This window comes from Daphnia pulicaria, chromosome 6 (assembly GCF_021234035.1).
Source record: "Daphnia pulicaria isolate SC F1-1A chromosome 6, SC_F0-13Bv2, whole genome shotgun sequence".
Lineage (NCBI taxonomy): Eukaryota > Metazoa > Arthropoda > Branchiopoda > Diplostraca > Daphniidae > Daphnia > Daphnia pulicaria.
The window spans coordinates 17,990,717-18,051,765 of NC_060918.1; the positions used below are offsets into that span (position 1 = coordinate 17,990,717).

The 61,049-nt window shown below is 37.1% G+C and overlaps 2 long non-coding RNA genes across 2 annotated transcripts; one reads left to right on the top strand and one right to left on the bottom strand.

The window, feature by feature from the left end:
• Positions 1-17,769: 17,769 nt before the first annotated feature.
• LOC124344402 lies at positions 17,770-35,431 on the top strand. The gene is made up of 3 exons (XR_006919730.1): positions 17,770-17,783; positions 21,352-21,353; positions 35,346-35,431. It is a non-coding gene; the product is annotated as an uncharacterized LOC124344402 (long non-coding RNA).
• Positions 23,238-24,462, bottom strand: LOC124344401. Its single transcript, XR_006919729.1, has 5 exons — positions 24,110-24,462; positions 23,885-23,965; positions 23,719-23,796; positions 23,549-23,658; positions 23,238-23,481 (listed from the first exon to the last, which is right to left on the bottom strand). It is a non-coding gene; the product is annotated as an uncharacterized LOC124344401 (long non-coding RNA).
• Positions 35,432-61,049: the final 25,618 nt, after the last annotated feature.

Genomic DNA, 61,049 nt, shown 5'->3' on the forward strand with positions numbered 1-61,049 from the left:
ACCAAATGATCCCATACAAAACAAAAGTTTTTATGAACAATGAGTAAATGCCGAACTTTCGATTCGAAGGTAAACTTTCACTGTAAAAAAAGGTCAAGAAACATATTGTCAGTCAATATGGGATTTTGTGCCCAAAATTTTGTATAACTAGTTTCTACAGATCACTTGCGCCATGTTTCGAGCATGAGCTTTATAAACATTATGCTAAGCAAAATCATTTGGCCATTAAAAGGGCGAAGTTTCAAGTACTCTCAATTAATTTTTGGCCGAAGTTTCACTCTCATGATGGCCAAAGGATTTTGCTTGGCATAATCAGCAAAATACAGACAGATTGTGAGTAATCTACCTGCTCAATTTCAACATTTTAGAATTGTGTGGGACAAACACAAAGAATCTGAGTAGACCGTGGAACTGCTGAAATTGCGACTATTGGCTGAAAAACGAAAAGTAATCTGGAGGCAGTGAAAAGAAAAGTTAAGAGTCCAATTTAAACAAACCTTCTGAAGTATTTATCGCTACTTAACACCGCATAGGAAACTATCGTGACGATCGTCAAAATTCGAACAACAGGTGGAAAAATCAACTGCAACAAAACAACTGGACAAAAAGAGAAAATGTATTGTGTGAATTTCACAACACCTCTACACACTCGTCCTAAGAATGCAAAAATCATCACAGAAAAACAAAACCGAAGACTTATTATCATGCTAATGTCAGCATCCTCAAGTCAAGAGAACAAGAAGCTCATTATAGTTTCCATGCTACTGAAGATTCAATGGAAACTACAGAAGTATGAATGGTATGCTGACTCTGGGGCCACACGTGAAATGTATGGCACTGAAAAGATATCTAGCAGATTGAAAAATGTAACCAACAGCTGGACTGCGGAATGAGTTTGAGAAAAATGTCCTTATGTCAAAGGGATTGGAGATGTGTACTTCAAGACCCACGTTGGTGAAAAATCCTCTACAGGAATTCTGAAGAATGTATTTTATGCAGTGTTTGCTGAATCAAATTTGATTTTAAATCGTTTCGTTAAATTAAATCAAAAATTAAATCAAAATTGATTTAATTACAAGAATTAAATCATACAGAGAAATTTGATTTAATTCGTGATTTTAATCGTTTGAAACACAGTGAATCACGGGTAAATCAAAATAATTGAAAAAAGACGAGAAAACCTACAGATTTTCATGAAAATTTTCTCGATTTCCAATCAGTTTTTAAAATAATATGACTATTCTAGTTCCTTTCCTAAAACAAAGCAGCAGAGAAACAAAACGTATTTTTTTGCTGAAGATTTTAGGTGTGCATAACATATATATTTGATTTTTTTTGCCAAGTATAATGCAAAAAACTATATGAAATTTGATTTTGATTTTGATTTTAAATTATAAATTAAATCAAAAATTTATTTGATTATTGATTTAATTTTTGATTCATCTAAAATTTCTAAAAAATGATTTATGATTTTGATTCATAAATAAAAAAAAATCGTGATTCAGCAAACACTGATTTTATGTGCCGAATCTTGGTGTAAATAGGATCTTGTGTCTATAGGAGCAGCTACTAAAAAAGACAATATAAAAATTCTTCTTCTTGGGAATGAGGTCCTTTCCCTGAAAAATGGAAGACTAACCTAAAACCTAACTATCCTAAAAAAAGTGGAGAAAGCTGCAAATGGTTTAAATAGATTGGACATATCAACGATCCCGGAACCTGAATTCAACTCTCTAATTGTTAGTCAGAATACTACAATCACTACCTGGCATGAACGACTTCGACATATTGCATCAAAAACTGTACAAACTCATCATCCAGGAACATTGTAGAAGAACTAAATCTAGACAACACACCAACCTCAATTCTCTGCATCTGTTGTATGCATGGCAAGATGCATAGGAGATCCTTTCCAAAACTCATTCATGCAGATTTGTGATGTTCAATGCAAATATTACCACCAAGTGACATGGGATACTTTATGACATGCAAAGCCGATAACCTTGTAACACAGAATTATACTTCCTACACACAAAAGACGAAACTAATTCAAAATTCAAAAGTTTTACTGCCAAATTGCTTAGCAAATTTAATCATGGTGTAGAAATTTTTCAAATAGATGGTGAAGGAGAATGGATCAGCAAGGACTTTCAGCTCTTGCTACAGAACGAAGGATTAGTGCATCAGACTACTGCCACCTATACTCTGGAACAAAACGGGGCGGCGGAGCGCTACAGAAGGACTGTAATGGAATCCGCAAGCTGTATGCTCCATGCAATGTCAGTCCCATTATTCCTTTGGGCGAAAACCATACACCACGCTAACTATGTGCTTAATCGCACATTCACGAAAGGAAAAGATGTAACGCCGTAAAGGAATACTTCAATGTCAAACATGATATTTCTAACCTTTTTATCTTCCTCTCCTCGAATAAACATCCCATCGAATGACTTGCAGCAAGACAACGGTTTGTCAAATAAAGGAGAAATAGCAACTAAAATTAAAAATCAACGTCTATTGAAGTAGAAAACATTACCCCAGAAGAAGAACTGATTCGAGTATCAACAATCACTAAGGTTATCACTGAAGAAAATATTCTCAGCGAATGAGACGACTAAAATGCCACCGAATTTACCCATCTTAAGCAGATCAAGTAGAGGAAGAATTCAAAAATATATCATTATAGTATAGCATCTGTAATTGATCCGATTGACACACCATATTAACAAACCGTTTATCAAGATGATACATCGTACGAAGATGCACTACTCTGGTGTGAGAAGATGGATTAGGAAATTCCAGCCCTGACTACAAAGAAGACATGGTTACTATTAGCTCCCCTATATTCAGGGCGTAAAATGAAAGGTATGTTCGTCTACAAATACAAACCTTGGTACGAAAGAGTTCCTTCCAGATGAAAAATACTGCTAGTGGATACTGACTAGCGATATTTGCAACGACCCGGTGTCGACTATAATGAAACATTTGCCCCAGAAGTAAAAATGGAAATCTTCCAAGTTGCAATGACCTTTGCACTGAAATTCGAACTTCAAATATCGAAATATTGAAATATAGTCCCTTGATATTTGGGTAGCATTCCTGAATTGGGATATGCAAGAAGAGTTCTGCATGGAACAACCTCAAGGCTATGTAGATGCTGAAAAGCCAAATTGCAAGTTTCTCCTTAAAATAGAAAATTTGTAGCATTATGATAGCAAATGGTATTTAAAAGAATTTGTGGCTCGAATGATTTGGTTTCCAATAGCCAGTTTGAATAGTCTGGTGATCACGGCCGTGTGTCACTACTTATGAAAATTACTTTATTACCACAAAAAAAATTTGTGTTATTACAATATAACCACAAAATTTATTTTGTGGTATTTTGTAGTAGTGTTATGTTGTAGGGAGGGACTTTGTAGTTTTGTGGTATGTTGTAGCATTTTGTGGTTATTAAAGAAGCTATACCACAGAACTCCTTGACAAATTTGAAATGGCCAGCTGTAATCTGAAATCAAAATCCATCGACCCAAACATTCATCTCTCAAAAAATATTGAAATGAAAGAAATATATATGCTATCAGATCAACTACTGAACCGTTACAGAGAAATGATTGGAGGAATCATGTAACTAGCAGTCTCCACCAGGCCAAATTTGGAACAATCGCTAAACGTAGGCTACTTTCTAGATTTTTCGACAATCCCCAAAGCAACATTTGACAGCAGTTACAGCATTTACTTCCATACTTAAAGAATACTGTTTCGATGGGGGTCAATCAGACAACATGTTGGGTTACGTGGATGCAAATTTTGCTGGCGATCTAGATGACCGTAAATCCCCTTTGAACTATGTATTCATAATGGGCGGAGGATAAATGGTTTGGTCGTCAAGACTCCAGCGCAGCATTTCCCTATCAACCACAGAGGTGGAATTCATAATACTGCATGAAGCAACCAGGAATTAATGATGAAAGATGAAGCAAGCGGTGTGGTTGAGTCGCATCCTCAAAGATATTGATTCCAAGAACACTAAACGTATCCCAGTAAGGTTTGACTATCAGGGGCCTATTCTACTGGTCCATAATCAAGAAAATCAAAAAGGGACTAAACATATAGAAGTGAAGTGTCTATATGTCAGGAAACAACAACAAACAAGATCAGTTGACGTTGTATATGTGGGAACAAAAGATCAGCAGGCCGACGGTGTAATAATAGGATTACCTCGACTAAGATTTGAGGAACTTTGGTCACAATTAGGAGTTGCCGAATTTGTAAGCAACTAGATGCCTTCCGGCAAAACATCTGTTTCTTAGTTTGCTACACATAAAAAATAAGTTACAAGTTTGTTGAAAGAGTTAAGCATTTATTAATACTATTATTGTATAGTGTAATGGATAATACTCTAAGTTTTGACACGAGTAGACAAAGGTTCACATTTTGAACAAGTAAAAATCCTATAATGAAAGAGAATTATATTTAGAGTGTAGAATTATTTCGGGAATTCATGAAATTTGAAAAATTGTTGGTATTTGTTCACGATCAAGAACATGATTACGATAATTATTTAGTGGGAGAGGTAAGAAAAAATATATTGATAATATATTGACACATTTGAAAAATGTCCGTTGACTTCGTTAAAAATCAACTGCTAAAAATGCTAAAAAGAGGCAAAGAATCTAGAAAAAGAGCATATCAAACTTTGATATTTTATATCTGAAGCAAGTTGGGCGTCTTGGGTATAGCAACGTCACACTATTTTCAAACAAAACTGTTCGACAATTTGTATTCACTATTCCTTTGAGTTAACAAAATTATTATTTTTTTAAATTGTGAACAACTATTTCTACTTCGGGAACAACTAAAATTATAATTAAAAAATTTTTTTGACTTCAACTGTGATTTTAAAGCACCTAATATCTTGAGTCTAAATCGGATATTCCGTCATTATTAACTCATTACTAACTGATACCGTAGGTTTTGCAACTTCCTGGCGATAGAATCCTGAAAAGGTGGACTCAAAGGCCCAATGCGCTCAATATTGATTGGAGTCTGCCACGCTGACGCCGATGCTGCCGCGCACCTCGTTGAGTGCGCCGAAAATATTGATGTATCCCCGGCTTCTTCTAGCTGTTTCTTAATCCACCTAGCTACCGTTGACCCGCTAACGGGTTTGTGAGGTTTCACCAAGCAAATGAGCAGGCGGTGCTTGTTAACTTCACTTCTCATGGTATCTGTTGAATGAACATAGAAGCCTTTACAGTGGACCGCATCGATTGATTGATCCTCCATTTTTCTTACAGACAGTGACCTAAGCGGCATGTTAGAATAATCTCTGTCACAGTTTTCTATTAATTCTCAACTTTATATTGTGCATCATTTTCACTACTACAACTTATCGACTTACTTTAGTTTCGTATAAATCAAAGTCATATATTCTTAGTGCACAAATTCACCCTTAATACAATTGTTTATTCATCAAATGTTCATTCTATAAAATCAAACCCGAATATCTGAAGATAGTAAAATTGTTATCCAAATCCAAAAGAAATACAAAGTTTTTCACAATTCTCTATTACCATCCACTATTTTTAAATTATTTACTAATAAATTTACTAATAAAATAACTAGATCACAAAATACCATACCCTCACAAAAATTCTTGACAGCTGAAGGCAGCTTACAGAAAAACACGTTTAATGAAAAATAAAACACCAAATCTGCCAAAACTGCCATTTTTCTATATGATTTTTTATGCAGAAAGCTTAATAAATCAATTCGTGTGATGTTTGTTACATGAAGACACATGCTAGCAGTAGCCATTTATAAACCTTACCAATAATGACAGATATTAAAGTTACTCTCATAACCCGTGATTCGCGTACTCTTTTATTGGAGGGCAATCCATTAAAAGAAACTATTCGTGAGTTTCATGTATAGGGAACTGACTAGATTTTTCGTTTGCAGCTTACACTAAATGAACTAAAGATCTAATTTTTGTGGATGTTGGAAAACTAGCAGAGACTCAGCGATTGATTTACTATGGCAGAGTTATTCAAGATGCAAAAAAAGCTTAATTAATATGGTAAATAAATTATGCTCTTTTCTTGCTCAAAAGAAATGATTGGCATGTGCATATTTTTTTGTATTTTCAAATCTGATTGGAAAAGTTATTCGTTACAGAGAGAACCTCCAACATTTGGTAGTCCTCCTTCTTCAGAACAACAAAGAACTCAAGAATCTAGAGATGGAAACATTCACTACCAAAACAGAGGATTTCAAAAATAGCACCAATCATCCATTTTGGTAAATTTCGCTAATTTAATAGAGGTAAACATCTCTATAAAAATGTTTACAATCAAATGTAGGTTCAGTACCAGCTCCAACCAGAAGTGGTTTTCTATTGTTATTTTTTTCTCTATTATTAACTTTAATTTTTAGAAATTGTGCACTAACCTGGGCTTACGTGTTTTAATTTTGATCCGTATTAACAGCGTACAACAGTGTGTTAAATGAGAACCTTGCGTTAAAAAAGACATTCTAACTCGGTAATAGCCAATGCAAATAACCAATAATATGAAAAAAAAATATCTGTGGGGCTGTAAGTTATATCATATGACAGCACGTATGACTCATATGTGCTGTTAGATCGTTTTTGAGGTCGATTTTCCGGTAAACACACTGAAAAAAAAACATTTTTTGTGTGGTTTTTACCAGATATAATTTAATTGAATGCATTTACGGCCGACAGACAATTCCTTTTCCTTCTTGAATCAATTAAAAAAGTTGGTAGTCTCCAATAAATAACCAATAAGTGGTTTTTCTAAATGCAGAACAAAGGAATACGAATAGGAGCATGAAATCGTAAAAATTTTCTGTTTCTTACAAAAAATCGTATATCTAGCATGAAAATTCTTTGTCTCATTAGTTGTGGATGGGGTTCCCCATGCTTTCGTCATAATTTTGCAATTAAAAATTTGAATTAGGCATGGAATGGGAAGGGATGCGAAGACTTGGCCATGTCAACCCCTTGTCCGCTATCAGGAATCTTCCGCGTGCTGTTCATGTGTTATCGGATGGTTGAAAGGCAAATGGACACAATTTTGTTTTCTCGGCATCTCACTTTTTAAATTTAGGAGAAAATTATCATCAGCGACCTTTCCATGGACGTTTTCACGTCTGTGGTTGATATTCCAAGCTTTAAATTTTATTTTTAGGTGGGGAACATTGGAGACGTTCGTATTATTTTCTGGCTTTTTTGTTTCATCCGATACATTCTCTTACAGTTATCAATAACTATTAATCAAAGGTGCGAATTCAAACAGTTTTGTTTAATTTTCCTTGTTTTTTCAGAGTTACATCATCAAGTAATTAAAAACATGAAACTGTTGCAGTTTTGTAAATTTCAGTCAATCATGCTGTATTTGGCTGCACGGAAGACTTTTTTCCATTGGGCAGGAACCAGAGATTGGGCAGCTCTATGGATCGCAAGTAACAAGATTCTAATTTTATATTTTATGTTTATATTAATGAAATAAAAGTATACAAAAGGTAGATGAAATTCGCACTGCTTTTTTACTACTTTTTCACTAATTAGTAATAAAATGGTAGGATTATTGAAGAATAAATTTAAAAAATTTACACGCAATAAAAATTTTTGTTTAAATGAAGATCAGAATTCTTCAAATATATTAAGCATTACAATGAAATATCAAGAAAACAATCTTAATTGTTGGTGGCAAGTAATACAACAGATAATATCATGAATGAAGGTGAATAATACCAGCAATATAGTGCTACCATTGACTTTATCGACAACAGCTGGGTGTTAAAGTCAGCCACTGTCGGGAGTATCCTCACAGGATGAACATTGAATACAAAAGAATGAAAAAAATAGAAAACAAGTGTTTAGAATACGAGGGTACTTTGTTTTGAAAGCTTCGATAGAACTATTCTTCAAAACAATTACTTCCTCTTCTGAGAAAGACTAAAAATTATTGGATTCTCCAACGTTCCAACGCTGGAGATAAATGGGAACTTCCATTCCAGTAAAAGCTGACACTGAGCAATGTAGGAAGGGTCACCACAGTGAAAAAGGCGTAGAATGATATTAACTTGCATGTTTTATTACTGATGGATGGTATTCACAAAAAATATGGTTAAAGGCTATTACAATTCAGAGAATTGGAACGAGTAAAAGCTGACACTTACAATGTAGGAGGTATCTCAACACACTTCGTTACCTATCACCAAAAATTATGAGTTTATTCAAAGAGGCGTAGAATGAATTTGACTTGCATGAACTAACTGATGGACAGTTGAGGCTAATACACATAAATGGGTTTACCGCTGATGGCACACTTAAGACGGTAACGCGGTATGCATAGCAAGTAATCCTGGATAATGAAAAGACTCAAATTAAATGAGACAACACAATAAAATTCACTGTAAAATTAAGAATTAACGTCTCCTTTAAATTAATCCGTAAAGTGCCTTTAATTAAGTGTTCTTGACACATGCAAGCAATCAATGTTTTTCACTGTTGTGGGGTTCAGCAAACACCCCTGCCACCAACTCCACACCATAAAATTGAAATAGTCCTTCGGTATACATACACATATATACCCTCAGAGATAATTTCATTTTAGTTTTTTTTTTAATATTGAATAATAAATTAATACTGCACCAGAAATGTTTTATTTTGGCTTCTGGGTTTTCTCACTTGGAATAATAGGATTAGGGCAATATTATTACGTATAGTTGTTTTCACGGCTTGGTCTATCCAAGCCGTGAAAACAACTATACGTATCCCAACGGGCTATAATCAGGGTGATATAAGGATTCAAAATATCTACATCAAAACTTATCCTAGATGCAGAGTTGGATACCTCCTCAAAAAGAGAAAATACCTGACCAACCTTAGCCGCAAGGGCTGCAACACGATGTACAACACAGCAAAAACGCTATTCTCCGCTAAATTTCGGCCTCAACACTACGTTGATGGGGAAAAATCACAAACGGCTCAAAGAATCTCATATGCAATGTACATCCCCACAAGAAACGTCTCGCAATCATGGTCCCTTAATAGCCAAGCAAGTATCTATTTGACTGAACTTCTAGCCTTCCACCTAGCCTTAAAATAAACGTACAAACTGAACGTCCACCAAAAAAAGTGAATGTGAGTCACCATCCGAAATAACTCAAATCTTTAAAAATAATTGGAAGGAAAATCTACTACACCACCTAAAAAATTGCCAAAAAACTTGTATTCAGGCAATGCTCAAAACTGGACAAACAAATTAGTTCCACTACAAGAATAGAGTGATTTCGGTTTGCATATACAGACTAAGGGCAGGGCACAACTAACTCAACTCCTTCAATTATAGAGTGGATAAACAGACAAACCCTAGCTGTGGGAAGGGCTGCGAGGCCCTCAAAAAGCCAAGTACGTCCTAATTGACTTCTCAGCTCCAGAAATTCACCGCCAAAAAATCCGCCAGTATCTAGTTAACCTTAATGTACAAAAATGTGGACACATTACTTGACTAAACCCGGCTCTGGGAGCAGAAACACCAATTTAAAATAAGGGACCTCTTAGCCAGATTCCTTCACAAAACATCCCTAGTAGACTTTATATAAGAGGAAGAGCATATTGCCATCGCAGGAAGGAGCATAAGAAGGCAGTAAGAAGCCAGGGAAGTCCACGAAGCTTTGATATGAATTTCAATTACCCAGAAGCCGTGGTGGAGGCCCCCACAATGGAAGAAGCAAATTACCCATTACTAAACATTTGCCGGTTTTAGATAGCGCGAGAGTGTACCTTTGCTATTATATAGTGGTGTTATGATGGTAAAATTTATACTAGATGGAGGTGCTCAGAAAGGGATAGAGAAAGTTGAGCCTCAAGTAAGAGAGCAAGGTAGCCTGCAAGATGGACATTCAGCTGGCCTGCAAAATGGAAATCCCCGTGGTCTTCAAGTTGGAGAACAAGGTGGACATTTTCTTATGCGAATAATTCATATTTGCTCAGTTTTATTTTCTTATTATTGTAAAATTTATATTAGATGGAGTTGCTCAACCAGGGTTACAGCAAGTTCAACGGCAAGTGCAAGGTGTTAAAAGAGGTCGACATCACCGAGGTGCCCTGTGAGTCGGACAGCAAGGTAGACATTTTCTTATGAAAAAAATTCTTAGGCCCTAATGGATAGCAATCTAATCTGAGACACCAAAATCAAATTTTGAGGGAAATTTGGTTTTTAGTAACCCCAATAGTTTTTATGAAGTGCTCTAATTTAGACATAATCCCAACCTTAGCCAAAGACGTCCTAGTAGAGGAGACGCCGTTCCCAGTTTGGACAGGAGCTCATAATATTTTCTTTTATCTCTAAAATCAAGCATACAAATTTGTTTCTTAATTTGCATATAATGCTTTCATATACCCCCTAGTACGAATCAATAATAAAGCAGGAAGCAAGACCTTAGAAACAGTACTTACTCCTTTATTATTACTGAATGTCCTTTTGTTCACTTATTGCTTCTGCTTCACCAAGCTGCGTTGCCAGAGAAATCAGCAGAAAAAATAGACCCCGAAGATCCCTAGAGATCTTATCTTTTCAAGGAAGATGTTTTGATTTGGCAACGATGCCCACTGCATTTCTGGTTAAGCTTGGCAGAGGACGTTTCTTAAGTCTAGTGTTTACACGTTTCTGTGTATCGCTCTCTGAGTTTTTTTAGGGGAGGGGGGGGGGATTTAACTTACCAATTGGATTGAATGAAATTTAGTTTGCATACTCCATGTCAGCAATTGCTTATTGATGCAACTAATAAGAATTATGCCGGTTGACCGTCTGTAACAGAAGGGAAATTTAAACAGCTTTCTTTAATTGTGTTAAGGTTATTTGTAAATAATTATTTTGGGAGATACATGATTTACAAGTCTTTGGCACCATTCTTAAGTTCAAGTTTGAGCCACAAACTATTAAATCCAATTTATCCACGTAACTTCAGGTATCATCTTCAATCGTCCAAGATATTTTTAAGAGGACGAGAGTGTAACGGATGAAATGAGATGAAGAAGATAAAGAGAAAGCAGTGGGTTAGAATGTTCCTTTATCTTCCAAAAATAAGGAAATGAAAATAAAAACAAAAAAAGGGAAGAGACAAAAGAAAAAAAATCTGGTTATGGCTTTATATCAGGAAGTTTTGGAACATTTAATTGGGTACGGCAGACGCCTTTTATCCCTAATTGCTTCCTTGGACATAATCGGGGGACATTTCCCGTTGACGTTGGCTCGATTTCGTTGTAGCATGACCGGAAAAAGAAGCCAGTGTTTTGTGAAGTGGACCAACTCGGGTATTGGTTCCCATTTTACCTGGAGCTCCATGGCCTCCAGATCAGCCGGCAGTATCCTGTAGTTCCGGTTATACCTTCACTTCCAGGGATTCCAGGTAGACCTGGGAAGCCTCTTTGTCCTGTGAATCCACGCGAGCCCATTTCTCCAGTTATGTCAGGCAAAATGGCAGCTCTTCATCGCCTTATTTGCCATCTTGTCCAGGTTGACCGACATCTCCGGGGTTTCCTATTTCAACGTGGCCTCTCTTCTCGCCTGGCAATCCCAATAATCCTTGGTTGCCTTGTTCGCCCTTACATCCTAGTGGGCCAGTTGAATATCCTACAATTACTTTTACATGCTATTTTTCCCATATCTAGGCAGACGAATGTTGGTCATACAATTTCTTTTAAATGTCAACGTCTCGACTTCGATGTTGCACCGTTTCGCCGTCGTTTTCAAATAATCTGTAAGTGTAATGTCTTCAGATCGGGTTCCATTCTCGCCTGATAATAATTTAAAAGTTTGAGTATTTTACCTGAAAGTAAATTTATTCGTACAAGACAGATAGAAGGAATTCCGGGTTACAATGACAACATGAACTTAAACCATTACAACTTGAAATTTTTTTGACACGCAAGGCACACGGACGCTGAACGTGATTGTTCAGCGCAACAGTCACAGACTCTCTCTCGTTAAAAATTGTGATAAAAGTGCGAAAATGGAAATTTACAACCATGCGGCAGGAAAAGATGACTCCACATGGAGAAAAAATTTCCTTAAATAAATAAAAAAAGGTAATTTTTTTGATTAAATAATAAAAAAACAAATTACATTAATCTTTATTTCTTCACAGTCAATCGGGACCTTCTTGACCAACAGGTGACGATTCAGGTCTGGCTCGGCCTTTTCAAGCAGTTTTCGTTTGAGTTCCGAAAATTCCAATTCGAAATTTGCAATTACAGCATCCTTTTCAGTTTGAATTAAAGATGTAGCTGCATCTTTCTCCAAAAACCTCTTCTTCAGGCTCTTCGAAATAGAGATGACAAAACTTTCGTCGTCATCGATGGAAGATGCAAGACGGTTTTTTTTCGGGGTAGACATGTCACTCTGAGAACTAAACACAAACTGGCTCGTTTCCTAACAGTTTGCTGTATTTCTAGAAGGAATGCTCCTGAACGTCTTCAAGAGCCGAATTTTTCTGATTGAGAATTGTTCTCAATCTTGAACAAAGGGAGTTCACCAACGCTTCGTCTTCAGCAACCGACGGAGTGAATTTCACCTTCTCCTCAGTTAGGAGGTGGAGGAGGAGCAATTGCTCATTCCCCCTCGAGGTCAACCTTCATTGACCAGGGTCAGCTACTCCTTTAGAGAGGGACGGGTAGCATTCTTTCTAGAAATTTCTAGAAAAAAAAGTCAGCCGTCTTGGATGCGCGTCTTGAAGGAAGTGGCCACCAAAAGATGAAAAATCACAAAAAATGGGTAGAGCTAATAAGAAAAAAATGGGGGATTTTAGGGAGGAAATGCAATCCCATTGAGGAGGTAAGGGCTTAACTCGCAGTGACAGAGTTAACGGGTTGAATTTGGTATCTGGGGTCACCGCCGTCATGGAAAGCTCCGGGACGAGCAACGTGACGAGCAACAGGGCCTCCACCCGGACTATCACGGCCAGTAGACACGTCAGTACCTGGTGCACACAGTACACGAGAACTGGTGCAGACCCAAAAGCAAAAGGTACTTCTAACGAAATTGGATGTTCGCAATTTTCTTAATTTCTTTTTAATTTCATCTGGCCCCGGGAGCGGAGTGTAAGACACCGAGTTATGGCAGAAGTCGGAATGGGTCGTACTGGTCGTGGACAATGTTTTTTTTCTTGGGGGATTTTTTTATAGATTTCTGAACCACGGACTTGGTTTTACATGCCAGTTTTTACCTACTTGAAAACAAAACCAAAATTAGAAAAAAATGTTTTCTTTTCGTTTTCGTCGGCGGAAGCAAGTGATGAGACGCCAACGACTTCTATTGCTATGGCGCTCCTCTCTGATAGCATGTCGGTACTCTGTAGGATATAATGTGTGTGTTTTAACCTGTGCAACTTAATGCTCCCCTCTTACAAATCATTAAAAGTATTAGGCTGATTGATTAAACAATTTAAACTAAACAAACCAAACTTGTGTGTTACTGCCACTAGGAATTAGAATCAAGAAAAGTTTTCCAATTACTCCTCTTTAACTTTTCCCGCCAATTACTTCTCATATTACCGGCAAAAAAAAATTATTTCTTGAATGCTGCATTTCTATCGTTCTATGGCTCTATAGGACTACAGCAGTAGAACATCGCTTAGTTTCTAAACGGTTCAAAATTTTGTTTGGTTCAGTTAACCAAAAGGTGCGTTGGAAAACACATTTCAAAATACATCATGGATAACCAGTACAATAACATCCTAGTATCTTTATGTGTCAGTGCTGATTATTTAGCCCAGAAAGAAGATTCGAAACAAACGTTCAAGGTAATTTTTATCTCATTTTAAGATAGTGAAACTGGTAGCAATATTTGGTGTATGACTCGTGGTTCCAGCTCACACAAGCCACTTCCTTTCTATTAAATCAATGGGGTTGTATTTTGCGAGCACTACCAAACATTTATTTTTAATCGAGATATTGACAAAACAAAAGTGCTATCTGTGGAAAAATGGATGAAAAACGCGAGATCGATAGAATGCCTTGGTCGGTTCTTTTTTCTATTGTGCGTCTTTAGAGAACAATGGTGTTGCTCCTGTTCTTGTCGACCATGTAAAGAAGAAAGTGATGTGTGAGATGTGTAAGATCCAAAAACTATAATAACTTTTCAGTTAATTTCGGGAATGTAAAATGGGGACGACATCGAATAACATCTGTGTAGTAAAAATGAAAAGTGATTTAATGGAATTTTCATCTATGGTAGTCTCATTACAATCTCACACAATTTGTTCTCCTGAAAATTCATATTGCGTTAAAAAGAACGGAACAGAGACAAAAAAAATATTTTTTTGATAATCCAACATGCTATACGCTGCTGCCATACAATTACCGATATCTAAAATGGAGATGAAGCGGTTTAAAACACAAAGTTTGATGGGAAATTAATCAGCATAAAGGGAAGGGAGGGGTGGGATACAAGTGCTGTGTAGGATAACCAAATTGCTATGTCAAGAGAGTCCGTGTTTCTAAACATTACAAACGGGAGGGAGAAAAGTTTGATCTAAAAAAAATTTACATTTGATGTGTCTTCAAAAGAGGAAATTTGGAATGCATACAACGACTTTACTGAAAAATGTAAATAATTCTTAAGCGCATCAATGCAATTAATTTCTATTCTCCAATCGGATGTGCAGTGAAACTCATGGAATATTGTGGAAACAATTATTTCAACAAAATCACAATGATGAAGGATGTCCGAGAAGATTATGCCGTATTATCCAATTTTCCTACTTTAAAAACTCACCTTGCTCCCAGTGCAGATTGTCCATAGACCATCCGACAACCATAAGAATTGATCACTTTCCAGTCTCTATTTGTATCAAAGGGCAACGAGCCACACCACAAATCCAAGCAAAGGAGAGGTGGAACCTAAAGAAAATAAACTGGGATAGCTTCAACATACTTAGCGAAAAAGAAATAGTGACAGGATCAGAAAACGTGAGTGAACTTAACCATTATTTAACTGAGGCCATGTCTTGGGCAGAAAGATTATCTCCAAGGTACAAGATATCCCACAGCCAACGGGGGGTTCCATGGTGGAACGATAAGTGCCCCAAGGCTAAAGGGGCAAGGCAACCTAAGCTAAACGGAAGGCAATTAATAAAGTACGACGCACGAGGAATCCGGAAAACCTCGCCGCCAACAAAAAAGAGAGAGCGGCGTGAACGAAAACCATCAAGTAAGCAAAGGCAGAACACTGGAAAGTGTACTGCACACAGATAACATAAACCACAACATCCAGATAACTGTGGACCAAAATAAACCTGATGACCAAAATAAGAAAATCCGGCGCACCATCCGTCCTAGTGAGTTAAAAATGGCGATATTATTTCCGATGAGGAACAGAAAACAACATGTTTGCCGATGTTTACGTGAAAGTAAGCAGTGATTAAAACCTATCTAGGGAGTTCCTGAATGAAAGAGAGATATTTTGAAAGCAGAATATTTGCCAAATAGAAGAGGAAAGCCAAATCCACCCCGACCTCGACGACTTCTTCTCTCCATTAGAGCTAGTGGAGGCTTTGGGAGTCGCAAAAGACTCCAGGAGACGATAAAATCACAGTCCCTATGACCAAACATCTATCCCCGGCAGCTAAATTGACGCTACTCAAACTAATAAACAAATCAGAGGAAATGTCATAATCCTGCCTAATTGGAAGCACTTTCTGGTGGTCCTGATTGTTAAACCCGGGAAGCCACCCACAGAGCCGTCTTTTTACCGACCGATAGCCCTGACATCCTGCATTTGCAAGCTGATGGAAAGAATGGTACATAGAAGAATATGCCCTCGTATCTAGATCAAAATTACTCCCGGTGGTAGAACAGAGCGGCTTCTGGAGCAAAAGGGGCACCATCGAAACCTTATATGAATGAAGCACAGCATGCGAGGGGTTAATCGAGTGGGCAGTACGAAATGGCGATAACTCTAGACCTAAAAAAAGCCTATGACCTTATCTGGACCAACGAGCTTATCTTCAAACTTCATCAGCTGGACATCAAAGGCAGAACACTGGTGGATCTGTAACTTCTTATCGGATAGATAGTTCGAGGTTAAAGCCAGAAAAAGAAGATCAGAGAAAATATTTTTAAGAAACGGCAAACCACAGGGGAGCGTGAAGAGAAGTCCCCTTCTCTTCGTAATCATGGTGAATGGTGTTCCAAAAACCATTCGCCACAGCTACTCAGGGATGTACGCCGACGACAAGATAATCTGGGATCAAAACCAAAATTTGCCGATCCCCCCAAAAGAAATTGGAGTCAACGCAAGTAGGGTTTTAGAAGTGGTATGCAAAGTTGGGTTTGAAATCATCGCCCAGCAAAACCACATCAATTGTCTTCTCCCTAAGAAAAGTACCAGAAAAGATGTGTTGAAAATTGGAGGGGCCGAAGTGACCGTTCAAACCGACGCAAAAATCCTTGGAGTAAATTTCGATAGAAAAGTGAGCTGGAAGAAACACATGGAAGAAGTGGAGTTAAGCTGCAACAAATCAATTTACAACCTCAGAACGCTGAGCGGAACGAAATGGGGCCAATCCAAGTCAGATGAGCGTATATTATGGTCTCATCCGCTCAAAATTTGACTACGGGGCAGAGTTGTATGAGTCAGCAACTCCAACGACAAAATCAAATCTGGACTCGATTCAAGCAAAGGCCATAAGAGTGTGTCTCGGCTTATCAAGAGTAAATTAAAATGAAGCTCTTCGAATGGAGGGAGTGTAGCGTAGTGGACTTACTTTAAGAACTCTAAGACTCTTGGAATGTCCAAGCTATGGAGAAGAAAGAAGAGACATTCACAAGAACATAAGTCAGAACACGCGAGAAGAAAAATCCCCATCTACCCTGAAATAAAAGAAAAACGGAGAGCAGTGCTAATCATTTTCAAGAAAACGAGCCTGCAGGACCCGAGAAGCAAAGAAAAAAAATAATCTCCTTGTAAAGACACCTTGCTAGAAAAAGCTACACAGTCTGATGTTCGCCTATTCAAAAACCAACACAACCAACCAACCAACCAGTTCGTTTCAAGTTTCCGAGCAGAAAATGTCTACACCGAGAACTTCTAAAGAAGGTCAAGTTTACTGCATCAACCGAAGAGGAAGAAGCGTTGGTTAACACAATTTCTTCCAAATTAAGAAACATTGTAAACCAAAAGAATTTGGTCCTTGAAGAGTTCAAAGAGGAACTTTTCAAAGATAAGAAAGTTTCGAAGAAATGGAAACCCCCAAAAAGCCATATATACTCACGTTAGCAAATAAGTTAGTTAATTAACAATGTTTTGCTTAAAGTTAATGTGGTAACCTAACTGTTACCCATTTTTACTCAATCTAGATTGTTTGTGATGATGGACAGAAAATCGTTAGGCTTCACACAGCCAAAGTTTGTAACCAAAAAAACTCACTGGAAACCAAAAATGAGGCTACTATTCATCACCCACTCTTACCTTACCTGCAAATGGTTGCATTCGTCAGCCACTCCATAACTCTACAATTTCTGGAAATGGTTGTGAAACCAATGCACTTAGCTTACTAATCTTGGATCTCACATAGGATAATTTTTTTTCTTAAAATATCATTTTACACCATTTTTTAAAAGAAAGGTAGCTTATTGCTACTGGAAAACCGGACCTGGGATTCGGGTAATTTTTTTTTCTTTTTGTGAGACATTTAATTGTTAAATTTTTTAATCTTAGGAATTATTTGGACATTGCGGTGTCAGAATTCAAGTTGACATGGTTGTGGGTTTCAATTCCAGGCCATTTATCGTTCATTTAAACGATAGAGAATCTGTTACTATTACGGAAAAGAATGGCGGAATGCAAATTTATATTTGCCAAAGAAAAAATAAACGTAAAATGTAAGAAGCTGAGTGGCAGCCTAACATCCTTCGACGAGTTATCGCCGCCACAATGGGAGCGATTGCTGCAAGCCTGTATATTGCTGCAAAAAAATACAAGATAATGGAGCTATAAAACTATTGTGAAAGTTATATGCGGCGTCAAATGTTCCCCCCATATTTGCATTGCCTTGTCCTTCACCCATGTAGCCTGAACAATCCGACAGAACTTATTGTAAAAGCCGTCAATTTTTCCGTGGTTTATTCAGCCAATATGTCTACCAATAAATAGAATGCAGTAGAAATACAAGATTCTGCACTTTTTAAAAATTCAAAAATCAGAGTTCTACCTTAAATATTTATGCCATATAAAAAAGGTCTATTTGAAGGAAATCATAATTCGTGTGTTTCCAAAGAAATTTAATATTGGAGAAAATTTTGATGTTTCTTTTTGTTTACTTATGAAAAAAATCTTAATATTTTCTCAACACCGAAAACTTTGGGATGCGTAAGTTTGGTTAATAAATGTGATCATCGTATAATTTTAGCATAACTTTATTCTCCTGCCCAACTTACGCCCGAGAGCCTAAACTTATGTGTTAAAGTTATCGGACACAAATTTAATGAAACGTGGATGTTAGACTGCTCCATTATTTAAAAAGTAAGTAGAAATAGTGCTCATTAAAAAAATGTCTAATTACATTTTTTCTAGGTATAAATGCTAAAATGACTGGACTATTTCGGCATATCATAACCCTAGTGGCACATTTCCTCCCTTGGACGTCCATTTCACGTCTGTACATCCCAGCCATATCAACATCCAAATTGAAATTTTCCGATGAAGACAAGACAGCCATAGGATGTCTAGCAATGATAGCCTAAATATATCCTTTTTTTGTCCTTGTTACCTCCAGGAAACATCCGTTAGGTCATGGTTTTTATTATTATTTTCTAATTATTATTTTATTTTTTTTTTATTTTTTTTATTTATATTTTTTTCCTCATCATCAAACACTATTATCAACGTTTAGCGTGTCACAACGAGTCTCGTTAACACACAGAGGTCGCAAACACTAAGCATCCTATAGGTTTTCAACTAATATTTACTATCAGTCTTATAGATAGTGGTTAGAGAACTCGCTTTATAATCTATAAGGCGATAAGGCGATAAGGCGATGGTTCAAACCCAGAGTCAGTCGTAAGTATTTTTTCCAAAATAAAATAGGATAAACTTGGCATGGAACGGTAATTGAGATATCCGTTCGAACGTCCGTCCAACGACTGCTCCATTGCCACGATGGTGTCAAATGTGAAAAAAACATGTCGAACAGCCCTATTGTTAAAAAAATAAACTCACAGAAGACAATCCCAACAACAATATGTTTGGGTAAAACTCCTTTTTGGTCTAACCGTACATTTAAAAAAAAAAGATTCGCTAGAAATGCCAAATGTTGTGATTGTTAAGTGAAAGTTACCAACCGAAATAATCTATTGATCTGCGATTTTCACAATTGCTGCAGTTAAAATATCAAACGTTTTATTTTTATTGCGTTGACTTCCAGCCAAAGATTTTAACGCTTCGACTCTTTCCTTCTCGATCTCCATGAATTCTTTTCTACAATTTTGCTTGCTCTTGGGCTGCAATGTTTTCTTTGCCTTTAGGCCTCCGTCATCAACCTCATTTACATGGTCTAATTCAACAGTTGGGTCATTGCCAAAGATATCGGCCATCATCTTAAATCATTTCCAACCTTTTGACGACGCTCCGGGCCTTGCGAGAAAACGGTATGTCCTCTTCATGTTTGCTATTTTCCTGGACAAGGAAGCCGACTATTTCTTCATTTTTGCTATGTCGTCAACTTTAGATAAATACGAAAGAAAACAAATTAAAAAAGTTCATTTACCAAACGTATGGAAACAACCTTTATCCATATCTTCATTTTCTTCGAATAGGGATAGCGTCGAATTGTGGCTTAAGTGTTTCGAAGACTTTCAACATTGTCACAGTTTGTGCATCGTCCCACTTATCAAGATCCCATTCTTCTTCCTGTTCTTCGATTCCATATGGATTAGCCTCCTCCAATACATCAACAGCTTCCTCGTCATTTATTTCTATAGAGAGATTATGAATTATGAGTTTACGATCAGTTAAAGATGTCCTATTAAATTATGTTCTGGATGAAATATTTACCCGTTATTTCATTAAAATAAAAAAAAAGGATGTAGATACATCCGTCGTATGCCAGCTGACAGCAGCAGTGGCGGAAAAATCCAATAGGGGTTTTTTCAGAAGGCTTCTGGGTAGAGCCAGTTGAAACTTTTATTTTCTGTCCAGCCTTTTTCACGACATTCTTTGGCAGTAATTTATTTTGGCCATCTTCAACAATAACACGGGGATTGCCTAGTGCCCTATTAGTTTGTACAGTTGTCCTGTCTTCACTTGATTCGTCCCAAGAATCCACCGTCTCTTTTTCTGCTAAAAACCAAGAGTACAATATCAAACATAAAAGTAAACATTTTGGGAATGTTAAGATAATTTCAAATTAATTTCAAGATATTACCAGGGAAAACTACTGGGTGAACTAGGGAATTCTACAAAAGAAAACGAAATGTACAACACGATTTAAGAGCCAAAAACTATTTTACTTGTTGTTCCAATACTACTTGGACTATTTCAGTATTTTTTAAAACTATCAATCCACGATTCGAGTAGACCGAAATCATGGCACGGTTTTTAATATCTAAATCCGGAAAGGGCCTTCAAATTATGAAAAAATTTATTCCTGTTCGTCTCTGCACGCCGGCTTTGCCTGCGTTTGCAGAAAGACAAAATTCCTATCCGTTTAGGAAATATTTAGCTTTAAAATTCGGTTTTTTAAATAGTATCAGAAATTTTTGGGACTTTCGCATCGCTTTTCTTCTGAAAAGCAGGGAACTATAGGAAAAACTAATTTTCTGAAAAGGTTCATCTCTATCCCAGCCATCAAAATCCCAAAGGAATTTTCTGTCAAGATTTGATTGGTTGAATTATCATCAATTTTCTGAGAGGCTCATTTAGCCATTTTCCTTCGCTGCCAGGCAACCATTTTTTGTACTTTTCTTCGCGCTCCTTGCGGAAGCCAGCAGAAGATCTTATCTTTTTAGACCTATAGAAATATGATTTCGATAAATATGAAGTCCGGGTTAATTTTTATAGGTCTAAAATGAAGGCCAATAGATAAGAGCTTCTGCTGGCTTACTGAACGTAAACACATCTTTTCAGCAGTTTAGACTGCCTCGTTTCAAGGTGAGATGTAGCATAGTGTGCATACAATGCGTATTGTTCCAATTTTCACAAAATTTCTTTTTTTCTTGCTCCGGAAAATTCATTAGGTTTTTCAACCAACAGCCTTTTTCTAAAAAAAAGATCTGATTTTATCTGACCAGCCACTACGTAGTTTTTCCTTTTATCACGCTAGAAGTACCTTTTTCGCCCAATTTTAAAACTTTTTTTAAGTAAAACTTTTAAGTCATAACCAGTGGGAACTATTCTTTCTTTCGAAATAAAAACGATTTTTAATAAAAATTCCTTGCCACGACCGAACGTCTGACTCTTGTATTCGTAGCTTGTAGCTATACCAACTATACAAATTTTTATAATTTGTTATATCCATTTTCCCAATTGTTGAGTCCCCATCATCTATCAGACAATCTAAAAACATTAAACCTACTATAAATTTCCCCAAACTAAAAATACTTTCAAAGTCCCATTTTATTTCAAGTCCTTGTCCTTAAATTTCTAAAGTATTTGACAGGTTATCGTTTTTCGAATTTAAAAACAGGCAAACAATGAGATCTTCGTTTTCCGTCAAAAAAACTATTTTATAATCAACAAAAAATACTTTTCGATGGCACCTTTCCAATTTCTGGTAGTACAAACATATTCATTATACATAATATTGAGACCTTTTCTACTGTAAAACAATGTCACACACTCATTCTTTTAAGGTTCTTGAAGTGCACCGAAGCTCAGTGCAAAATGCGTCACCACTCAAATGACAGTGATAATAGCTCGAAACTCGAGTGATAGTTGATCGATTACCTATACTCGAACCGTTCGAAATAGTAATTTTGATACAACAAAAGATTGATGACTTCTGAGTAATGAACTCAGGTCTCTCGCATTCCCGTCAGAGCTTCTTCCGATGGACCATTCTAGATATTCTACGATAGAAACTTATACATTTACATTCATTCTTTTGGGGTTGGGACTTAGAAATATTTCGCAAAATAAAAATTTTTCCATGGTTCGGTTATTATACTTTTGCAGTTGGGACTTCAAAATTTTTCAAGACTGTAAATTTTCCCTCACTTCGAATTACCACGAGTTTTTCGCAGCCCGCTAGTTTTATTATCACACAATATGATACATTTCTAAATTACTTTTGGGGTTGGGACTTTAAAAAAAATTTCAGATTTAAAATTTTTCATATAGTTTAGTAGTCATACTTTTGCAGTTTGGACTTATAAATTTTTCAAGATTGATAGTTTTTCATTATAATAAATGAAGTTTTTCGCACCGAACTTCGTGTACGTTTAACTGTTCGAGTGACCTACCCGAAATCTCGAGTAAGTTCAAGGCTAGTTCAGCGTACTCGAAGAGGTAACCAAAAGGCCTTCGGTGCGCCAGGGTAACCGAACTCGGGTATGGAACTCGATGATCGGTATAGGGTGTAAAACCCTTTGAGTACGCTAATGGTAATCGAAGGCATACTCGAAGAGACCCTACCCGGTCTTCGAGTACCCAAAAAGAATGAGAGTGAAAATTTCAGAAAATTAATTTCAAACGCATTTCAGAGGTGAAAGAATTCAGAAAATAATTAACTGAGGTTCTATCAGATTGTTTCATTTCGTGAGCTTTCTCTGCTTTTTCGCGACCAATTCAAGAGGGGTCATTTTTTTCATGAGCAGAAGAGTAATAAAAGAAAAAGAAGTGTGTGGAAATTTAGCTCCTAGGGTAAAACCATAGATAAAGAAGACTGGTTTCGCATGTGCTATCCTTTTAGCCCTATCCCTACTGACCCCGAGCTCCCGTATCGATTGTAGTGCCTCTAGCGGATAAACTGCTGTACTGCACCATGGCTACGAAGGGTGTTGCAGACGAAGATTGATTTATTTCTGTTTTTTTTCAAATTCTTTGCTAACGTTTTAAAAATCCCAAGTGGTTTTTCCATAAAAATTTTTATGATAAGTTGCATTTAATTGTTATATTGTTTGCTTATTAATTTTCATGTTGTAAAGTGATGATTGCTATTAATAAAATGAAGGTAAGAAATGAGAAACATTGTTTGGACATTGATTTATTGAAATCGTTGAATGGGTATATCTTAGTCAATTTTCGTATATATTTCATTTCTTCTTCATTAATCATTATCAATTGCCTAGTCTTTTTTTCATTTGGATAACGAGGCATATGATGGTATGGGTCACGAAGGTTTAACCAAGATAAATTATTGCATATTCTTCATTTGGATCATATGGAATGGGATATGATGGGGGATATATTTGATATATGTGCCAAGCCGCCAAGGTAATTAAATGCTACTAGCCTTGAATTAATGAAAAAGAGTTTGATTAGATTACAATCTAATCCTTTACACTTTCATAATTATTTACCTTAGAGCTTGGACACATTTACCCTGCAAACACATTACATGACCTATTGGAACTATCAGTGATCTCAGAGTATTCACGGGGCTGGCAGAATAGATAAGTTATGAGTGTACCTGCAAAAAATGAATCTGTCATTTGATGCTTTAAATTTAAACATTTATGTTTCAAAGTACCATTATTTGAAGCTTTGGAAATGGGAGGCTGACGATTTCCAGTGCTCAGATATTGGAATGCATTTACATGTTCCACCCCTAAGATAACAATTTTGGTAATATTTTGACCATGCCTTGTAATGAAATATGCAATGATGAAATGACATGAAAACTTGGAATAATTTACCATTATTAGAAGATTTGGAAGTGAGAGCTTGACGATTTTCTTTGTTGGAATCAGAAAATGGGTTATATTTCCTTGGCCAACCTGTAAATAACAACAGTTATATTGTGTTACATGCTTTGATTATTTAAAAAAAAATACGTTTTAAGCTTGAGAACAATTAAGAGATTCAGCAAGAGGATCAACAGGATAGCTTGTGTGAAAACTGTTAATACTTTGGAAACATACCACAATCTTTTTGTTTTGGCACCAGCAGCCCAATTGTATGATTTCCATCATCATCACAAACGAAACAATATACAAAGCTTATCTTTTTCTGTCGGCAACGACATTTCTTTTGCAAAATTGAAAATTCACGACGTCGAGGACTCTACGAACTGCCACGAACAATGGCGGACGGTTGGCGAGCAGGAAACAGAACGTAGAGATGAAAACGTACACTAGAGAGCAGGAGAAGTAATACGGGGTTGGAGAAATCGGAGGAAGGGTAGCAAGAACGTTGGCGACAGTTGGCCATGTTAATTTTCTTATGAAGAGCATCAACCAGTGGTCTTTGTCTATGGTAAAACTATAACTGTTAACTTTCTCTGTAAACCAAACCGACGGTGCAGCTTTCTAAATAGGTGCAAACGTTAACGTACTACGAAAACGTAGTAACTAAAAAATAGAAACGAAAACAAAATAAAAAAGAGACCAGAAATTAACAAACAAGGGAAAAAAATATAACATTAATTTTTATATTGCCACGGTTTTTATATGTAGAGCTGTTTGGCATCTTTTTTTACATTTGAATAGATCGTGCTACTGAGCAGTTGAAGTAGCTTTTTGCCTGCAAGTAGAGCTACAGGCATTCCCCCTCGCTTTGTCTGACTTTGCCGGACCCATTCGATCTAGCGATGTCGAGTACTCGTCGTCTCTACTCGATACCAGGAGTACCCGGGTGAAATCGATTACTACCCGTTTACCTGGGTGCAACTCAAGTAGATCGAGTATGTGCTAAATAATTGAAAAAAAAGTAATTTTTGATGCAACAATAAAATAAAATAAAGAAAAACAAATTACATAAAGAAACGAAAATAAAAGTAACTTTAAATACCAATAAAAGAATTTTGACATGCCGCGGAAATAATATTCAGCAGTTTTAACCTAAATAATTGCGGGAATTATACTCGGGTCTCGGGAGTTGCCTTGCTGCCTTGCGTAAAAGTGTTTGAAAAGTCTGCTTCCTTGACAACAGCCATCGTGTCGTCTGCCCAACGTGACTCGTTTTGTTGCGTTGTGTGGTGTGGAATTTCCCACCCTATATATGTAAACAAGCAGAAGACAACTGTCAAAACAAAATGTGATGACAACCGACTTAAAAACAGAAGTCCCCAGGCCATTAATTGTATCCCAATGGCAACCCCGGGCACCAAGTATAATTTTCTCAACCTGGCAATTTTTTAGAAGGGGGTGACGCTGTCAGTTGTTTTTAATAAGGCTCTCCTTCATCTCTGTCCGTGGTTCCACCAACACGAGTGAAAGTATGAATCATTGGATATTACAATTTTGATTGTAAGGTTAGCCATCAGCCAAAACGATTCAAGCCTAAATTCGTGAAAAAGGGGTCTCTGCTTAACATTCTAGTTTATTTTTTATTTTTTAAGAAACAACGAGGACAACATTCAAAGTCAAAATAATTTATTATTACGTATTATTCGTAAGGCTTGGTGGAGCGTAAGTCCAGGCTGTAGTGGCGGCTTGTCTGGGGTTGAGGGAGATCCGGTCCGGCTGGGACGAGTGCTGACTCGGGGGTTGCTGAATCCGCGTGTTGCCTGGTGTGACGATGAGGGATGACGTCGGGCAGTGCCGGTCGTGACGTCAGGGAGTGATGTCCTTGGTGGCGGCCATCCTGAGGTGGTTGGGGCTACCGCCGGGGCATAAGATAAAATGTTACATAAGTAATTGAAAAAAAATTGCAACTTAAAAAAAATTTGGTGAGCTTGAGGCGCGCTCACTCTGAGCGACTAAGTGGAAAGCTCAGAGCGCGCTCGCGTTTGGTGGTGAGTGATGCCCGACTCTTGCAGTGGCTGCAGCTGACTTCCTATTGTCAGTCTCCATGCATGCTCCCAAAACAATTTTATTAAATTTATTCACTTGGTCGGCATAAACGTGATGGCCGTTGCCACCAATTACCTGAATGAAGACCTCTTTATTTAAAAATTGAACTGAAAAAAATAAAAACAGACGCTTACATGGAGGTTGACAGTGGATCCTTTTCTTCTCTCCTTCACAATCCGGCCCGGCTCCCTTACAATCCACGAGTTCGCTCCGTAGATGAAAGTTATCGGAATTCCTGGCTCCTGTGCTGGAAGGCGGTTCTCCATGGGATGTTTGGCACATTGAAAACCACTTCCCATCTATGCATCGAATAATAAAAATAAAAGTTTTTATTAGAAAAGAAATCTTAATGTTAACACGAACTACTAACTATTGTATGAATGAAGCACGTTTCTCCCGTGAAATTGAAAATATTAATTCAAAGAAAACTTTTTAGCCAATAGTTGAATGAAATTATTTTAATTTTAAACGTTCTTACGTTGGACTTTGTGCGTTGCAACAATAAAGATATTGAGAAATGTTCTCATGAGCATATTCGACTGCTCCAGAAAATTTCTGAGAGAGGTATTTAGAACCTTTACATGATAGTTTTGGCCCTGTTTAGAAGATCAAAATTGATTATAAGTAAGATAAAAATAAGCTGAATTACACAAGTCTACTAGCTATGTAAACCAACCTAAGCGTTCAGACAATCGGAGGGCCGACAGGGGGGTAAAAAGTCCTGTGAGAAATTTGAATGGCTTCAACCAAAATGGAATGTTTCCGTTGGCCTTTTCAGTAGGAAACCCCCAAGGGTCTACCAGCACAAGGTGTGAAACTCGGTAGGGATGCTGTAGGGGTGGGGCTGCCCGCCTCGCGCTTGTTGTCTGCCACGTAGTTGTTGACGGAGTCGTAGGTAGCAACAAATGCGTCACCTTGTATGGCATAGGTTGTCCTATAACCCGATACCGTCTCAAAGGTCCGAATTGTCGCCCCCGACCTTAGGGCACCAGTCACGAAATCAAATAAGTGTTGAAGGACCAACATGTGTGGCTGTACATGTTGGTCCCGGCGCACCAGAGGAGCGGCTGCAGCTGCTGGTCGATGGATGTCTTGGCCACGGCCTACAGCGGGAATGGCGGCGGCTGCAGCTGCTGGTCGATGGATGTCTTGGCCACGGCCTACAGCGGGAATGGCGGCGGCTGCAGCAGCTGGTTGCGGCGGATTTGGAGGGACACGTCCGGGTGCCGGAATGGCAACAGCAGCTGGTTGCGGCGGATTTGGTGGGACTATTCCGGGTGCCGGAATGGCAACAGCAGAAGCAGCTGGTTGCGGCGGATTTGGAGGGACTATTCCGGGTGCCGGAATGGCAATAGCAGAAGCAGCTGGTTGCGGCGGATTTGGAGGGACACGTCCGGGTGCCGGAATGGCAACAGCAGCAGCAGCTAGTAGACTGCCGCGACGAACTTTATGAGCTGCAGCAGCGGCAGCCGGTTGCTGTTCACTCCTGCTAGCGGATCGGGCAATTCTCTCAGCAATTGTTCTTTCTCTTCTTCGGCCTCGATCCGGCGATGTGTCCTCATCCCCTTCAATATATCCAATGTTGGAGTGACGTACAGTCATGCGGGATCTTTCATGACTGTAGTTATGTTTTCCCAGCCCTCTTTGTCTCCTGTTCATTTTCGGTGAAACTGGTTGGTTGGGGCCCGTATTTCTCTGCCAAACTGAGCAAAGTTGTGTTTTAAACCGTGGCGCAGAGTGGGTCCGGCTTCTTTGAGAAGTGCGTGAGCTTGACTGTTGGTGACTTCTTTCTCGGTCGGTTGGCCGTTCATCGACGTAATCACGTCGCCTTCCCGGATGCCTTGCAGCGCTGCTTTGATCACAGGATTCACCGCCGATTCGATGAGAACAGGTCCAATGTAGGAATCGGAGGACTTGACTTGACGATTCTACGACTATGGATCGACCAAGGAAACGGTTTGGTTAAAGCTGACTGCAATTTCGATTGAAAGAAACTCCGAGTAGAATCAATGTTAAGTTTCAGAAAGACAAGGTGTGATGCGTAGCGTAAATAAAGAAAACTAGCCGAAACGATAACACCTCCCATGCTAGTAAAATACAGTTATTACATTACCATTCGAATTACTGCATCAATATTGCATTATACCTGTGTCCAACAAAAACAAATCTTTGGATCCCAACACCTTCGTTACCCAAGCCTCAATGGATTTAACCATTTGCCTTTAGGCTTCTACAGCATCACTGCTGAACGTGCAGCAGGAATTATTTGTTTGGCAAATAGTGTTTGAGCGAACTCGACGAATGCAAGATTTCTTGCTTCCTTTTTCTTTTCTGCCAGTTTGTGGACGCATGTCTTATCTGAAATGTTAAAATAAAATTAGAAAACAATTTTTTTAAATATTTAAACATTTTCTTACTTTGCCCATATATTGGGTACTGCAGTGTGCATTGGTAACGTCTAGGTGTACCAGTTTGCAGGAATAGAACGACCTCCTTGGTCGTCCACTGGATCCAAAACCTGGAATAATATTGCACCGTATGAAACAATTATAATCTAAAACAAAGATGTAACAATATTTACCCAAAAGATCAATTGCGTAAACTGGCCTGTTTTTAGCAAGTTCATCTAGGTTCAGGACCCATAATCCCAATGCAGAGAGGAATCCATGGATTAACACCACTGGTGTTCCTTTTCCATGTTTGTTAGCCGTTAAGGTTCAAATAAGGTTATCTGCATTATCTTCAACGCATCTCCCAATGTTAACATACTTAATGTCATACTCAGATATTATGCCTAAAAGACATAAAGCTAATTAAATAGTTAAATTGTGAATAACTGTAAAGTGTCATCTTTATCTTGCAGAATTTTATTTTCAAAAAGTCTAAGGTTATCCATTGATGAAATCAAAAGATTCTTAGTTGTGAAATCAATCAAAATTGAAGAAAAATCAAGAAGACGAGCATCGACAAAACCTATATATGTTGAATTTGAATTAAAATTCAGAACCGTTTCGCTATCTATAGTATAAGGATGGAATCAAATTCAATGTAGTTTCTTGAAAAAATCCCAGTTTTGAAGAAAAAGTTTCATTATTCTTCATTGCTACCTGAACTAGCAAAAGTTCAAATTTTCAGTCGACAAGAGAAGTTGTGAGTAAATATAGCCCAGTTTTTTTCCTACATGTCCCATGTTTGCCAGAGATAAAAGTGGAGATGAAAATCTTTGAGACTTGAGAAAAAATAGCCCATTTTCTAGACTTTTGCGATTTTGAATTATGTGTATATCACAAAGTTAGAGAAATATTTATTAAGTATTATAATAGAATTCCTTATTGCTTTTCTTACTAAGAAGAGCAATTCTAAGAAGTTTTCTTCTAGACTTCTTTGGGAGGAACCTTTGGGTTATAACCAACGCGAGCAAAAAAAACCGGTTCATTGAGAGACGGATCTTTGTCGAATAAAATTGACGACCAGGAAGGATGAGACAATGGCGATGAAACGATTATGTTTGAGAACCCAAAAACCTGGTACTGCTTGGGCAGTCCCATAAGTTTGAGAAGTAAATTGAAGTTTTGGCCAAAATGAATTTGAAAAATATTTAGTCAAGAGCAAAATACAATCTGAGGCAGATGGCTCCCATTTAGATCACGAGGGACACAGGTGCGTATAAAAATAACTAGTTTTTATCATTAAGCACGCTAATTATTCTTTATGCTTAAGGCAACGCGTCGAGCCTGAACCCCAAATTGTTTATTCCTTGGGTCGCAAAAGATCCAAACCAGAATCATTGCTCAGTTGATGACATGTTGAAGCTTTCCGTATTGAAAAATCTCCAATCATATAGACGCCTCCGTTATTCAAGAGAACGTTGATATTGATTTCATAAATTGGAAACTGACTTTGGCTGATATAGAAACGCGTTACGTTGGAACTTGGAACAAGTACGGATGCATCGACTGTCGTAAAACGTGATGATGACCAAATGCGGTCTAAACAGAAAAATGCGCCCATACTCGATGATGGGTACATGATTAAAAACGATAACGGACTCCCTTCCGTCCAACTCGATTACAAATTGAAGCATTTAGCCCAAAGTCGTTTAAGATGTTCATCGCTTCAATATAAAATCGCAGCCTTGGATGTACCCATTGACATATTTTTAAGAATGTCACGGTGTTTCCGCATTTACGTCCTCTGGACAATCATTGAAAGACAACTTTACGTTTGAGAGGAGCAAAAAATTTTGCTTCCTGCTATCTAATCGACCTGGTGGTGATGATGGAGTCAACCTGACGGGAGCAGACACGGTAGTATTTTTATAATACGATAAGAAATTTTATAATACCGAACATGAAATAAAGATACTCCTAGTCTTCAGGAACCAATGCAAGTGGGCTAACAAGCCGTTAAAACGGAGTTGGTTGAAGAAGCGGCCACCACCGCAGCCACTGTCAAGAGTGTGGAAAACATGAACGCACCGCTGTCAAGAGTGAAGAAAACACGACCGCCGGAATGATACCAGTTACAGCTGAAGTCAGTCTTTTTCTGAGGCAGGAAAAAGAGGCACAAGAAGCTCTTCCGGCTCTTTGGTTCATTCTCTTCCCCTGCACCCAATGCGATCATGATTCATCCGCCAACCAGGGCAAGAATCGTTTAGGCTTGGACGGCGAAGCCAGCGCAATCACGATAATTGCGCCGCTGCAACTCAGCCTCTCATCAAAGTGGTCGTTAATTTATGCACGCTCGCCAATTCACCCGAATTTGCCTCCATCCTTGTTAAAATTTCACCAACCGCCCGCCAGTACCAAAAACCCTATACTTCAGTCGGTAAAACCAATTTTTAAATTCCTTTAAAAATTTAGAAATGTTTACATCTAAATTTTTTTTTTGTTCCTGGTAAATCCATCGTTGATGATTTGTGCTCGATGATTTCGGCAGCCAAATCGCTGGTCCTCAACCCCAAAGTTCCACCCACTGTCTGCCTTACTCCGTCAAAGACGTGGCATCTGCACTCAATCCACATCGGGTAAGAGCATTAACGATCTGGGAATGATCTACTTGAAAGATCCAGCGAAGGTAAGATTTTCCGCATCCAAACATGCAATAAGCCCCCTTTACTTTAGCTTTTTTTTTATCCTTAATGGAATCCCCGACAGTAAATGCTACATTTTTCAAAACAAATTTCAAAAAATTTTGTTTTGTCTTTATCATCAAACAACACTTTTTTTGTTTTTTTAAAGGATTCACAACGCCTGGGTTCCCCCTTTTTGAGACCATATAGTTTATTTTTCTGAAAAAAAAAATATTTTTGTTATGACTTAAAAGCACACGTCTGCAGTTTGAGATGTGAACAGATAAAATGAATGAAAAAAAGTATTATGTAAGGTTGACGCCAATTCCCGCTCTTGATCTCAGGGATACCGCAGATGGTTTGAAAAAGCCATTAGTAGGTAAAAAAGAGTAGATTTTTCAATTTTTATGAATCAAATAAAGATCACTTATATGAAGATTGGTTTGAGATAAATTGATCTCCCACCATTCAGAAGAGGGTAACTTCCTCTAAAAGTACGATAATTAGACTCCAATTATACAATCAAATTGTCTCACAAAAAATTTCACTAATCAATAACACCCTCCCCCTCTAGTAATACATAAACAAAATGCACGGAACCACCAGATAATTGTTTTTGGACCGAAACTCGCCATAATAATACCCACAAGGAACGTCATGTAAGGCAAGAATGAATCAAATTTATATATTCCGAAAGGATTTTCCACTAAACACATTGAAGTAGAAATCCTTCCACTGTTGGGGTGTACTGCAGCATAAAGGGTTTATATGGGTCTCTTCAATTGCATGAAAAAATTCTTCCCCAGAAAAGAATGTATTGAATGGAATGGTTGCCAATCCTTTGTTTGTCATTAACACTTCCATGGCAGAAAAAGAAAAGATTGCCGGGAGGAACCTCGAATTTTCGGCATAAAGTTCAAACATTGCCTTAATTTTTTTTTAACCAAATAGTTTTTGGATTTAAATAAAATAAATTATATATTACGAAATGGACTGGGCTTAGAGTAAACTTAGCCAGATGGAACAGAAGAATTTTAATCCTTGTTCCGGGGAAATATTTTCCCAGTATGCAATCCAACAGGTTAAAATGTTGAGAGATTATGGGATTTTCAACGACAGCGTATCAATCCACGAATGGAGTATCTGGCATCGACAAAAGCGTCAAATGTGCAATAAACTTCTGTCGTAAAATTTTTTGTTGATTTCTCCTTTTTCTGTCATACTATACCCTAATAATTATAGCGCCATTATTCTGCTCTCAAATTACTTATCAACTATTTTTTTTCATTGACAACATTGCACACGCTTAGAATTAACTAAGCTATAGTGATTGTTCTTCACTCAAGTTGCTTAAAATCAAAATATTTTAATTAAGCTAAACTATTATTTTACCCTCAAGTTGTTTAATATCCAAATTATTAAATTGAGATGAAAATTAAACATTAGATAAAATAGGAAAACTTAAAATTTGTAGTACAATTATTCGGCTCGAAAATGGTGGGTCGTGTCAGTTGCTTATCTTCCAACAGCTAAGAGATACTCGTTTGGAATCAGGCTGATTTGGTCAACTTTGAAGTTTGGATTTTCAAATGTAATATCCTTGGGTGGCACTGAAATTTATCGTTTAGTTTTCATTCTACACATACAAAATAAAAAAAAAGTTATTAGAAATCAAACCAAACAGAGATTACTCCATTAAACCACGTAATTTTTCAGTTTTCCTGTTTTCGGGATTGAATGAAACAGACGACACGCCGACATCCGAAACTACATTGTAGTAAACCCAACATTCAGTGGCTATAGATGCGCTGCTCATACATATGCTATAGATACATTAATTGAACGCACATCTACGTTTAGTTTAGTACGTTAATTTAACGACAAAAATGTAAATACCAATGGACATCGATCAGTGGAAACTTCACATCACCGAAATTTGGAAGAGGAGATGTTGGACATTGTTCTCGAGCAAGTATTGGTTGTCGTCAGTCAAATATTCAGCCCTTTGCTGGCAAAATCTTTGAAAGTGTTCATCTACCTAACTTACGTAACAAGGAAATGCACACAAATTTCTGTCGTGGTAAGTCTTGTTTCATTTTTTGTTGTTGAAAAGGTAATGTTTGTAGAAAGAGTTTAAAGCCACTTTTCAATACCATTTTATTTTTTTCATTCTAGTTTCAAACTTCAGGTGTTTGCATCATCCGAGAAATTGGCTCTTGGAAATTACTCCATCTGGGGAATTTCTTTGCTTCTTAAGTAATTTTTTTGCACATTTTGACGTGGTGGTGACTTTTGACGTAGTCCCAAAAAATCACTGACTTTGACGTTCACGTTTGACGTTTTGGAAGCGTAAAAACAACAATTTGCCGTCAAAGTCAATAAAAATTATAACAACCTTTTATTTTTGTCTGGTAATTTTCTGTAACAACAGATGACCTTCTGATGTGTCAGTTAAACTTTCAGTTTAGTTTTTTTTCCAAATTGTCTTTCAAGCAGTATTTTGAAAAATTTTTGATCGAAATAATGTAATGCAAAATGTCTAGTGTTAAGTCATGACTTTTGACGTAAGATTTGTTTGCTGACATTTGACGTTTTGACGTGGACTTTTTACGTGAGATATTCCCGTTGTGATTGACTTTGACGTTTTTTTTACGTCATTTTTTTGGCTGACGTTTGGAACAATTAAACAACACGAATTAAAAATCATCCAATTTGGCAGTCAAAATTAACAATTGGAGACATCGTGCAAAGTAACTTCAAAAACGGTCGAATAACTTGCCACAATTAAATCCCTTGTGCCTATAATTTGACGGGTGAGGTCGATTTGAAGTGAATCGCATTTTTTTATGTTGGGGATGGGGGAGGATAATCCCGTCCATATTTAGTTTTTTACTTCTGCATTCTCCAGTTTTGACCGGTCGTAACATCGCTGGGTGTCGTATGTCGTAAGTGCTGAAACCACCTCGAAGCACGAAAAGGCCGATTTTCTCCGATTTTCCAAGGCCCGTCTCATTCTTTACAAGAGAATCTGATGGAATAAAAAATGTGTATATACGCTTTGGCTGTTAAACAAAAAAAAACATGTCGAATTAAAAACAAAAATATATCGAATAGAACTACGACAACTACAAAAAAAGGGGAAAAAAACAACCCTAACATCTAGTCCATTCTCTTCAGGAGGTTGTAATTTCAGAGCTCCAATCTTTCAAATTATCATCCATAAATCAAATTACTGACCTACTTAATTTCTAAAGAAAATGAAAAATCCGCATATGGCACCAATCATTTCCAAACATTAAAAAATTTGTCGTCCGGTTAAGTATCCGCAGACGTTTTCCGAATAAAAAAGGAATACTTTCCTCAGAAAGTGGACATTGGTGGAAAGTGTATCTCATATAAGCCTTATAGGTGAGTTCAGTTTTCCAACACGAAAAATGTATTTTACTCTCATAAAAGAACCTTACTATTTCATATAGAACTCTAAGTTTGAAAAATCGTGTTATGTAAATTTCGCTCTTCAAAATCTTTTCAACATACCAAATATTAAAACAGATGGTAAAGAATGAAGAAAATTTTAAATGAAGAAAAACTTTGAAAAATTGTATATATTCTGCTTCATCTTCACCAATCTCTGAGTATTTGTGTGCCATATTTGACATTTTATTTGAAAACAGCATAAATACCTTAGTGAGGTGTATCGTAGTTACAATTCTTTATGTTTGTGGTTGGTACATTAAGCACTACATGGCATTGTAGGGCTTTCTTTGAATGTAATACTAAACGACGTCAAACAGATTACGCGAGTTTTACTGTGTGAAACTTTAAATCGATTTTGAGATGACAGATCATGATTGACAGGCCAGCTAATGTTGGGGATGATATGGAGATCAGTTACCAGAGATTCATCCCCACTCATATGCCTAGTAGCACCCGAATCAAGGTAAATGTCTTTTGAAATCGCAGTCATTAAGCAACAGGACGAGGTGAAGGAACAATCAACTCTCTTCCTGTACGAATTAGATGGGTATTAATCGTCTTTAGGTTGTTGATCGTTTGTTGTGAAAACAGCTTGACTTGGTTTTCTAGCTTTAATTTGCTATACGGGGGCGGCATTCAAATTCAAGATGGCGGTATTTACCGCAGTATGAGCACGAAACAAGATCTCGATTAATTCCACTACTGATGTGGCCTCTTGACTGAACTCTTCCTCCTCAGAAATGTCCTCTTTCACGCGATTCGTTACCAATCATGGCAGAGTTCCCGTTAGAATTAGCATGGGGCTGATTGTCGTAGTCACTGACCGAGATTTTGAATGCACTTGACTGTTGTTGAACCTTCTTTCTTCCCCAACAATACGAGCACGCAGTGACTCCATTGTTCTATCACCGTCTGGAAATTGTCCCAAATAGAGGTGAGATTTTCAAACTGTTCAGGAAGACTACACAAAATGGTAGTAAAATAAGATGGTGTTTAGTCACCTCGACTAACCAGAAATGTTGCGCAATGAAACTGGATGAGAAACAACCCAAAGAATATTAAGTAATGTAGAGATGCTTTTTGTTACCATTCCTTCAAGATCATTGAGTTCAGCGGCTTTGGATTCTAGCTCAGTAATGCGAATCATAAAATCTTGATTTTCGACTCGCGATTCACGTCTCGTCTCCGATTCATAAAGTCTCTGTGCAAGAGATGCTTATTATTTGCAAACTGGTGAAGATACCGGTTTTCGAATCGATTCCATATATCATAATTTGCTCTGCAGTTGAGAACTGTAAGCTTGTTATTCTCATCACAGAAATTGAATATGAGAAAATTGCCGTAGCCATCATTCTCCATTAATTAATGATTTTCTATTTGGTGACTACACGAAGAGCACCTTCACCATCTAAGATTTTCTCAGGTTCATTGACTTCACCTTGAATAAACTTGTCTATCAGTCTTGAATTAGTCTCATTTGCTTGAGAGTGAACATTTTTACCATGTTATGCTTCCATGGGGTAGGGGATAGTTGTACTAGTTGGCGCTTTTTTTGTTTTTGAGCCCGCACTTCTCGAAAAGAGAATTTTTTTGCGTTTTTAAGCAATAATTTTGTTAGTAAAAATTAATTAAAATTGTATTCTGAAAGAAGAAAGAATTTCCTTTCAGAAACTTATTTTTTATAAATTTTAAGTTAACCAGGGAAGTCCACAAAAGAAAAAAGAAAACGAAATGGAAAACACGATTTAATGGCCAAATTTTTTTTTATTTTGCTGTATCCATACTACATGGACTATTTCCGTAATTTCTTTTTTTTTAAGATGCGCATTTTTATTAAAAACTATAACTGGTAATTTTTCAAATGCAATCCCTCGATCGCAAGAGGACAAAAACCGGTGGGTGCCAACTTACACAATACCTCAATTGCCCCGTTCTCCCCTAAATTGAGTTCTATCGAATTTTCTTAATTGCTCTATAGCATCCAAAGAGTCATTCTAATTTCTTCAATAATTTTGAGCCATTCTGATATGGGGAGACCGTTCCCACTTTGTATACACCGTCCCATATTATACAGTGACCTAAAAATAGAAATAATAGAAATAATTTTTTTATTTTTATAGGATTAGTTTTTTTTATCGTCCGCGTACGGTGTTAAAATTTGAAATACTTACGTCGAATATTTTCCGAGTAATTAAAAAAATAAAAAACAGTAGAAAAAATTCACAAATTTTTTTTCTCTTCTCGGTGAAATTTGTCATATTTATTGTTACAACTATTCAGTTAAAACTGTTGTAAAACTCTAGGTTAGCCATTAATAAATAATTCCTCAAAAAGGAAATAATTTTACTGCTTCAATTTTTTTTTTCGCAATCTTGATTTTGCAAAATGTTGTTTTTTGGGGTCAAGTTAGACACTAACGAGGGGTGACTTTTCACTATAGGTGGGCGTGTTAGGGGAGAGTCAAAGTCAAAGCGCCAATCATTGCGATGGCTCAAAATTGATTTGAAAGATACCCGTAAGGTAAAGATCAAAATAAGGTAAACTCCCCCTTTTCTCTTGCATTCACTGTCAAAAACTTAATGTATTAGAAAATTTTTTTATTTAACAATATTTCTTTAAGAAACCATGTTTTAATTGTCCCTTACTATAGCTATCGGCTCATTTTTTTTAAATTTTTAATTGGATTCTTCTCCATTTTTCGACCCCGTCTAAATAAGTAGGCGTCTGTCCAAAATCATCCCGGTACAGGAAAAACACCCAAAAATTAAAATCAATATATTCAATTATATCAATATATATATATTTGGCAATTCTTATTATAGAGAAACGAAAAATATCAGGAGGTGAGGGAGGGCAAACATTATTTATTTCAAAAAAAGAAACTAAATCGTATGAAGGGGATGGGAGATAATGGGTAAAAACTGGAGGAGTTTAAAGTTGGGAATGGTCTCCCCTTTTCTTTTATGGTACGGTGAAATCTGGCCCCATAACCTGTAAGAATAATATAACGAGCTTACTTTAAATTTTATACCCAAGTAGAGTCTGTATTTTATTTGTCCTTATAACCATAGGATTGACAATTCTTTATAACTCACCAATGAGGAGATTTGTTGGATTCGACACACAATAATTCAAACACTACTCACTACTAGAAAACACACACATGAAGGAATCAACGGTAGAGCAGTTCAACGGATGGCGTCTGGAGTTGGCGTGAGTGGTTTGACCATCCCCCTGGTGGGCGAAAAATACATGTAAGATGTCATGGGTGCTTACTTGGCAAAATGCAAGAGAGGCCGTTCTCTCGTACCACCTAAACTTCTGACATTGTTGGTAAACTGATTTTTCTGATCTTTTCGGCCCACTTCAAGTCAATTCCGTCGGTGGGGCACGTTACTATGTGCTATTAAAGCATCTCTTATTTGAGTTATTTGAAAACAGTTGCTCCACACCCCTCTTCTTCGTTTTGCCTTTCCTGGAGCACTGTCGATCCCTGCGTCTACCATCGCATCACTCGGGACTCCTATCTCATGATTGCTATATTGGTTGATGATGGGCTTGTCGCTGGTATAGTATGGTTTTTATTAATTAATTAATTTCTATTCTGAATAAAAATTTGAAATTAATTTTGCTGTCCTTGGTCTCTTTGTTAACATGAATATAACACGTGACCGTAAAAAAATGATTTATTTATCCATTTCTTAATTCATTGATAAATTGTTGGGCACCTTTAACATCTCGACTTCTCGCTCGGTTAAAATTAAAACATATAGAGCCATTTGCCTGCTAACGAAACTTTCAAGCATGACAGTACATGATATCGATATAGTTGTTGATTATTTTAAGATAATGTTTCCTATAAAGCTATTAAGAAAAAAGAAGAAGAGAAAAAGCAAAAAGGATAGAAGGAAATTTTTTTTGCCGAGAGGGAAGGGTTTGGAACGTTAAGGCCCACCAAGAAACCCAAAAATTACGCGCGTATTGTAAGAATTTGCTTAGCTATCGACATAGTCTTCAATCCCAGTGAATTGACTTGTACCATCTCGCCCTGAATTTAAAATGTCTTGTTGAGCAATATGAGGTTGGCTGAACTCGTGACAAATAACATCACATTCATCAATATCCTGTTGTATCACTTCACTTATGACCATAGCAATTGTCAATATGCGTGGCTGTTGAGAAATCGCCATGTTTCAAAAACAAAAAGAGTGTCACTATAAAAGCTGGCTGCAAGACGATATATGTAGGGGGAGAGGGGGGCTAGTTGGCATGGTCACTTTTTGTGAATTTATTTTAATTTTTTTACCACACGTTTTGCAAATTGAATGAATAAATCAAATTCAGATTTCAATTCTCTATAAATTGATCGTATTTGTTTACAATGTTCATTTACACGAAATTGTGAAATTGAGAAAAACTGAAAAAAAGTCTGTCAACTTGCCCCACCTACGGGGTAAGTTGGCAGCTGACGATTCTCCATTGCTCAGAAATTTCTAGGTCGAATATTTAAAACTTTCAACTCAGCATCTCGTGAGAAATAGGGAACAGGGTGCTTTACGAACAAATAAATTGATAACTAAATCACCTTTTAATGTATAAATGTCGGGTTTCTTTAAAAACAAGACAAACATTAATTCTTTTTTGCTTGGGTATTCTGACACTCTTAGAGTTTTATACTATGAGAAAAATGAAAAGTGTTGAGAGGACCAAAAAAAACTTTCTGGTTCTTACATATTTGGTGTAAAAGGCTTGATTTGTTTTGGTCTGTAAGGGGTCTAACTAGCAAAATGCCAACTTACCCCACATGCCAGCTAGCCTCCCTCTCCCCTATCGATTTAAATCACTGAGCAGACGAGAGAAAATTTATCAAGTAGTGATCCAAGCTGAGTTGCGCTGAGATCTTAGCTACTTGATACGACCAAGGACTGGACTCTTCTCCTATCTTGCCGTGTTAAAGCCTGTCAGGTAGGCTTTTTTACAGCAAAATAAGGAACACTCAACTCAAGGAACTCACAACTCAAATAAATTGAGTTTTTAAAGGCGCGTTCAGCTATGTTAAATTTTTTTATAAAAACATAGGGAAAAAAATATATTAAGGTTTGATTTTTCGGAAAAGGGGAACTTCGGTGACTTGAATCATTCGCCATCTACCCGCCAAACATCCCAAGTTCTTACTAATGCTCTGTTTACAAGTAAATGCACGGCTGCACGTGTTGTTTGTTGCCGATATCAACAGCTGATGATCAAATCTTCATACTTGCAGACACAACTTACAAGAGCTTAAGCTGTTTGGTGGGTGAATGAGTCAATTCGCCGAAAATCCCCTTCTAATAAAAGAAAAAGAGAAATATCTTTTAAACAATGAATTTTAGGTATAGGAACATTTATTAACTCAGCACTTATTTTTTAATGCTTTTTCTTATATCGAAGTAAAAAAAATTACAAGGCAGACATAGGAATCATCGAAGAGTCCAGTCCTTATAATAGAGTAGTCCATGATTGGCGCACGATTCGCGGAAATCAGCGTGTAGAGATAAAAACCACACTAGAGGGCAGGACGAACAAAACAAAAACCCGTCAAAGCGCTACGTTACAAACAGTTTTTATTACGGAATCCCTCTTTTACGGAGTTTTTCTTCCACATTGCGACAGTGGGAGTGAAAGATGAAAAAAAAGAAACAATCATGATACCAATACTGCTTACAATACGCCGAGGCTCCTTGGAGAGGTTCCCGAAGGGCAGCTTTCGTCTGTGATTGTGGAATGTGAAGTGAAAATTGGCATGGTTTTGTAATGTAACTTAACATTGCAATTCCGATCCCTTGAACTCCCGCGCGCGTGAAAGGTTTCATAAGGATTTTCTGTTCTTTTCAATTTGGTTTTAAAGCCCAAAATGTTTAATAGCTTTGGTGTTCGGAGGGAACCGCTATCACGCTTGATTCGCCAGCTCCGCTCGCCACGACTTGTGAATTATTATTCGAAAAAAAGGGCGGTTTAGGTGCAGCGAGGGCTGCGACCCCGCTGCCCCACGCAGCCCTCAAAACAGATGTCCTGTTTTTTTCAATCGCAAATCAAATCTTCATGCCCAATTTTTTCTTCTATGCAACAGAATATTTCAACGCTTTGGTTAGGTAGGAAACTCCTTTCTATGGAATCTAAAATAAATGGTTATTTTAAGTGTGGCAATAAACGAAACAGGAAATTGTTTGCAATACCGGGCACTAAGATTTGTTCTTTGATCACCAAAAAGAGATCAATCGCTCGTTCATTGATCATTCCAAAAACTGAAAAATCTCTGGCTCATTGCTCACTGAAATAGAAGTGATCAATCGATCGATCAATTCGATCACTTTTCAATCAAAACATTTAGAAAATTGCTGTTTACTTTTGTAATAGCGTCCTTCAAAGTTGGAATTGAAATGTTATGTTTAAATAAAACCCAGTGAATTGCAGTGAACTATTTTTTCGATTTTTTTGTGGGACTATCAATCCAACAACGTAGCATTCCCCGTTTAATTTTTAAAAAACTAGGATTTCAAAGTTGAGATTTTTTACAACTAATTTTCCAATGAGGCCTCCCATCAATTCGACAAATCCTTCCTTCTCGACTTCATTCAGAGGAAGAGTATCTTTTATGATAAAGTTCTAAAAATCGAAGTAGTCGAGTGCCATAGTCGAGTGTTATCCACTTCAATTACTTCAGCCATTATTTATTCAAATCAAATTGACTTACAAAGCCTTTTCCAAATCAAGCAGACTAAGCACTGAGTAAAAATCTGGAGTCTGACTAGAATTCTCGAAAAATCTTTTCACTTTAGTTACAAATTTCGAAAAATTTGAAGAAGTTATATTTTTGGTTCACAGATGGCGCTGCAATCAGTGATCAAAATTGATCACACCCTTTCGATCTCGATCTCGATCTGGGTCGTGGATCAATCGCTCGCTCACGATCAGCAAAAGTGATCAAACGATCAAATCGATCTCGATCAGCAAATCGATCACCCAAGTCTGCTCAGCCCTCAGTGCGGCTTTGCTATGCTTAGTCCATTTTCTGCTGCATTACTATCATCGTTGAACTCGTAACTCGCTCCGAATAACTACGCCTTAAGATTGACGGTGCAAGTAACATTATTTATAAAAAAAATGATAAAAAAGGCAATCGCATTTGATAGCAAGATAGTTCTCATACCTGGAAATTGTATTTTCTCAATATTAATTTCATTTGATAAGGGTAGGTACCACTTTACAATAGTACCTAACACTTCCTCAAACACTGCATTGCTCTAAAATATTTCATCAATCTAATCATAAATGGAACACAGAAAGACAAATGGTTTTAGCAAGTATAATGCACATAGACAACTTGAGACAAAAATCAAATTATGGTGGCAAATCTTGAATAGTCAAGAGGTATCCTGTTCTTTTATGTGAGTTATCGCGAAAAAAGGGGAACACTTTGGCCCGTAACACTCGACGTGTTTCCAAACTTGTGGCTACTGTATTTGTCTACAAAAATAGCTGAGATAATAATTTGTATCAGACTGTAAAATTCGTTTGCCAATATCTTTAATCATTACTAAGTTATTCAGCTTTAAATATTGCTTATTCCGCAATAGTTCACCCAACCACCGCCCGGCCGCCGCATACACAACCAAGCGCAATTGTTATGTATTTATTTTTTATTGCGGTTTTCCATTTTAAGAAACTATGAAAAACCATCAAGCGTAGGCTATTGGCAAAGTTTGATCGAATCGATACCAACCAGATTAGAAGAGAGTAGGGTTATTTTGACCGGTTTTGGTTTTTCTCGTGTAGGGTCTTTCCTAATAATCTGATTTTTAAAATAAATGTTTTATTGTATTTGTCTCACTTTTTTTTTTCTCCAGTATTTTTTATTTTATTTTAGAGTTGTAAGTTTACCCGCTACCGATTTTTTAAGTTGCGAAAAAAAAGTGGGCGTGAACAAATTCGGGGTTTGTATGGGACAAGGCGAAACACTCTAAATTGAGCATTTTTATAAATTAATTTAAAAATATCAGGTGATTATATTTGCCAACTAGTATTTGTTTTTCTACATGTTTTTAGATTTTTTGTATGTTTAAAAATTATTTGTTTAAAAATTATTATTTTTTCAGCGTTGCCACTGAGCTAATTTCCACCTATTACAGACTTCCTTTTAGTCTCAATTTTCCCCACATTTTCGTCCGAAATATCCCCCAAAAAAACGCTTTGGGGAAAACTTGAATTATAAAACACATTTTTGAAGTAAAAAATTTTATTTTTGGGGGGATTAAAAATAAAAGGTATATCTACACTTTTGCTGTCTCACTTTTCTTTTAAAAATAAAATTTTTTTAAGTAAATTCCATAAAATCCTATGTTTTTTAAAGAATTTCCGATGGCTTTTTTATTTTTTTTTAAACTAAAAAACTTTATGTACAAAAGTAATAATTTCTTAAGGAATAAAGTAGATACCTATGAACAACATCTGTATTAATTTTAGAATTTTATAACTAAATTAAATATTTTTTAACTTGATGTTTCACATAGTACAACGGACTATATAACCCCCCTCTCCCCTATAGCTAGAGTTGAACGGCGATGTGTGTGGGGATGTAGAGTGGCCTAAAGCGTCAACACTGTGTAAAAAGGCAATGAAGCTTTCGTTTCAAACCCCAGCTGGACTAGTCATAAAAACTGTAAACAGTAGCGCCCTTGACGCATTACGCATAACACAGGATTATTGATTGTTTTCAAGGAAGTGACGTTAAATGTACTGTGATGTGTCATTGTGTCTGGGGATGTGGTGGTGTAGTGGATTAGAGCGTCAACGCTTTGGAAATAGGCAATGATGCTCTGGTTTCGAAACCCAGCTGAACCCGTCAAAAACCTGTAGCAGTCGCGCCGTGGAGAAAGGCAGCACGCATAACACAGGGATCCTTGATTGCTTTCAAGGATATGACGTTAAAACATACGGTGATGTGTTTCAACACATCTTCCAAATTGGAAACGAAACAGCGTCATTAGATCGGGATTAAGTTCCCAGCGATAGTGCGCTATATAAATTGAATACATACATCCATACATACATACATTAGATCTTTCAGTTACAGTACGAATTTGCATGGAAACATATGGAGGAAGCGCCGATGTTTCCAAACGTTATCTCTATTAAATTGCGGGTAAACAAATGTTCACCATGATTTAAAAACATTCATGGTGAAAGCTAATTATTTTCTCAATTGGAGGATATTTTTAGATTTAGTTTGCGATGACTCAAACGTGAGTTATTTCGAAAAAAGAGTGAATACTTTAATCCGTAAGCCACCTTGTAGATGCGCAGAAACACGCGTCGCATTTCCAAACTTCCCGCGGGTTGTAGGGGAGTCGGCAAAGTTGACATTTTTTTTAGTTTTTGAGCCCCTACTTCTTTATTTCTAAATATTTTATATCCGCTAGACTTAGAAAAGAGGAAAAAATAGCTATCAGAAGCATATTTTTAGTTTATGGCAAATTGCTTAGTTTAAAACCAAAAGCGCTTTGAAAATTAAGGGGGGTGTGACGAGTCGCGGGGCAACATGCTCATGTACAGTATCTTCCATAAAAATCCGAACACAATTTTTTTACACAGCCCAGTTTAATGTATTTTCTTTTTTATTTATTTTCAAGACTTAATATTATGTGTAGAATTAATTGTTTTACAAAGTTCATTTATTAGAATTAAGAAAAAAATGCCGAAATATTTTTTAAAAATAAAGAAAGAGACGAAGGTGTTCAAATTTTTATTGAAGATACTGTACGTGGGGTAGAACGGCCAATGTATTCTTATAGGCAAAAAGAACCCCTGGTGATGGCGTCATCAACTAAATTTTCCAAAAAATTTCCCTCCTATACCTAGCCCAGCAACACAATTTTTCCCTAGAAAAGGTGTCTTTGTTATTATCGCGTTTTTAAGCAACAATTTAGTCAATAAAAATAAATAAATATTGGTTTTCGAAAGAGGAAAGAATTTCCTTTTAGAAACTTGTTTAAAAATTAATTTTAAGTTTACTAGGGAATTCCACAAAAGAAAACGAAATGGACAACACGATTTAAGAGCCAAAAACTATTTTGCTTGTTGTTCCAATACTACTTGGACTATTTCAGTATTTTTTAAAACTATCAATCCACGATTCGAGTAGACCGAAATCATGGCACGGTTTTTCATATCTAAATCTGGACAAGGCCTTTAAATTATGAAAAAATGTATTCCTGTTCGTCTCTGCACACCGGATTTGCCTGCGTTTGCAGAAAGACAAAATTCCTATCCGTTTAGGAGATATTCAGCTTTAAAATTCGATTTTTTTAAAGTATCAGAAATTTTGGGGACTTTCGCATCGCTTTTCTCCTGAAAAGCAGGGAGCTATAGAAAAAACTAATTTTCTGAAAAGGTTCATCTCTATCCCAGCCACAAAAATCCCGAAGGAATTTTCTTTCAAGATTTGATTGGTTGAATTATCATCAATTTACTGAAAGGCTCATTTAGCAATTTTCCTTCGCTGCCAGGCAACCATTTTTTGTACTCTCCTCTCAGATCTTATCTTTTTAGACCTATAGAAATATGATTTCGATAAATATGAAGTCCGGGTTAATTTTTATAGGTCTAAAATGAAGGCCAATAGATAAGAGCTTCTGCTGGCTTACTGAACGGAAAAACAGCTTTTCAGCAGTCTAGACTGCCTCGTTTCAAGGTGAGATGTAGCATAGGGTGCATACAATGCGTATTGTTCCGATTTTCACAAAATTTCTTTTTTTCTTGCTTAATTTTCATCTAGGAAAATTGAAATGTGTTTTCGTAACCCTCGATTTTCCCTTTTATCACGCTAGAAGTACCCTTTTTGCCCAATTTTAAAACTTTATTTAAGTAAAACTTTTAAGTCATAACCAGTGGGAACTATTCTTTCTTTCGAAATAAAAACGATTTTTAATAAAAATTCCGTGCCACGACCGAACGTCTGACTCTTGTATCCGTAGCTTGTAGCTATAACAACTATACCAACTTTTATCATTTATTATATTCATTTTCCCAATTGTTGAGTCCCCATCATCTATCAGACAATCTAAAAACATTAAACCTACTATAAATTTCCCCAAACTAAAAATACTTTCAATGTCCCATTTTATTTCAAGTCCTTGTCCTTAAATTTCTAAAGTATTTGACAGGTTCTCGTTTTTCGAATGTAAAAACAGGCAAACAATGAGATCTTCTTTTTGCGTCACAAAACCTATTTTATAATCAACAAAAAATACTTTTCTTTGGCACCTTTCCAATTTCTGGTAGTACAAACATATACATTATAAATAATATCGAGACCTTTTCTACTGTAAAACAATGTCACACACTCATTCTTTTAAGGTTCTCGAAACGCACCGAAGCTCAGTGCAAAATGCGTCACCACTCGAATGCGAGTGATAATAGCTCGAAACTCGAGTGATAATTGTTCGATTACCCATACTCGAGCCGTTCGAGTTAGTAATTTTGATACAATAAAAGATTGATGACATGTGAGAAATGAACTCAGGTCTCTCGCATTCCCGTCAGAGCTTCTTCCGATGGACCATTCTAGATGTTCTACGATAGAAACTTATACATTTACATTCATTCTTTTGGGGTTGGGAATATTTCGCAAAATAAAAATTTTTCCATGGTTCGGTTATTTTACTTTTGCAGTTGGGACTTCAAAAATTTTCAAGACTGTAAATTTTCCCTTACTTCGAATTACCACGAGTTTTTCGCAGCCCGCTAGTTTTATTATCACACAATATGATACATTTCTAAATTACTTTTGGGGTTGGGACTTTAAAAAAAATTTCAGATTTAAAACTTTTCATATAGTTTAGTAGTCATACTTTTGCAGTTTGGACTTATAAATTTTTCGAGATTGATAGTTTTTCATTATAATAAATGAAGTTTTTCGCACCGAACTTCGTGTACGTTTAACTGTTCGAGTGACCTACCCGAAATCTCGAGTAAGTTCAAGGCTAGTTCAGCGTACTCGAAGAGATAACCGAAAGGGCTTCGGTGCGCCAGGGTAACCGAACTCGGGTATGGAACTCGAAGATCGGTGTAGGGTGTAAAACCCTTTGAGTACGCTAATGGTAATCGAAGGCATTCTCGAAGAGACCCTACCCGGTCTTCGAGTACCCAAAAAGAATGAGAGTGAAAATTTCAGAAAATTAATTTCAAACGCATTTCAGAGGTGAAAGAATTCAGAAAATAATTAACTGAGGTTCTATCAGATTGTTTCATTTCGTGAGCTTTCTCTGCTTTTTCGCGACCAATTCAACAGGGGTCATTTTTTCATGAGAAGAAGAGTAATAAAAGAAAAAGAAGTGTGTGGAAATTTAGCTCCTAGGGTAAAACCATAGATAAAGAAGACTGGTTTCGCATGTGCTATCCTTTTAGCCCTATCCCTACTGACCCCGAGCTCCCGTATCGATTGTAGTGCCTCTAGCGGATAAACTGCTGTACTGCACTATGGCTACGAAGGGTGTTGCAGACGAAGATTGATTTATTTCTGTTTTTTTCAAATTCTTTGCTAACGTTTTAAAAATCCCAAGTGGTTTTTCCATAAAAATTTCTATGATAAGTTGCATTTAATTGTTATATTGTTTGCAGAAACGAAAACAAAATAAAAAAGAGACCAGAAATTAACAAACAAGGGAAAAAAATATAACATTAATTTTTATATTGCCACGGTTTTTATATGTAGAGCTGTTTGGCATCTTTTTTTACATTTGAATAGATCGTGCTACTGAGCAGTTGAAGTAACTTTTTGCCTGCCAGTAGAGCTTCAGGCATTGCCCCTCGCTTTGTCTGACTTTGCCGGACCCATCCGATCTAGCGATGTCGAGTACTCGTCGTCTCAACTCGATACCAGGAGTACCCGGGTGAAATCGATTACTACCCGTTTACCTGGGTGCAACTCAAGTAGATCGAGTATGTGCTAAATAATTGAAAAAAAAAGTAATTTTTGATGCAACAATAAAATAAAATAAAGAAAAACAAATTACATAAAGAAACGAAAATAAAAGTAACTTTAAATACCAATAAAAGAATTTTGACATGCCGCGGAAATAATATTCAGCAGTTTTAACCTAAATAATTGCGGGAATTATACTCGGGTCTCGGGAGTTGCCTTGCTGCCTTGCGTAAAAGTGTTTGAAAAGTCTGCTTCCTTGACAACAGCCATCGTGTCGTCTGCCCAACGTGACTCGTTTTGTTGCGTTGTGTGGTGTGGAATTTCCCACCCTATATATGTAAACAAGCAGAAGACAACTGTCAAAACAAAATGTGATGACAACCGACTTAAAAACAGAAGTCCCCAGGCCATTAATTGTATCCCAATGGCAACCCCGGGCACCAAGTATAATTTTCTCAACCTGGCAATTTTTTAGAAGGGGGTGACGCTGTCAGTTGTTTTTAATAAGGCATTGTCTCTCCTTAATTCTGTCCGTGGTTCCACCAACACGAGTGAAAGTATGAATCATTGGATATTACAATTGTGATTGTAATGTTAGCCATCAGCCAAAACGATACAAGCCTAAATTCGTGAAAAAGGGGTCTCTGCTTAACATTCTAGTTTATTTTTTATTTTTTAAGAAACAACGAGGACAACATTCAAAGTCAAAATAATTTATTATTACGTATTATTCGTAAGGCTTGGTGGAGCGTAAGTCCAGGCTGTAGCGGCGGCTTGTCTGGGGTTGAGGGAGATCCGGTCCGGCTGGGACGAGTGCTGACTCGGGGGTTGCTGAATCCGCGTGTTGCCTGGTGTGACGATGAGGGATGACGTCGGGCAGTGCCGGTCGTGACGTCAGGGAGTGATGTCCTTGGTGGCGGCCATCCTGAGGTGGTTGGGGCTACCGCCGGGGCATAAGATAAAATGTTACATAAGTAATTGAAAAAAAATTGCAACTTAAAAAAAATTTGGTGAGCTTGAGGCGCGCTCACTCTGAGCGACTAAGTGGAAAGCTCAGAGCGCGCTCGCGTTTGGTGGTGAGTGATGCCCGACTCTTGCAGTGGCTGCAGCTGACTTCCTATTGTCAGTCTCCATGCATGCTCCCAAAACAATTTTATTAAATTTATTCACTTGGTCGGCATAAACGTGATGGCCGTTGCCACCAATTACCTGAATGAAGACCTCTTTATTTAAAAATTGAACTGAAAAAAATAAAAACAGACGCTTACATGGAGGTTGACAGTGGATCCGTTTCTTCTCTCCTTCACAATCCGGCCCGGCTCCCTTACAATCCACGAGTTCACTCCGTAGATGAAAGTTATCGGAATTCCTGGCTCTAGTGCTGGAAGGCGGTTCTCCATGGGATGTTTGGCACATTGAAAACCACTTCCCATCTATGCATCGAATAATAAATAAAAGTTTTTATTAGAAAAGAAATCTTAATGTTAACACGAACTACTAACTATTGTATGAATGAAGCACGTTTCTCCCGTGAAATTGAAAATATTAATTCAAAGAAAACTTTTTAGCCAATTGTTGAATGAAATTATTTTAATTTTAAACGTTCTTACGATGGACTTTGTGCGTTGCAACAATAAAGATATTGAGAAATGTTCTCATGAGAATATTCGACTGCTCCAGAAAATTTCTGAGAGAGGTATTTAGAACCTTTACATGATAGTTTTGGCCCTGTTTAGAAGATCAAAATTGATTATAAGTAAGATAAAAATAAGCTGAATTACACAAGTCTACTAGCTATGTAAACCAACCTAAGCGTTCAGACAATCGGAGGGCCGACAGGGGGGTAAAAAGTCCTGTGAGAAATTTGAATGGCTTCAACCAAAATGGAATGTTTCCGTTGGCCTTTTCAGTAGGAAACCCCCAAGGGTCTACCAGCACAAGGTGTGAAACTCGTTAGGGATGCTGTAGGGCGTAAGCCGAAACGATAACACCTCCCATGCTAGTGAAATACAGTTATTACATTACCATTCGAATTACTGCATCAATATTGCATTATACCTGTGTCCAACAAGAACAAATCTTTGGATCCCAACACCTTCGTTACCCAAGCCTCAATGGATTTAACCATTTGCCTTAAGGCTTCTACAGCATCACTGCTGAACGTGCAGCAGGAATTATTTGTTTGGCAAATAGTGTTTGAGCGAACTCGACGAATGCAAGATTTCTTGCTTCCTTTTTCTTTTCTGCCAGTTTGTGGACGCATGTCTTATCTGAAATGTTAAAATAAAATTAGAAAACAATTTTTTTAAATATTTAAACATTTTCTTACTTTGCCCATATATTGGGTACTGCAGTGTGCATTGGTAACGTCTAGGTGTACCAGTTTGCAGGAATAGAACGACCTCCTTGGTCGTCCACTGGATCCAAAACCTGGAATAATATTGCACCGTATGAAACAATTATAATCTAAAACAAAGATGTAACAATATTTACCCAAAAGATCAATTGCTTAAACTGCCCTGTTTTTAGCAAGTTCATCTAGGTTCAGGACCCATAATCCCAATGCAGAGAGGAATCCATGGATTAACACCACTGGTATTCCTTTTCCATGTTTGTTAGCCGTTAAGGTCCAAATAAGGTTATCTGCATTATCTTCAACGCATCTCCCAATGTTAACATAGTTAACGTCATACTCAGATGTTATGCCTAAAAGACATAAAGATAATTAAATAGTTAAATTGTGAATAACTGTAAAGTGTCATCTTTATCTTGCAGAATTTTATTTTCAAAAAGTCTAAGGTTATCCATTGATGAAATCAAAAGATTCTTAGTTGTAAAATCAATCAAAATTGAAGAAAAATCAAGAAGACGAGCATCGACAAAACCTATATATGTTGAATTTGAATTAAAATTCAGAACCGTTTCGCTATCTATAGTATAAGGATGGAATCAAATTCAATGTAGTTTCTAGAAAAAATTCCAGTTTTGAAGAAAAAGTTTCATTATTCTTCATTGCTACCTGAACTAGCAAAAGTTCAAATTTTCAGTCGACAAGAGAAGTTGTGAGTAAATATAGCCCAGTTTTTTCCTACATATCCCATGTTTGCCAGAGATAAAAGTGGAGATAAAAATCTTTGAGACTTGAGAAAAATAGCCCATTTTCTAGACTTTTGCGTTTTTTAATTATGTGTATATCACAAAGTTAGAGAAATATTTATTAAGTATTGTAATAGAATTCCTTATTGCTTTTCTTACTAAGAAGAGCAATTCTAAGAAGTTTTCTTCTAGACCTCTTTGGGAGGAACCTTTGGGTTGTAACCAACGCGAGCAAAAAAAACCGGTTCATTGAGAGACGGATCTTTGTCGAATAAAATTGACGACCAGGAAGGATTAGACAATGGCGATGAAATGATTATGTTTGAGAACCCAAAAACCTGGTACTGCTTGGGCAGTCCCATCAGTTTGAGAAGTAAATTGCAGTTTTGGCCAAAATGAATTTGAAAAATTATTAGTCAAGAGCAAAATACAATCTGAGTCAGATGGATCCCATTTAGATCACGAGGGACACAGGTGCGTATAAAAATAACTAGTTTTTATCATAAAGCACGCTAATTATTCTTTATGCTCAAGGCAACGCGTCGAGCCTGAACCCCAAATTGTTTATTCCTTGGATCGCAAAAAATCCAAACCAGATTCATTGCTCAGTGGATGACATGTTGAAGCTTTCCGTATTGAAAAATCTCCAATCATATAGACGCCTCCGTTATTCAAGAGAACGTTGATATTTATTTCATAAATTGGAAACTGACTTTGGCTGATATAGAAACGCGTTACGTTGGAACAAGTACGGATGCATCGACTGTCGTAAAACGTGATGAAGACCAAATGCGGTCTAAACAGAAAAATGCGACCATACTCGATTATGTCTACATGATTAAAAACGATAACGGACTCCATTCCGTCCAACTCGATTACAAATTGAAGCGTTTAGCCCAAGGTCGTTTAAGATGTTCATCGCTTCAATATAAAATCGCAGCCTTGGATGTACCCATTGGCATATTTTTAAGAATGTCACGGTGTTTCCGCATTTACGTCCTCTGGACAATCATTGAAAGGTAACTTTACGTTTGAGAGGAGCAAAAAATTTTGCTTCCTGTTATCTAATCGACCTGGCGGTGATGATGGAGTCAACCTGACGGGAGCAGACACGGTAGTATTTTTATAATACGATAAGAAATTTTATAATACCGAACATGAAGATAAAGATACTCCTAGTCTTCAGAAACCAATGCAAGTGGGCAAAGAAGCCGTTAAAACGGAGTTGGTTGAAGAAGCGGCCACCACCGCAGCCACTGTCAAGAGTGAGGAAAACATGAACGCACCGCTGTCAAGAGTGAAGAAAACACGACCGCCTGAATGATACCAGTTACAGCTGAAGTCAGCCTTTTTCTGAGGCAGGAAAAAGAGGCACAAGGAGCTCTTCCGGCTCTTTGGTTCATTCTCTTCCCCTGCACCCAATGCGATCGCGATTCATCCGCCAACCAGGGCAAGAATCGTTTAGGCTTGTACGGCTAAGCCAGCGCAATCACGATAATTGCGCCGCTGCAACTCAGCCTCTCATCAAAGTGGTCGATAATTTATGCACGCTCACCAATTCACCCGACTTTGCCTCCATCCTTGTTAAAATTTCACCAACCGCCCGCCAGTACCAAAAACCCTATACTTCAGTCGGTAAAACCAATTTTTAAATTCCTTGAAAAATTCCATGAAAAAATTTTTACATCTAAATTTTTTTTGTTCCTGGTAAATCCATCGTTGATGATTTGTGCTCGATGATTTTGGCAGCCAAATCGCTGGCCCTCAACCCCAAAGATCCACCCACTGTCTGCCATATCTTCGTCAAAGACGTGGAATCTGCATCGGGTAAGAGCATTAACGATCCGGGAATGTTTTACTTGAAGGATCCAGCCAAGGTAAGATTTTCCGCATCCAAACATGCAATAAGCCCCCTTTGCTTTAGCTTTCCTTTTGATCCTTAATGGAATCCCCGACAGTAAATGCTACATTTTTCAAAACAAATTTCAAAAAATTTTGTTTTGTCTTTATCATCAAACAACACTTTTTTTGTTTTTTTTTAAGAGATTCACAACGCCTGGGTTCCCCCTTTTTGAGACCATATAGTTTATTTTTCTGAAAATAAAAAGATTTTTGTTATGAATTAAAAGCACACGTCTGCAGTTTGAGATGTGAACAGATAAAATGAATGAAAAAAATTATTATTAAATGTAAAGTTGACGCCAATTCACGCTCTTGATCTCAGGGATACCGCAGATGGTTTGAAAAAGCCAGTAGGAGGTAAAAAAGAGCAGATTTTTCACTTTTTATGAATCACATAAAGATCACTTATATGAAGATTGGTTTGAGATAAATTGATCTCCCACCTTTCAGAACAGGGTAACTTCCTCTAAAAGTACGATAATTAGACTCAAATTATACAATCAAATTGTCTCACAAAAAATTTCACTAATCAATAACACCCTCCCCGCCCCCTCTAGTAATACATAAAAAAATGCACGGAACCACCAGAAAATTGTTTTTGGACCGAAACTCGCCATAATAATATCCACAAGGAACGTCATGTAAGCCAAGAATGAATCGAATTTATATATTCTGAAAGGATATTTGTTTCCACTAAACACATTGAAGTAGAAATCCTTCCACTGTTGGGGTGTACTGCAGCACAAAGGGTTTATATTGGTCTCTTCAATTGCACGAAAAAATTCTTCCTTAGAAAAGAACGTGTTGAATGGAATGGTTGCAAATCCTTTGTTTGTCTTTAACAGTTCCATGGCAAAAAAAGAAAAGATTGCAGGGAAGAACCTCGAATTTTCGGCATAAAGTACAAACATTGCCTGAATTTTTTTTTAACCAAATAGTTTTTGGATTTAAATAAAATCAATTATATATTTCGAAATGGAATGGGCTTAGAGTAGTATAAGCCAGATGGAACAGAAGAATTTTAATCCTTGTTCCGGGGAGATATTTTCCCAGAATGCAATCCAACAGGTAAAATGTTGAGAGATTATGGGATTTTCAACGACAGCGTATCAATCCACGAATGGAGTATCTAGCATCGACAAAAGTTTCAAATATGCAATAAACTTTTGTCGTAAATTTTTTGTTGATTTCTCCTTTTTCTGTCATACTATACCCTAATAATTATAGCACCATTATTCTGCTCTCAAATTACTTATCAACTATTTTTTGCATTGACAACATTGGACACGCTTAGAATTAACTAAGCTATAGTGATTATTCTTCCCTCAAGTTGCTTAAAATCAAAATAATTTAATTAAGCTAAACTATTATTTTACCCTCAAGTTGTTAAATATCCAAATTATTAAAGTGAGATGAAAATTAAACATTAGATAAAATAGGAAAACTTAAAATTTGTAGTACAATTATTCGGCTTGAAAATGGTGGGTCGTGTCAGTTGCTTTATCTTCCAACAACTAAGAGATACTCGTTTGGAATCAGGCTGATTTGGTCCATTTTGAAGTTTGAATTTTCAAATGTAATATCCTTGGGTTGCACTGAAATTTATCGTTTAGTTTTCATTCTACACATACAAAATTTAAATAAAAAGTTATTAGAAATCAAACCAAACAGAGATTACTCCATAACTGTATCTGCATACAGTAGGTTTTTCAACAATTGGTCTTTGGAATAGTAAACCACGTAATTTTTCAGTTTTCCTGTTTTCCGGATTGAATGAAACAGACGACATACCAACATCCGAAACTACATTGTAGTAAACCCAACATTCAGTGGCAATAGATGCGCTGCTCATACATATGCTATAGATACAGCAATTGAACGCATATCTACGCATATCTACGTTTTGTACGTTAATTTAACGACAAAAATGTAAAGACCAACGGACATCCATCAGTGGACACTTCACATCACCGAAATTCGGAAGAGGAGATGTTCGACATTGTTCTCGAGCAAGTATTGGTTGTTGTCAGGCGACTATTCGGCCCTTTGCTGGCAAAATCTTTGAAAGTGTTCATCTACCTAACTTACGTAACAAGGAAATGGACACAAATTTCTGTCGTGTAGAAAGAGTTTAGAGCCACTTTTCAATACCATTTTATTTATTCATTCTAGTTTCAAACTTCAGGTGTTTGTATCATCCGAGAAATTGGCTTTTGGGAAATAACTCCATCTGGGGAATTTCTTTGCAAAGATCCGAAAATTTGCGTACTGCTAAAAGCCGTAAAATATATGCCAGGAATGTTGCATTATTACGTGAATGTGATGATTGATTGATGATTGAGATTATAGCGATGATTTTGTTATGAGGTTACGTTGTAAAAGAAAAATGTAATGTCCGTTGTTGCCATTTGAATTTTTAGGTATATTTTGGTTAACGGCGATCGCAAAGCATTCTGTTCTAGCAAGATAGGTTTGGTTAATTCACTGAAATGAACGTAATTTTTTACTTAAGAATTTTTTTTGCACATTTTTACGTGTTGGTGACTTTTGACGTAGTCCCCCAAAAATCACTGACTTTGACGTTGACGTTTGACGTTTTGGAAGCGTAAAAACCACAATTTGCCGTCAAAGTCAATAAAAATTATAACAACCTTTTATTTTTTTGTCTGGTAATTTTCTGTAACAACAGATGACCTTCTGATGTGTCAGCTAAATTTTCAGTTTAGTTTTTTTTCCAAATTGTCTTTCAAGTAGTATTTTGAAAAAAATTTGATCGAAATAAGGTAATGCAAAATGTCTAGTGTTAAGACATGACTTTTGACGTAAGATTTGTTTGTTGACATTTGACGTTTTGACGTGGACTTTTTACGTGAGATATTCCCGTTATTTTTTACTTTGACGTTTTTTTTTAAACGTCAGTTTTTTTGGCTGATGATTGGAACAATTAAACGAACAATTAAACAACAATTAAGTTAATTTTCGTTTAATTCGTCTTATTAAAACTCATCCAATTTGGCAGTCAAAATTAACAATTGGAAACATCGTGCAAGTAACTTCAAAAACGGCCGAATAACTAACGCCACAATTAAATCCCTTGTGCCTATAATTCGACGGGTGAGGTCGATTTGAAGTGAATAGCAATTTTTTTTATATTGGAGATGGTGGAGGATAATCCCGTTCATATTTAGTTTTTGACTTCTGCATTCTCAAACCGGTCGTAACATCACTGGGTGTCGTATGTCGTAAGTGCTGAAACCACCTCGAAGCACGAAAAGAACGATTTTCTCCGATTTTCCAAGAACCGTCTCATTCTTTACAAGAGATTCTGTTGGAATGATGGCTGTTAAAACAAAAAAAAACATGTCAAATTAAAAACAAAAATATATCGAATACAACTACGACAACTACTAAAAAAGGGAAAAACAAACAACCTTAACATCTAGTCCATTCTCTTCAGGAGGTTGTAATTGCAGATCTCCAATCTGCAGGTTCTCCTTATATAGAGTTCCCCATCCTCGCCTGTGTCTCTTCCACGAAATATGATTTAAAACTTTTTTGAACATGTACTAAAAGAACGGCCACTTCTCTCATAAGCAACAAAGTACCTTTGAATCATATTGATGTGCCTCTACGAGTTACCGTGCTATTTCCATTCACCAGTAATGAAACAGCTACCAAAAAAGCTAAAATAGCTATTACAAATTATCAAAAGCCGACTCCATCGTTGAACCGGAGAAAATTACTGGCCTTCTTAATTTCTAAAGAAAATGAAAAATCTGCATATGGCACCAATCATTTCCAAACATTAAAAAAAATTTCGTCCGGTGAAGTATCCGCAGACGTTTTCCGAATAAAAAAGGAATACTTTCCTCAGAAAGTGGACATTGGTGGAAAGTGTATCTCATATAAGCCTTATAGGTGAGTTCAGTTTTCCAACACGAAAAATTTATTTTACTCTCAAAAAAGGAACCTTACTATTTCATATAGAACTCTAAGTTTGAAAAATCGTGTTATGTGAATGTCGCTCTTCAAAATCTTTTCAACATACCAAATATTAAAACAGATGGTAAAGAATGAAGAAGATTTTAAATGAAGAAAGACTTTGAAAAATTGTATATATTCTGCTTCATCTTCACCAATCTCTGAGTATTTCTGTGCCGCATTTGACATTTTATTTGAAAACAGCATAAATACCTTAGTGAGGTGTATCGTAGTTACCAGTGTTTATGTTTGTGGTTAGTACATTAAGCACTACATGGTATTGTAGGGCTTTCTCTGGATGTAATACTAAACGACGTCAAACAGATGACGCAAGTTTTACTCTGTGAAACTTTAAATCGATTTTGAGATGACAGATCATGATTGACTGGTCAGTTATTGTTGGGGGTGATATGGAGATCAGTTACCAGAGACTCATCCCCACTCATGTGCCTAGTAGCACCCGAATCAAGGTAAATGTCTTTTGAAATCGCAGTCATCAAGCATCAGGACGAGATGAAGGAACAATCAACTCTCTTCCTGTACGAATTAGAAGGGTATTGATCGTCTTTAGGGTGTTGATCGTTTTTAGTGAAAAAAGCTTGACTTGGTTTTCTCGCTTTCGTTTGCTATACGGGGGCGGCATTCAAATTCAAGGTGGCGGTATTTACCGCAGCATGAGCACGAAACAAGATCTTGATTAATTCCACTACTGATGTGGCCTCTTGACTGAACTCTTCCTCCTCAGAAATGTCCTCTTTCACGCGATTCGTTACCAATCATGGCAGAATTCTCGTTAGAATTGCAACACAAACTTCAACCGAGAACGGACTATAGGCCGATCTCGTTGTCGTCTAAAACGGATTATAGTAGACTAGCGGGGAAAACGGATTATAGTACGTTCTCGGCCGATCTCGCCATTCAACGCCTTTCAGTGTTTTCCACCAGGGGCTCAGTGAACGGACATAGATCCTTTCTAGTTTGTGTGTATCAAAAATTCAAAAGTGATTGTTAGAATTGAACTAAATGCTTAGTTTTCTTTTAACCTTTAAATTAATTATCTCGTAAAAGAAAAAATGGCAAATAATTCCATGGAGGCAAAAAAACAACAAGAACAAAATTAATTACTCGTTCACTTTACTGGGTGTGTTAGACCAATAAGAGGCTGCATCTACATCAAACTCACCAAGCAACAGTGATTCACAGGTAAGAAATCTCTTCCTTCTGTAATGTCTTTTTACTTAACTAAATGACACATTCACATCACAGGGTGCAGGTGGCCAGCAACAAAGAGAAACACCATTAGCTATAACAAATGGGAGACCAAGCACACCAGCCTTTGGTTCGTCCAGTGTGGACCATTTGTTATCCAAAGCAATGAGACCAACTCTGGTAATACTGCTGTACTTGAGTTCATCGATTTTTAATTCAGAATTTTTTTAAAGTATTATTATAGAATAACCAAATGGAATCCAATATGGCTGTAGCTGTTCGAAGTCAAACTGCTGGTGTGCCCAGGCCTTTAGCTGGTCCAAGTCAAACTGCTGGTGTGTCCAACATATGTGCCAACTACGAAGACTTATTAGCTGATTTCCACTAATTAGTCTGTAGATTAACATCAAGAGCTCAAGAGAAATCAAGAGCCGTTGAAAAAGAGCTCTGCATCAGATGTCTGCCAAGAATCACCCGAGACAACCCAGCGTCGAGTTATTTTCGTCTTGGCTGAGATAAATACGTGCAGAACCCGTTTTAAATTTATGTTCACAGCATTTCCTGTCGCCCGACTCAATCAAATCAAAAAGCGACTTAGGGGTAAATAGCTAATAAAAAATAGTTTTTTAAAATTAGTGAAAAAGATAGAGAATAAGAAGTACAACAACATACTTAAAATTGAGCAACTTTCTTTGGCTTATAAGATACGAATAGCGGTAAAAACTACGAATTTAAGAGCGCGCGAAAGTAAATATTCTTTTTGCCGTTGATTACACATGCTTGTGTACATATTATGCTAATTCTGACTTCATATTTCGATTCAACGTCAAAAGTTGAGTCTAGAGTGTAATTTTCATTCATTTTGGCGGTAGCCTGCACTTCTCCATTTTTCGACTCCGTCTAATAAGTGGGACAGGCGTCTGTCCAAAGTCATCCCGTTACAGGAAGAATCACCCAAAAATTAAAATCAATATTACTTCGGCAATTCTTATTATACAGAAACGAAAGAAAATCAGGTGGTGAGGGAAGGCAAAAATGATTTATTTCCAAAAAAGAAACGAAATCGTATGAAGGGGATGGGAGATAATGGGGAAAAACTGGGGGAGTCTAAAGTGGGAACGGTCTCCCCTATTCGTTTACGGTACGGTGAAATCTGGCCCATAACCTGTAAGAATAATATAACGAGCTTACTTTAAATTTTATACTCAAGTAGAGTCTGTATTTTATTTGTCCTTATAACCATAGGATTGACAATTCTTTATAACTCACCAATGAGGAGATTTGTTGGATTCGACACACAATAATTCAAACACTTCTACTCACTACTAGAAAACACACACATGAAGGATTCAACGGTAGAGCAGTTCAACGGATGGCGTCTGGAGTTGGCGTGAGTTGTTTGACCATCACTCCTGGTGGGCGATAACTACATGGCGAAATGCAAGAGAGGCCGTTCTCTCGTACCACCTCACTGCTGACATTGTTGGTAAACTGATTTTTCTGATCTTGTCGGCCCACTTCAAGTCAATTCCGTCGGTGGGGCACGTTACTATGTGCTATTTAAGCATCTCTTATTTGAGTTATTTGAAAACAGTTGCTTCACACCGCTCTTCTTCGTTTTTCCTTTCCCAGAGCACTGTTGATCCCTGCGTCTACCGTCGCATCACTCGGGACTCCTATCTCATGATTGCTATCTAGGTTGATGATGGGCTTGTCGCTGGTATAGTATGTTTTTTATTAATTAATAAATTTATATTCTAAATACGAAATTTGAAATTAATTTTGCTGTCCTTGGTCTCTTTGTTGGCATGATTATAACGCGTGACCGTAAAAAAAATGATTTATTTATCCATTTCTTAATTCATTGATAAATTGTTGGGCACCTTTAACATCTCGACGTCTCGCGCGGTTAAAATTAAAACATATAGAGTCATTTGCCTGCTAACGAAACTTTCAAGCATGACTGTATATGCTATCGATATAGTTGTTGATTATTTTAAGATAATGTTTCCTATAACAATATTAAGAAAAAAGAAGAAGAGAAAAAGCAAAAAGGATAGAAGGACATTTTTTTGCCGAGAGGGAAGGGTTTGGAACGTTAAGGCCCACCAAGAAACCCAAAAATTACGCGCGTATTGTAAGAATTTGATTAGCTATCGATATAGTCTTCAATCCCAGTGAATTGACTTGTACCATCTCGCCCTGAATTTAAAATGTCTTGTTGATCAATCAAGAGGTTGGCTGAACTCGTGACAAATAACATCACATTCATCAATATCCTGTTGCATCACTTCACTTATGACCGTAGCAATTATCAATATGCGTGGCTGTTGAGAAATCGCCATGTTTCAAAAACAAAAAGAGTGTCACTATAAAAGCTGGCTGCAAGGCTATATACAGTCGTGGCTGAAAGTTTGTATACCTTGTCCTCAAATATACGCCTTTTTACTCTGTATTGGCGGGTAGTGTGAGCCTATCACAAGAAAAAGGGGTTGTTATTTGTGCGCATTTTTCCTTGTTTACCCAAACCCCTCTACCCCCTCTTTTCTTAACTCTACCCTTTAACATTTTTAACTATTTTACCGCGAAACGGGAGACGGTTAAGCAACCCTTTTACGGAACGCAAAATGAAATTTACGAACGCTTGATTAGCAAGAGTTCTAGAATTAAACCGTGGCGTGACAGAATAGTGGCAATTAATAGAATCTGTCTATCAGCCTTATTCTGTATTCATTTAGCGTCAGGTAAAAGGGTTGCTTAACCATCTGCCGCATCGCGGTAAAATAGTTAGTGATGTTAAGAGGTAGAGTTAAGTAAAGAGGGGGATTTAAGAGCCAAAAACTATTTTACTTGTTGTTTCAATAAAACTTGGACTATTTCAGTATTTTTTTAAACTATCAATCCACGACTCAGGCAGACCGAAATCATGGCACGATTTTTCATATCTAAATCCGGAAAAGGCCTTAAAGTTATGAAAAATGTATTCCTGTTCGTCTCTGCACACCGGATTTGCCTGCGTTTGCAGAAAGACAAAATTCCTATCCGTTTAGGAGATATTTAGCTTTAAAATTCGGGTTTTTTTATAGTATCAGAAATTTGGGGGACTTTCGCATCGCTTTTCTCCTGAAAAGCGGGGGAGCTATAGGAAAAACTAATTTTCTGAAAAGGTTCATCTCTATCTTAGCCACCAAAATCCCGAAGGAATTTTCTTTCAAGATTTGATTGGTTGAATTATCATCAATTTACTGAGAGGCTCATTTAGCCATTTTCCTTCGCTGCAAGGCAACCATTTTTTGTACTCTCTTTCGCGCTCCTTGCGGAAGCCAGCAGAAGATCTAATCCTTTTAGACGTATAGAAATATGATTTCGAT